Raw genomic sequence first — 60,948 nt, forward strand, 5'->3', positions numbered from 1 at the left:
ACGATTTCATAACTTTCTCATTCTTTATCCGATTGCATCAAATTTTCACCGTTGTGCTTCTATGATTTTATTTCTTTCTCATTTCCCTGTAACCACTGCCTGCTTGCTATAGGGTAAAATACTATACTCTGCTCTATACGCACTGTTATAAAAAAGACACGCTGACTTTGTCATGTTTGTTGTGTTGTCTCAAGTACTGTAACCACTGACAATCCAACCGAATCCTCGCAGTTCAATACAGGCATGATTACAACGATAATGAGACAGCAATCGTGCGATATTGTCGACTATAAATCACGAAAGTTTCTTGGGTTTGTCTTGAGCCTTGAACTTTGCCTCTTCTCCCTGGAATCTAAACACAACAAAGGGTGCCAAAATGGCCCACCTGTTGGTATGAGCTGACACGAGATAACGTCCCTCTCTTTCTTATTTCTTTCTTCTGTTTTTCCCCCGTTTGTTAAACGAGTATATTATGTACAATGTTATCATGCGCATTATGTACTTTGTATATAGGAGGAGCTGATCTCAACATTTACGTGAGCAGGGCATTAGTGTACAGATATAATGATCTTGTTATGACTCATTTCTATTTTCCAAACGAAATATATACGACAATCTTTAACAAACACACAAGAAAGCATCAAGCTTTGCACAGTTACATTTCGGATGACTTTATTGGGAGCTGAAGTTTGATTCAAGTCTACAGAAAGAGAGAGGAAGGATTGATGATGATGTTTTTTATACTCGTTGTCAAGTTGGATTCATAATCCGAACAGAATCTGATTATACAGTGCACAAAACATCCATGAATGCACGGATTGAACATTCATGCAATTTCGGTACGATTTTTCATGAACGCACGTCATATAAAGTACAGAAAAGGCCATGCAGAACAAAGAAGACACTGCACTGCATGCTGGAACCAGAGCCTTGTTGCAAACAAATCACAGTTTTGATTCTTTGTTTTGCTATGTTTTGATTTTGTTTTGTTTTGTTATGTCTAAGAATGACGGATGAAGGGAAAAAATTTAAAAAAAAACTTCATTCTACGAATGATTTGAAACGGGATATGATTTTTGATTGACTTTGATGAACAATGTTCTATTTTACATGGACGTTGAAAAAAAAAAGCAATGGATGCTTGTAAGCAAGCAACCAAGGGCCAAGCATTGGATTAGAAGTCCTTGAAGATATAAGGACTAAAAGCAAAGTGCCTTGTCTATGAGGGCCTCATAGGCTGCCGTTACCAGCGACTCGAAACATGGACCTACAACAATCGAAAGTCCGAGATCTTATCCACCTAGCCACAATATCTCCTCCAAATTTACTAATTATCATAGAAAATATATAATTTCTGGGTCCTGATCGCAAGGAAACGGTATAAAATCCGTGGTATAGATGATAAAACGTTTTAGCGATTTAGATTATATATCCTCCAGGCAAAGTTATCTCTCACGTCTCTGACATCAACACATCGAATCGAAGAAGTACTAGGTACATACAAAATACGATGACATTAATTCCCATCGTCTGGACTTGGTAGCTTTTACTTCTTGACCTTGGGGCAGAGAGATCCAAAATGGGTACCTGCATGCCGAAGCATGGGCAAACATGCTGGGAGACCCATAGAAATGACAATGAATACTAATAAAAATAAAAATTAATGGAAGTGATAATAACAAGGAAAACAACTTAATACCTTGGATTATGAATACCAGTTTACACTGTTGTATTTCCGTCTATTAGAAAATATGTTGTATTTATTATCAGTGCACAAACGGGCAAAATCACTGTGTATCAACAACGAACATCGTGACAGACAAACGGACTTCTCTTATTCGTGTCATGTGCCGGTATGCGAACCCAAACCGCAAGATGGCAGTATTCACTTTTGTTGGAAACGTCACGAGAGATTCGCAGGGCCATCTTGTTCTTTTTCATGTTACAGCTCTTGATGTCGTTATCCTTGATGTTGTTGTATCTATTTTCCCGTTGCTTTCCTCATTTTTTTTTTATAATATTGTTCGTTTACCTCAGTCAGGTCTTTCTATGATTATGAAAAGCTCCTGGAACCATGGAGATTGTATCTAGTCCGAAGATCAAGTTTGGGAGTTGGGGATTTTAGGGTAAAATGGAAGTTTGGGGCGGGGCAGAGTAGAGATGTGCAACTCAAAAACAAAATTAATAGGGAGCAACAGGTCTCTGTCAAAAGCTGCCCCCCCCCCCTCTCCCTATGTCCCATCGCAAATGCATGTCATAAAGTTGTATGATAACATCTACTTTGAATAGAAAGCCAAAGTTTACACATTCAATGTTGCTCAGACCTTTATATATCGTACATATTTACGTCAGTTTGGATCAGTTTAATGCAGTTCAGTTTAATTTCTGCATTCCATTTTCAACACAATATAGCAACGTAGTTGATTTATATGTCTTTTTCTCTCGCAAAATTAAATGATAGATAGAAACATTTTGGTAAATTGTGCCGCATGAATTTTTCGTATTATCATTATTATCAAAACTCAACAAAGACAGTGTCGGTATAACTGTAAGGATTATTTTTATACCTTAATACGCATTACGTAGTACAATCGTAGGGAAAACGTAAAGAGAGAAAGAAAAAATTAAGCATTGCCAAATAAGCCAGTTCACAGTTCCAATCTGAGCATGTGCAGATAAAGGTCATTGCAGACCTTCTCTTGAAATGGATTTGCAACTGAGGTATTCAAAACCTACTAGGGCTTCATGACAACTGTGTTGTAAATGAACCAGGTGCTGATGGGTATTTACAGGTGAATGTGCATTCTTTTCAGCAACATTGACAAAAGCCATTCATGCAGCACTGACATGCGGTGGCGTATCTAGGGGAAACGGCGCCCGGGGCAAGCGCGAAAATTGCGCCCCTAATTTCTGAAAAAGTGTTCAACCCCAACCCCATCCCGGTAGGGACCTTAAACAAAGTCTACATGATATGCTTTTTTTTAAGCACTTAAAAGGGGTCTTTTGAGGGTGATTTAAATGTAGCGAATTTTGATAAATTTTGGCGAGCGAGCCGAAAATTTTTGTATTTCAGCTTACAAAACATGGAATTCTTGCCATTTTTTGCTTATCAAATCTTACAATTCTAATCAAGATATAGTGACGGCCTTATAGATAACGACTTATACCAAAAAACTGAGGACTTTAAAAAAACACTCTAAATTAGTGCGCGCCAGTGAGCCGAAATTTGTATATTTCTGCGTCATCATCACGTTTTGTTCTTATCTCTCTTTTGATAAATTTTGGCGAGCGAGCGCAGCGAGCGAGCCGAAAATTTTTGTATTTCAGCTTACAAAACATGGAATTCTTGTCATTTTTTGCTTATTAAACCTTACAATTCTAATCAAGATATAGTGACGGCCTTATAGATAACGATTTATACCAACAAACTGAGGACTTTAAAAAAACACTCTAAATTAGTGCGCGCCAGTGAGCCGAAATTTGTATATTTCTGCGTCATCATCACGTTTTGTTCTTATCTCTCTTTTGATAAATTTTGGCGAGCGAGCGCAGCGAGCGAGCCGAAAATTTTTGTATTTCAGCTTACAAAACATGGAATTCTTGTCATTTTTTGCTTATTAAACCTTACAATTCTAATCAAGATATAGTGACGGCCTTATAGATAACGATTTATACCAACAAACTGAGGACTTTAAAAAAATACTCTAAATTAGTGCGCGCGAGTGAGCCGAAATTTGTATATTTCTGCGTCATCATCACGTTTTGTTCTTATCTCTCTTTATATATATATATATATATATATAAATTTCGGCGAGCGAGCGCAGCGAGCGAGCCGAAAATTTTTGTATTTCAGCTTACAAAACTTGGAATTCTTGTCATTTTTTGCTTATTAATCAATTCTAATCAAGATATAGTGACGACCTTATAGATAACGATTTATACCAACAAACTGAAGCCGAAATTTGTATATTTCCGCGTCATCATTACGTTTTGTTCTTATCTTTTTTGATTTGTTTTTTTTTTGCGCCCCCCCCCCCCCCGTATGTTCGAAACCGTTGGCGCCTTTTGATCCAATTGGCGATCGCTTCAGAACGAAAGAAATTGCAGCCGCTGCTCAGTGAAACATTTTGCCTGCTAAATATTAAATAACATGTGTGAACACAATAGACATTGACATTTTGTCCGCGTCGTCATCAAGTTTTGTTCTTACCTTCTTTTTTATATATATTTGGCGAGCGAGCGCAGCGAGCGCGCCGAAAATTTTTGTATTTCAGCTTACGGAACATGGAATTCTTGTGTGAACACAATAAACATTGTCATTTTGTCCGCGTCATCATCATGTTTTGTTTTTATCTTGTTTGATTTGGTTTTCTGCCCCTCACCCACCATTCTCCCTCCCCCCCCCCTTTTCCGGGCGAGTTTTTTTCTTCTTCTTCTTCTTCTTCGTTTTTTTTTTTCTTTTTTTTTTCTTCTTTTCTTCGCTTTTTTTTTTTCGTTTTTTGCGCCCCCAAGGAGTGGCGCCCGGGGCACGTGCCCCCCTTGCCCCCCCCCCCTAGATACGCCACTGCTGACATGTAAATTACCACTTCCCGCATGGTTGTTTTCAACTGCTCTTCTTGAAGACTATTCCATGATTTGCAAAGTCCGTGGTTGGAGAGGTCATTGCAGACAAGTGCTAACTGTGAACTGGCATATTGAATCTACACTAGCTAGAACAGAGGGAACCTGCACTTTGAATAATAAAAAAAAGAAAAGAAGAATTACTTCTATGATTATAGAATCTAAAGAGTGAATAACTTTTTGCAATGCTAACCCAACTCCCCTCCCCTCATCCCCCCCCCCCCTCCCCCCACACCACCACCACCGCCACTAGACTACCATGCCCCCTCTGGTCGTACCCTAGGAGCTGGACACATCTACAGTACGCCGCTTGACAGGTGATGCCCGATCGTATTTAGTTCGGTGGTGTGCGTACATGTAAACTGCAGGGTGGTGTGTGTGTACTGCATGCAGAAAATACACAACACAACATCCCACTTCCAAGATTGTGATCTGCAAATATGGCAGCAGAAGGCACATCGCTAAGCGACGTGAGAGCAGACTGCGACGGCATTATGACCGGAATCAAAGTAGATCAGAGGTAAGCAGCAGTATTTTCAAGTGATGTTGGTTTTCAATGCTTATACATACCGTCGGAATAGCAGGAAAAACCTGAAATGTGGTCGCGTAGTTTCGCAGATGTTGATGCTCGAGATCAGCTGATTACTCATAGTCCCAGATATAGTATTGTGTGTTTGTTTTGATTTGCCGTGTTTGCCATCATCGACATCGTATCGCAAATCTAGCTAGATCCAGACCCTATTGAGTTTCGATTTGGCCTATAACATTGTCAAGTATGACGTGATCGTGGCATCGTCGTGATCGTTGCTATCTTTACTCCTGCTGTGAAGAAGAGAAGCTGTGCCTTTGATGGAATGATCTCCCCTAACCCAACCGCAGCAGCGACCCCAAATACGTGTACCACACAGCTCCCCGCGCCGGGGTTATCTCCCCCAGCATACTGTGTGGTAGTGTGTGGACACCAAACACAGCATAAAAGGACAAGTTCACTTAAGAACCTAACGGTTAGAATGTCTAATATAAATCTACTGTTACATGTGGATTGAGTGAATGCAGCAATATCAGAAGAACACATCAGAGAAAGTTTGAGGAAAGTCAGACAATTTATAACAATAAGTTATGAATTAAAATTTCTCTGTACATAGTCACTGCTTGATGAGAAGACTACTACCAGTTCAGTTTATAATGTCACATGCGTAGACAATAGATCTAGGCTGTCTATAAGGAAAATATAAGAGGAGAATTCCCCCAAATTTCGTATTTTGAAGAAAGTACATATTCCCTCAATTTACAGTGTACATGTACAGTATGTTCAGAGCAATATTACAATGTATTCCCCCTGCCTTCTCAAAGAGTCAAGTCAAGTGCTCTTTCATTATGCAAGAAAAGTGAAAATATGTTGAATTTTCTTCATCACAGGCATAGTTTTATATATATATAGAATACATCGTCGAAGGCATGTGACATCACAAACAGAAGTAGTCTTCTCATCCAGTGGTGGCGGCACCAAAATTTCAAAAATTCATAACTTCTGAACAGATTGTCCGATTTTCCACTTCTGTTTTCTTTGGTGATAACTGATCACTGGTGAATTTGTTTCAGTGGTCGAGCATCTCCCTACGGTATCAGCTACAAAATGTATGAGAGCCTTCAGTCTGTAGGCCTCTACAGTAGGAGGGGATTCCCTGAAACCAGACCTCTCCATTGAACATATCCCCAATGATAAATACAGGCTGATCTTTTGATCTAACACAGATGTAAATTACAATCTATCCTTCATGGCTATACCTAAAATGTCACTCTACTGTGACTCAGGATTGCTTACTATTTACAATGTACATGATTTAGAGTTACAGACTCGCTCTATATCTAGAGTTGTCTTGTAATTAAACAGCACAGCTCCAGAAAGTAACTGCTAATAATTATGCTGTCATATCCATGTCGATGTCTCACATTCTGGAAGTCCAAACTCCACCAAAATCACAGGATGAAATGCAGTTAACCAAAGAATGCAACAGTGAATAGGGTTTATTGTTAACTGTTTTCAAAGCAAACTGATTCTCATGGTTGTTGCCATAATTTGAATGCTCTATAATATAACATTATACTTTTATACCAAGAAAAAATAAGATACTAATTTTGAATTCATGTCAAACTCAAAGTACATAGTCTAGCCTAGGTTCTTTTGCGGCACTGTATCAATTGCGTCAAAATTGCACAGATATTTTCAAACATGTAACCTACGGTACTCACTCCTGTAACTTTGACCTACATATAATTGGCTTCAATAATTGGCATTTGTCGTTTAGAACAATAACACGCAGAAGGTTGCATATGATGGCACTTCATGATGTCAACACTTCCCTCATGTCATTTTTTTTGATGCAGTGAAAAGGCGGAGACTGAGTCACTGGAAGACGAGGAGCGGAAGGGTGAGAAGCGGAAAATTTTAGACGTTCAATGCGATCAGGACGGGCAGACGTCCACCCAGGGCGAGGAACGGCGACTAGGAGGTGGAACTGCAGCGGAAGAAATGATGGAAGGAGGGGAGGAGGAGGAGGAGGAGGAGGAAGAAGGAGAGACTGAGCAGCCAAACACAGACAGCGATGAAGTGATAAAGGAGAGGGTGCAAAAGACAAAACTGTTCGTCCCCGTGGAGCCCCATCAGTGGCCCATTGTCTACTCTCCGGACTATAACATTAGCTTTCTCGGATTCGAGAAGCTGCACCCATTTGACTCAGGAAAGTGGGGTAAAGTGTACAACACTCTGAAAGGTGAGTTCAGTTTGAAAGGGCCATGAAACCCCTGTACATGTGGATTGAGTGACCAGAGACTCCAACTCTCCCGCTTTCCATGGGAGATATCTTGCCAAAAGCTCATTTTCACAAAATCTCCCATTGTCCCGCTTGAGATTGAATTTCTCCTGCCCTGGCTCTGTGTCTCCCACTTGTATGGTTTTGTAGATGCCAGTCAATTTCATATGCATGCATGAATAGCATCTGCATGTATGATATATGAAATGAAGTTTTATTAAGCCGAAATATATGATTTGAATCATTGAATTATTACCTACTTAGTGCCATTGTATGTTGAAAAATAAGCCTGTGATAGCACGAGAGAGCAGCTAGAACCCTATTGACCCAAGGGACTTCGCGCACACGAAGTTGGAATCTCCCGTTTGCTAGGGGTTCAGGTGGGAGAATCTCCAGATCAGAAGGTGCTTGGGGTTGGAGTCTCTGAGTGATTGAAGCGATATTACTAGTTATGATTTGTGAAAGTTTGAGGAAAATTGCACAATCTGTTCAAAAGTTTTGAATATTTGAAGTTGTGGTGCAGCCGGCACTAGATGACAAGATTTCTACAGTTTGTGATACCACATATGAAGAATGATGTCAGCATAAAGAAAATACATAGAAAATTCAACATATTTCACTTTTCTAGCATAATGAAAGAAAACTTGACTTAACTCTTTAAGAAAGCAGGTGGAATAAGGTTACCCTTAACATAGTATATCAGTATTACAAGTCTAGGGGATGTGCAGTTTTCATTAAAAAGGTGGATTTCACTGAATTTTCTTTATATTTTTGTATGATTCTTCTTCATGACGTCACAAACTGTAGTGGTTTTCCCATCCAGTGATGGCTACACCAAAATTTGAAGATTCATAACTTCTGAACCAATGGTTCGATTTTCGTCAAACTTTCACTGATGTGTTTTACTAGTTCTAATATTGCTGCATTCACTCAATGCATTTGTATATTTGGGTTTCATTCCCCTTTAAGATCACCGTCTTTTCCCACATGCATCTACAATATGTCTTTCTATTCCTTCTCCTATCTTGAGATTTCTCAAGGTGCAGGCAGAACAAATATGCTGAAACACACATAATACATGTAAATGTATCAAATGTCCTTACATACAATTTGTTAAGTTGTATAGCATATATTTGATTTATGTTTGTCACTTCCCAATTTTACATACAAATACACTGTACATGTACTGATACATTTGCAAATATGTATGTATAAAAAACAACAACAAATGGAAAAAAGGGAGAAAAGCTAGGTAAAAGAAGCTTCAGTTTTGTTGTTCTTGTTTTTAGGATTTTTTTTTTTTACCCCATGGAGCTCCTGACTCAAAAGCTACCGTAAAGTAAGTCTCCATTATTTGCTGCATATGAGCTTCCTTCTACATTCTATTTAATAGGCAAAGAGGAAATTGGATGTAGCGACTGTGGCATTTGGCTTTGTTGCCTGTGGGAATGAACAAGTATATATGGGCCAGTTTGGTGAATTTAAGTGGATTAGCTAGCTCATCCGTGGAGTAGCGTGCCAGTGAAGTGTAAAATAGGATAAAGCTGAGGACTAGGCTGTACCAGCTGCAGCCCACACAATGTTGAAGATGACAGTCTATATCACAATGGGAACGATGGCATTCTTTATCTGAACGATGCCCTGCTATAAAGTTTAAGTTGTTGTAAGCAAATCGTTGCTGGGGTGACAAGACCTTGTATCTGCAATTTTGGTGAAAATGAATTTTTTGCATTAATGGTCGGATAATCACTTAAGTGATGTCCTGTCCAAATCTTAGATGTCTTACCCCAAAATGAAGCCACCACGGCATGTCAAAGGAATGTCTATCCCATTGGATACAGTGCTTTGGCTGCCATGTTTTTTTGCTCTCCTGAACATTTGACATTTTGTAGATACGAGGTCTTGTCGCCCCAGCGACGAAATGGAGGTTCATGTAGTTGATGTTTCATTGATTTCAGACTCAAAATACTGTTTTATAGACCTGTACACGTATGTGTAAGGAGTTCTGTGTTTTAAGAAAATAATGTTATAAGTTGCAGTTGCATATATGAAATATTGAATGAGGTGATAATGTCCCTACATTATTTAGGGAGTTGGGCACATTCTATAATTCTACAATGCAAATGCCTTCATAGGTAATTTTTATGTTGCTTATAAACTTCTCCATAGGCCTGTAATTGCTGCTTGAGTGGTTTTATGCCCACTTGTTATATTGACATGCAGTACTTGTATTTCCTATATAAAGCCTACTGGATAAAACTTAAATATAAGGGAAAAGGTAGTAAATTTCAGTGTTACTTTTATTTCTTTTAGTTTCTTTAAATGGGAAGATGTACAGTATCAGTGGAGGAGGTCTGAGTGCTGTAACAGATGAAGAATAACTCAGTAAAATTTGTAGCAATATTGTTCTTGAAAAAGATTTTAACATTTCACACTAAACTTGAAAACAGTTTCCTTCTGAAATTTTGTATCTAGGATCAGCAGTATGCTCAATAGGACATTTCTCCCAAGAAAAACTTCTATCAACAAGCAGTGAAATGTATTCGATTTTCCACAAGACAAATTCATTTAATAGTTAGGATGAATGAAAGGGCTTGAGTTTGTAATGCTTGACTTGAACTTCAAGGTAGATGATATCTGTGCAGGGGCATGTGTTTGGATTCTAGTTGAGCTGAATGTTAGGGAATTGGTAAAACCTCCACGACATATATATGTACTGTATACTGTTGAAGATGAGCATTACAGCATAGGTTCAGAAGCTCAATGAGATATGAGTCCAAATCAGGCAGTGATGTATTAAAAAAAAAGGAATTTGTTAATTCTGTGTATAGTCATAGAAGAAAGGGCTCTTTGATTAATCTGGAATGACTTTTTAATGTAACTTTTTCGTTTGTGACTTCATATGAATAAACTTTTGTCACTTGATATCTAGAAATAATCCTTATGATGTGATTGATGCACAACATGTTATTATTTTGTTTCCAAGTTTTGCTTTCAGAAATACTTCATGACCCTGCTTATATGTAGAATGTGTTCCATCCACTGTATCCTCCATTATGTCACAGTAGGCATATATATACCTATCTTCAAATAAATCTTGATCAAATCATATGTCAAAATATTAAATATCAATACATTATAATATGAAAGACAGGATGATAATTCTTCACATTTTCATTTTTATTTCACCTCCTGTGATTTTTCCAAATCATTGCACAATATTTTCTTTTTTCAGCTCTCAAATTAGAAAGCAAAAACAAAAGTTGAATGGCAATTATTGTACAGCTTGACAAGTGCATATGTACCTTAGTGAGTGGTAAGCTTGAGATACTGATTTTGTGTCTTCTAGTCAACAACACAGAGCAATTGATGTGTTCATTAGACCATTTTAGGATTGTCGGCTGTTTGAAGTTCCAATATGAGTTGACTGTCACAATGTAATTTGAAGCAATTACTGTCAGCAGTCAACATGAAATGCTGTAAAATGCTAAAAGGATAAAGACAGTTTACCATTTGTCTTTTAAGGAGGAACTTAGTGTAAAGAAACTAAAAGAGAGATGTACAAATAATTACATTGTGCAATTACTATTTGAACACCTGTGTGTGTGTTGTATGCCCAATATTTCTTAAGCACAGAAAAATCAGAGGAAAGCATTTGGTTGATTTTGATCAATCAAATAACCTCGCCGAAGTTGAGTTGTCAGCAATTTGTCAGAAAATATTCACAGCATGAAATTTTTGCGTAATGGATCCGAGGGCCTTTCTCACGGCCTGAAATTTTCATGAATTGCCACTGGCATTCAGTGCAATAGTGTAGACAAGAACTTTCATGTACATTTTAATTTTGTGAATATTGGCTCCTCACGAAATGTGCGAAAATTTCATGCACACAAAATTCTCTGGTTTTACTGGGATAGTCACACAGACAGGTTTTCAGGAAATTTATGTCATGATTTCACATCTTGCAGAATTATCGTAGCATTACTGGGAGTTGGGAATTCACCAACTTATAATCTTATATGGGATGCACAACCGTAATTCATGTGAGTTACAGTGCAAAATTTATCATTTTCATTTTGATTGAAAATGGACGTAAACTTCTCTTTGAGCCCTCTTAAATCACTGCACATAAGGAGAACAGTATTCACGGCTGAAGAGCACAGGTTTATTTTTAGATGTCACATGTCTTCGCTCGGTGCTTGATCGCTCGGCATCCGTAGATTGATTTTTGTGTCAGTTACAGGTTATCCTCACCCTGTGGCAACGAGGTTTGCGATCCTATCTGTTTATAGTATGAAGCCACGTCTGTATGATGGAACGGATTTCATTATCTTTCTATTCCTTGTCATAACAGCTCACCGTCTGTGAATGATCTGCCAGATATGCAGACGTATTTTGATTTACGTTTGTGAAAACTGTTGATTTGAACATGTTCACCATTCAATTTTGCGTGAAGATGAATCCAAACACTTTCTAGAGTTGTTTTATGAATCAATCAATTTGTTTTGATTTGTCTGACACAGGAAAACAATTTCACTGGTATTGGGAAATTAATTTGTCTGATACAGAGAAACAATTTCAGTCTAATGATTTTAGTCCAGAGTCTACTGTACAATGGAAGAACCATGTTTGAAAACAAATGTGGACACATGGGAAACAGATTATAAATGAAAGTTGGAGTAAACCCAAATAGTGCCTAAGTTATCACTGTTAAATATGTCAGGAAATAATCTCACGTGCAGTCTTTGGGGGACTTTAAATAGAGCTGCTTTTGTAATTGGTCACATGGCTAAAGCTCCTCTTGCCAAATGTGCCTCACTTTTTTTCTTTTTTTTTTGAAGCAATCATTTCATATGGGCATGTACATGTACATAGTACAACATTGTATGTTTGTGTGCACAATGTGTGTCCATGTGTGTCCGTGCATAGCTCTACATTGTATGCTTTTGAAACAAAAAAAAAGGAAAGAAAATGGGAATTCCATCTGCAAATTGTGATTAGACAAGTATCTTTAATTACCGGTACCATTCTAGAATTGACTTGTTGCCATGAGCATACAATGTAGCATAATGATATAACATCATATTGCAATGATACTTCTACTCCGGAATATTCCGCGGAAACATGATAATTGAGCAGAGCAAATATATACAGCGGTAAGAACTACATGTAGTGTAAATATTTCCTGTTGAACTGCACATAGGTCAGTCAAGCATTTTGATTTGCTCTTGAAGTCAAATCCTTTCCTGTTATGATATTGATATTGGATGAGTCATGTAAATATTTAGTCAACCAGATTAACCTAGAAACAGTTTCCTATCATGAGGCCCATGGTTTGATGTCCCTGGTAGCAGCGGTTGTGCCCATAAGCAGGGCACTTCATCTTCATCGCTTACTCGGAGGGGACTTAAACTTAAAGCTATCAGTACCATGGTTTCTTACTAACAACCATACATTGAGCCCTTCCTGAAAGGCCACATAAAGATATTTAATTCGATGATTCAACTCAATTCAGTGATTCAGTTAATAAGATACATACCAATAAATTAAGATTTTTTTTCTCTCTTTCAAATCAATTATTCTACCATCACATGCTTTTAGAGTATACATTTTGTAATTTTTAAAAGTCAGAAAATGGATATATACTTGCTTACACGCGCCTATATTGTACTACCCCAAATTAGATATCTATACATATGCTTGAAAAATAATTTACTTAATTGAGTAGTATATTGATAACACGTTATGTACACAGCTCACATAGCAGATGCCAAGTGTTTCATCTGTGTATGAATATACTTCTGTATTATGAATATCATTTGTATTGATCTGTTCTTTTCTGATCCCCATATTGATACTGAGAACTCATATTTCCTTGGGAACCTTCAATTCCTACAACCTGTAGCTTTTCATAGGTTTTCTTATAGAATGTGTCTGTGACCTCAGATCTTTACATGACATGTACTACTGTACCTGTACATCTGCATATTTACAACATTTATTGCATACTGTATACGCCGAATATTTCGTGAGGTTTTTATTTTCACGAAATTTCGCGAGTCAGTTGCTATTCACAAAATTAAAGACACACGAGAATATTGACTCTGATCCCGATGTGAATGTGACATACGCGTGTACTCTTCTCCGTTCAGTACAGGACTCCATGATCGCGAATTTAACCACTCGTGAAATCGTTGGGAATTCCCGATTCGCGAAAATTTAGACTCGCGAAATATATGGCGCATACAGTATTTCCTTTTTGTGAGATCAGTAATTTTGTCTTTATGTGTATGAAAAAAAATGAGAAAAGCAAGTGTTTTGCATTAACACAATGTATTGTGTATTTTGGGGAAATATGAATTGAAATGAAACTGAATTGAAAAATTAACTCTGAAATTGAATATGAATGGAATCATCTGTGCTTGCGTTGACAGGGGAGGGCATGATTCGGGACGAGACGACAGTCAGACCGCAGGAGGCCAGCGACGATGACCTTCTCGTGGCGCACACCAAGAAATACATCAACAGTCTCAAGGTCAGTCAGTGCCCATCATTGATCATCAAAATCCTTTTCTGACCTTGTAAGACGTCGATGGACATTGCAGAAAATGTAACAGTGTGTCGAGGACGAATAAGTTTATAATGTATTTAATGATGATTGTATGTGGTTCTTTGCTATTGCGCTTTGATTCCACTCACCCAAGCAATATTCAGAATGACGATACACAATATGTTTGTGATCTATGTATTTAACAAAGCCTAACACGACGGCAATGCTTGCAGTTTGTGTGCAGTGTAGTTCATCATCGTTAGAGTCATTGAAAAATAGGAATTTTGTGACAAATATTGTGTGATCCCACAGCTTTCAGTGTCTCGTGCAACGTAATTGCTATAGAGTGAAGTCCTTATCTTCCTCACTACCATAGAAGCAATGATCACTCATAAGCCATTCTTCTCTTTTTCTCAGTCTCTCTTATATATATATATATATATATATATATATATATATATATATATATGTATATATATATATATTACATATATATATATATATATATATATATATATATATAGATAGATATAGATATGGATATATATATATATATATATATATATATAGAAGTATTGGAACAAGTTCACGCGGTTGACTAGGTTCATCCGTATTTATTGCAACTCTGATTTTCATGCAACCTCCATGAGGTGCAATCATCAGGCAATTATTACTTCCCAGAAATAATACCATTGAACAATGCATCGCATTGAATTGACGCGCTTTAAAACGCGTGATACCATAACAAGCTATACGCGCTAGGACCATAGTAACCAGTGCGCACTGAATCATATTCATTCTTACGTATTGAATACCCGTATCAGGCAATTATGCTCCCAGAAATAATACCATTGAACAATGCGCAATGCATTGAATTATATATGATAACAATGATCACTCATAAGCCATTCTTCTCTTTTTATGTAACACTTTAGCTTGTTATGGTATCACGCGCTTTAAAGTGCGTCAATCCAATCCAATGCATTATTCAATGGTATTATTTTTGGGAAGTTATAATTGCCTGATATTCAATACGTAATAATAATGAATGTGATTCAGTACGCGCTGGTCACTATGGTCCTAGCACGTAAAGCTTGTTATGGTGTCATGCACTTTAAAATCGTCGGGTGCCTGTGCATTGGCCGCTAATGCAATACAAATTGTATTGCGTTAGCGGCCAATGCACGGGCACCCAACGAAATGCATCTACCCAATTCAATGCATTGTGCTGGTATCACGTCAATTCAATCCGATGCATTGTTCAATGGTATTATTTCTGGGAAGTAATAATTGCCTGATGATTACACCTCATGGAGGTTGCATGAAACTCAGAGTTGTAATAAACACGGATGAACCTGCAGTCAACCGCGTGAATTTGTTCCAATACTTCCGTCTAAAGCTCTTCCTTTGAGGATATCGAGCACTCTTCATAGAAGGATAGAATCACCAAGTGTATATATATATATATATATATATATATATATATATAAGTCTATTGGAGACAAGACCTTATATTCTAGATTGTGGCCAATGTACAGTGTATGTTATCTTGAAATATTTTTGGGCGATTAGATTAAACCCTCGGGGGGAAAAGCATCCATGAGTTCTCTTCTCTGCTCTTTTTTTTTCTTCTTCTTCGCCTCACCCTGCCATTTTGTTATAGAGTAAAGACAGATGAGATGTTATGAGAGAATGAGATTTATTTCTCTAGACCCCCGTGTCAAGTTGTCAAATGCTGAGAATCAAAATGCGCAAACTTGTTTACTGTGCTTTATCTCCAAGTTGGTATCCACTTGCATACTGGGTATTCTGAAATGTCCCCTTTGAGCTCAGAGGGGTGTGTATTACATGAATGTGGTGTAAACAGACAAATGTAAGGGGATTACAGACAAAGAAAGATATGTGGTATTTTCACAATAGAACAGGATCTTTGTTGTGAAAGCTGTCCAATTTAATGTGACGGGCACAGTCAATAGACTTGACGTGATTATCGTCGGCAGTCCCATGCATGTCAGTATTTATGATCGTGTCAGTAGTACTCCAGCTCAATACTCTTGAAAGTCTTCTTCATACACACCAAACAGTGGTCATGATTAATTACTGTATCTTATCTTTTCGTAAAAGTTTTTCAGGTGAACTTGAACTGATGGGATTTATTGTGTGGATGATTTATCTGTGTGTAACAGTATCCAACATCAGTTTGTTTGAGTCAATGATATGTCTTACAGTGTATTGGTAGCATGACATCCTCTTGTTAGGTTGTATTGTTGTTTTGTTAGGCAGAGGTATAGCCTACAGCACAGGTTTGCTTGTTAACCTTTCACAGTCAATCACCCTTTCATAACCTGTCTTCTTCCCCAGTGTGTCTATTCAAGCGATGATGTCTTCAAGGCCATGATGTGACTGTAAAAAGATTTGAAATTAGTATTTGGCAAGGAATGACAGATTTCTGTAGCTATCCATGGCCAATTTTTTTTTTGTCAAGGATGATTGATATTTTTTGATGTAGCAAGCAATTAATTCAAGACATTTATTGTGTGTTAACTTTAAAGGAGCTATGCAGTACAAATTCAGGACTTGTGTTAGTTCATGATGCCCTCAACATCACATATTTGTGGCCAATTGAATATTCAATGCAATTCAAACTTTATTTCACTTTTTTTTTCAACAGATTATACAATCTGTGGGTATGTGGCATATGTTTTGTAATGATTTTCTCCTGTTTTTCTTCAGATTACTTGGATACAACTACAAAAAAAAAAAATCCAACCCAAGATTCTGTCATTGCATCATCTGTCAATCATAGCTAAAAGTACTGCTATGATTAACAAAAGACATTGGAATCCTGCTTTCCCTAGACTGAGCATACCTGGCATGTTTCCATATTACTAATATGATTAACAAAAGACATTACAGGGGAGCATGTAAGTTCTGCTCAGTCTAGAGGAAGGTGTATTCCAAGGTCTTTTGTTCATCATGATAGTACTTCAGCAGTGATTGACAGATGAGGTCAATGATAGAATCTTGGGTTGGAAAGTTGTGGGGTTTTTTTGTGTGTGGGTGTACCCAATTAATCTGAAGAAAAATATTAATAGAACAATTTTTATAAAATATTTCATACGTATTTGGCTATTATTCCTTTGGCCACATAAGTGATGATAAGTGATGATCTGAATCAATACAAGTCAATATGCATTTGCATTGCAACCATTAGAAGAGGATGTTTATGTCATCCTATCCCTTGAAATATTAAATGCTATTTTCTCTTCAAAGAGGACATAAAATGAATATAATTTGACATAAAAAGTATCTAACCCACATCATTGTGATATCACTGCTACATGGTTATAGACAAATATGCATGGAAATTAGTAGTCTCAACAGGAGACCGCCTGACTAGCTAAATCTGCCATGATTGTACATTGTCGTAATTAGTGGACCATACCGTCCAAAGATATTTCAGAGATTTTCTGTGCACTGGTACATGCTTAAGTATATGGGCAATGGATTTCAATGAAAAGGTGATAGACAATTCTACAGATGTCCATCAGAATAGATATTAAAAATAAAATTTGTAAACTTTATGGATTGCATGGTACTCCCCTTGTTCCATATCAGTGTGTTATTAGATGTGACAATTCAGTTACCAAGGTATACATGCTTAAACTGTATGGACAATGGATTTTAATTAAAAGGTGATAGACAGTTCTAAAGATGTCCAGCAGAATAAATATTTAAAATAAAATTTGTAAGCTTTTTAGATTGCTTAGTACTCCCCTTGTTCCAAACCAGTGTGTTACTAGACATGACAACTATAGTCGCCAAATTAGGTTGTACCTCAATCACTTTTCATACCACTCACAGGCTGTGTGTGTGTGTGTGTGTGTGTGTGTGTGTGTGTGTTCTCCCCTTATGTCAGTGAAATGAAGCAATTGACCTTTGAAGTTAGGATATGCTGCCATGCAACTGTATGATTTCCATGTACACTACATTCCACACACTAAGACAACGGAAATGCTGAGAAGCACAAGGGCACTAAACACGCCTTCACGCGCAATCAGGTCAAACTACAATGTATACACATACTGAGGTTGCATGCAGATCACGGAAATCCACATTGCAGCACCAACACCTCCCTCGTGGCTCTCGGGGGAACAATTTGTCAATTCCGAGCCTGCGACAGCCATCAGAATAAGGCCAGTTATTGATATTAGCGGACCGGGACTGCATCCCCTCATCAAAATTTCATTACTCCCATGTAGCACAATGGGGAAGTGGTAATTTAGAGATCAATATAAACACAGAGATTGGTGTGAGATATTTAATCCATACGCTGTGTGAATGGTCCCAGGTATGGGTGTTAGAGGGTGCTACTATGGAGAATGCAGCGGTATCAGGTAATAATGTCATTTAAATCCTATATCATCCTGCATATCATCATCGTGTCACTGAAGAGCAACGATGACTAAAACTACTACTGCTGCCATTACACATCTATCATTATCACAACTGCCACTACTATTCTTACTACGTTGTACTACTGCCTTTAATGTTAATGATAGTGGATAAGGCAATCATATCAGTTTTTATGATCTAGTAGTTTAAGTAATAATATAAAAACAATGATTATGAAAATTCTGATGATTGTGGTGGAATCAATATTGGAAAAAAGGAATGGTTGATCAAAGCTACAAGTGTAGGACACTACATGTATCAACATTTTTGATTTCTCATACATTTTCTTTCAGATTTTGGGCAGATTTCACGAATATAACCAATTCCCTGTAAGCCTTCTCTAATATGGTAAAGGTATTCAGTGAAATTCATAGGGTACCAAGCTGGTGATCGCAAGCTACAATAGATAGATAGTTGTTCTGTTGTTAATAAGATTAATTTAGGAAGAAAAGAAGTACAGCCTAAAATATGATCAATAAAAACATTCTTTTTAAAGTTTCCATCATACACACTGACATACTGGTACATGTAAAGCCACATATTCTCAATGTTTCAGCATTTCAGGAAAAATTCGTATTTGATGAATTCTTGAAAAGGGAAGAGTACAAATTCATCCTTTAATTTTTGCAATTTTACAGTCGTTATTTATACTGTATTTTATATATGTTGATATTCATTCCACTTTACTCCAGTGAGAACTACCTTTATCTACCTGAAACATTAAAATGTAGTAAATCTACTCCTAAGATAGCTATAATAGCACAATAAGAAATGAGAAAAACTGTATCATTGCGTTGTATATATTTACTTTGAGTTAGGACAGCATGTTTTAAATTTGTTTCAATTAGGAGAATTTTTCAAGTAAGATTTTGTTCTTTCTTTCTGTTTTTTTTTTTTAGGTCAATGGATAACTTTGAAAGTTTTATCAGTGCAGTAACATGAGTAACAAAAAAGATGTATGTTCATGCAATCATTTATGTTCGAACAGCATAGCATTTGGGTTGGGGGGGGGGGGGGGGGAGAAAAGTAAACCGGCATCATTCATGGGTGAAAAAAGCGTCAAATGAAGCAACAGATACTAAAAATGTGCCAACCCTATTCCAGGTTGAGCCAGATGCGTAAAGGTTTTTCTTGAATAATACATTGCACTGTACTCTGAAGAGGTCATTACTGCAACAGAAGTCCCTGAACAGCGTGGGGAAGGAGGGAGCATGATCCTGTTGCTTGGGCGAACATAAATTTGGCCGCCCGATCCTTCCCTTTGCAAATTCAGGCCGGAGGGCTTTTAACACTGGGATCACGCCGAATTCCAAATCTACCGAGCATTGATCTTGAACTATGTTGCGGCGCACGGGGGATTGAGCAAAATTTCATTTCCAGAAGCCGACGTGAGACCCTGCGTAGCTGTGAGGGGGAGCAGAAAGGGGATGGAAGGGGAAAAAAATACTCTTTGAATCTCTCCCTCTCTCTGCAAAACAACTACAAGGACCAAATTAAACCGTTGAGGACGAGCCCCGAGTATACTCGGGCAGGGGTCTATGGGAAATGTGTGTTGTAGCAAAATCAGTCCATCCTCAATGGGTTAAAGGGAAACTCGATCGAGATATTACATTGCTATGTATGAAAAAAAAAAATCAGAGAAGTAGATCAGAGAAACTGTAGGGGAAAAAATTTGACACTTAGAAATATGAATTGTAAAATTTTTAGAGTAAAGTCACACCTGCAACTCTGTGTGATCTAGGTATTGAGCAGCTCTTCATTTGGTTTGTACATAAGAATTCTCTAATTTCTGGGGGTTTTTTTCTCGGAGAAATATTTTCTTCAGATGGGTTCATAGTATAGAATAAGAGTCATACATTTTTTGCATGTCCTCCTAAACGGATGAATTCTGTCTGTGCCTAAATAATTGAGGAAAATGAAAATTACTGAAATTTTTTGTGCAAAATAATGGAGAGTTGCTTAATACCTAGATCTTGCAGAGTTGTTAATTTGTATCACTCTTTAAACATTTACTATTCATAACTTTGTTGTGTCCATTTTTTCCCCCAAAAAGTAAGTTTTGGAAAGCTGGTGATGTTCAGATGTCAGAGCAGCGTGGGAGACAACAGTAAGAAGCAGTCTTCATTTGCAAACTTTGCACAGGGAGGCCCTCGGTATACAGCGACAAAATGAGAGTTACCAGTGTAAAGTGGAAGGGGAGCGCCACCCGCCTCCACACTGACACAGACAAAAACGACAAATTAAGCTTCGATGCGATTCACACACATCACCAGTTTATTCAATGCAGCCACTTATATGGAGTGCATCTGCGGAAGTGCCTCCCCCTCCCCCCTCCTGACTGTATATTTTGGTAATTATGTTTGTCACCCTGTCAAAGAGGATGAGCTAAGGGCAGTGGAGATTCCTCCTCCTCCTCCTCCTCCTCCCACCTTGTCTGTGTGGCAAAGTGTCATCCAAGGGGCAAATTTCTCTCTGTCATGATTTGTCCAAAGAAAGGCTAGAAAATGTAGATTGTCACCCATGAGTAGCAATGACCAACAATGAGCAACATTTAATGGCTTCATTAGAAAATATAATTATGTGAATAAGATCAATCTATTCCCCCGTATTCAACAGAATATTTTTTTATATAATCTTATTATAATTTACACATTAGTTACATTCACATAACAACCCTTAACCTTGAGGTTAAGGATCACCATCTAAATGTAACTAAAACAACTATGATAACGTTTAAGTTTTTAGATGCTTGTAAGGTATCATTGCCATGCAAAAAATTAGATGGGGCTGTAATAAGACATATGTAGGTGTTTGCTGCTGTGCAAGAAGTATGTGTCAGAAACAACTATGCCATCATTTAGCCTTTAAGCCACATTTTCAGGCAAATTTGAAATTGATTTCTCATGAGCCATTACATCCATTAAGAGTCAATAAAGCTCAGCCTGCATGGAAAACAGAATTATTGATTGCAAATACTCACAAACAAGTTTTTGTGTCTGAGCGCTACAGTCCCAAAACATGTGAGGCCTGGTTGTGCTTACTCCATGACCAGCTGACCGAGTAATTGGTCATACTTTCAAGTTTTGCAAAATAAAGTTGTTCCTACGCACTTTGTAACTAAGCCTTCTGCAGATTTGCTGAATCCAGAAAATTGAGTGCATCAGTGGGCGCGGTAGACACATTATCCACAGAGGAGTAGAAACGCGCCCCAGCTAGGATCCCATGAGGGGTATGTCGAGACTGATTTCGCATTGGCAGGGCATCGATTGTCTTATGATTACAGGGCAATGGACACAAATTTACCCAAGCGTGTGTTCCCGCCGGGACAGGAACTAATGGTGTCCAGGCGATATAAAGGTTGCTGCTTTCAGAGCAGAAAGGGTTAGCATGCATGATGCATCCATTGGATTGGCAGTTGAAACCGTTCTGATGTTGTCATCTGAAAGGCAGAAGGGCATATACTTCATGGACTGTCTAAAGTAGTAATTCCCTCTTGCCTTCTCAACCAACAACTCAACGATTGACAACACTGCATGTACCAGTTTTCTTGCTTGTTTTCATGTTAGATGGATGTCATTTCAATTATACCCCCCCCCCCCCACACACACACACACGCACACACACACAAATGTATCTTATGTTGATCCCCAACTGACGCTTCATTAGGTGCTTTCTTTCATTAAAATAGTTAAGATTTTGCATTCAGAGAGAGAGAAAGAGATAGGGGGAGATGATTTTGGAGGGCAAGTGTAATGGAATCTAGAGCTGATGTGAAATTGTTTCATTGCATACCCCTAATGCTAACATTTCAGTTACACTTGTCAGTTTTCCATAATTGATCACATTGATCACTCAGAATATGCCAAGGAGTTGAGGAAGTGAAAGGAAAAGCATGTTGGGTAATTTGTTTCATTGTTTTACTGAGTGCAATGGGATGTTCTGTTATCAACTTTAGAGAGACCTATGCTTGTGAAATCTGTCAATTATTTTTCTATTTCCTGGCAAATATTTTCAGATAATGTCAGCCTTCTGAAATTTAACATTCATTCAGCGTTTTATTTACATTGTTGCATAGATGTCACTGGTATTCTAGCGAATGTTGGGACATTTTTTTTTTCAATCAAAGGCTACATATCGGTGACTAAAGTCATTTAGGAACGCAAACTATTTCAGTCCAGTCTTCATATATATGTTTGATTTGAGTACAGGAAAAAGCCAAGATGAAAACAAAAACAAGTGAGTACTTAGGAGATCTGAAGGAAAAAAAAGGATCATTTTATGTAATTGAAATACATGCTTTATGTGTACTTCATTTGTATATAAATTCATAATCTGTGGGAAGTGCCATCATTTTCTTTTTGTTACATTTCTATTCAACACAGATTACCTTCTTGCATCAGACATGGATTTTTGTTAAAACTCTAGTGTATATTAAAAGGATATCACATCTCTCCCTCTCTCTTTGTGCACAGTTCAGTCACAGAGGCACACCCAAAGTGGTCAGTGACCAGGGCATTGAAGAGGGAGACAAAAATGGGGGATACTGATAGAGAAGAGAGAAAAGAATATACATGGGAAAGTGGAGAGAGATATAGTAGAAAGATATTGTACATGATGTGATATGATTGTGAGAGAAGAGAGAGAGAGATGTGGGGAAGGGGTAGAGATATAGGAATGAAGTGAGAAAAGGAAAAGAGGAAGAATGAAAGGGGAGAGAGATATGGGAATGTGTGGAGTGAGAGGGAGGAAAGATTTGTGAAAGAGAGAAAGAGTAAAAATGTGAGAGAGATATACAATACAGGAGTATAAAGAGAGATAGATAGGTGTGGAGGTAAAGTGAGAGGATAGAAAGATGTGCTAAGGGGAGAAAAAGTGAGAGATGTAGGGAGAGAGATGGAGAAATAGAGGTATAGAGAGAGAAGGGGGGTATGGAGATATATAGAGTGAGAGAAAAAAAGATGTATAAAGGAGAGAAAAGGTGAAAATGTGAGAGAGATATAGATAGAGGAGTATTAAAGAGAGAGAGAGGGAGCGAGATGTGGGGATAAAGTAAAAGGAAGGGAAGATATATTAAGGGAAAGAAGAGTGAGAGGTGTTGGGAGGGAGAGAGGGAGGAATTATAAGAGAAAACATACAACCTCCATTATTGTGGGCGCCCACCTTTTCTGTAGGATGTGATTTCCCAAGAGAGACAATTGACAGATCTTCTGCTTTGTATTTGCGCGGACAAAGCAACCTCCTGCCTGCCCCGGTGTATAACTTTGCTCGCTGCTTTTTCAGTGAAGGTTGTCTGCCCACACACCGGGCAAATTCAGAGAAATTCTAGAACTCCACATACCCGTTAAGAAATGCAGAATCAGGTACAGTTAACGCACGTGCTCTCTCACACACACATACACACATACAAGCATAATATTCATACGCACACAAAGATATCCGTACATACATTCATACTTGTACATGAACATATAAACATGCGGTGTAAAGACGTGCCATGCACCTAAAAGTACTCGAGCAATGATGTTGGTATTGAGTAGGGCATTCTTTATGTCCACCACCTACAAGAATTGCCATCCATCATTCCAAAAAGATAATCTGTGAAAGAGGAAAGGTAGATTACATTGTATGTTATCAGTTTGGCGGTGGAAGGGTGTTCACTCCATGGAATATATACTTTATGAATGCTCTTGTGTGCATCTAAAGAAACACACACACACACATACACACCTGTAAGATGCATTAGATGTATGTGTTATGATATCAAAAATTTAAATGTTTCAGGATACGCTACTGCACCATCTTTTTTTTTTGGGGGGGGGGGGATGGGGGTGCCCACATATATTCTAATAGTTTGCATGGAGTGCACACTATTTTTTTCCTGATAGTCCTTTAAAAGGAAAGAAAATACCAAATTTACATTTCAGGACGGCATCTGGATAAATTTGAAAGGCAGAATGGGATGGAGGAATTTGTTCAAGTGAAACCAGCCACTTTGTGAGCATTGACATCTATCATGATCATCTTCATCGTGGGTCATAGATTGTGTGCAGCCCGCTGCTGCTGTTATCGAGCACTTGGAATATCATACATATGTGCATTTGGGGAGGAGAATGGGAAAATTGATTTCACTTTAAGAGAATGGGTCCTGATCATATTTACTCTTACGATTTGCTTGCTTTTTATATCAAAAATCCTGTTCCTCAACCAATCACATGTGTGTCATTATGTACACTGTAAGCAATCATACAGACATTCCAATAAATTATGCTCCTCCTAAGGATTGTTCTATCTAATACTCTATGTGATATGAGTCATGTTGGTTTAATGTATGCACCAGACACACGCACACACACATATACACACACATACACTCACACACACACACACGCACACACACACACGTATATATATATATATATATATATATACAAGAACACATGCATGCACACATACAAACACACAGACACACATGCAAATTCAAACACGTATGTCAAAGAAAGATGAGTTGTCGGCCCACATTGCCTAGTACTGGTTTGATCAAGCCTCAGTGCAGAGGTTTCTGCGCCAAACATGTTCATATCTTGGGAAGATATTCAGCAGTAGGAAATTTCATATTGCCAGTTCAAATGAAACAGCCTATATGATTATGATTTATGTCTTTGCACTCTTTTCCATAATGACAATATGAATGTATCTTTCCTTTCTATTTCTCCATCTATCTATCCATCTATCTATCTGTCTGTCTGTCTGTCTGTCTATTTATCTATCTATCCAGCTATCTATCGATTTATCTATCTATCTATCTATCTATCTATCTATCTAAGGATGCTAAGTGTGGCAAACACATAGATATTAGCGCATAATGTTTACCCCTTTGGGTACTGTAAAACACTATATATTTGCAGCATGAAAGTTTCACAAATTGGAGCCGACGGCCTTTTTCACAGCATGAAATTTTCGCAAATTGCCACTGGCATTCAATGCATATAGTGTATGCAAGAACTTCCCCATGTATTTTAATTTCACAAATCTTGGCTCTCACAAAATTCATGAAATCAAAATGCACGCGAACATTCCTCATTTTACAGTCCTGTACAAATGGATGTATGTGTGCATGAATAAATATCTAAATGTATATACTGGTATATACTGGTATATACTGACTTATATGAGAGGGAGGGAGAGAAATAAAGAGATAGATAATAATCATGATAGATTACTATCACATAAAAACTCTACATGGCACGATGCCATTAGTCTGGAGTACATGCTGTATGGCGGAGATAAGTAGCCACTTTTACAGTTCAGCCTGTAGGAGATTATCAGATCGCAATAAATAATAATTATCACAGAGCAAGCAGTGAAAAAAAAAATTGCCATGTTAGTGCTAATCATGAACATCTTCGAGCACTTGAGGATTCTGGGCAGATGTGTTTGCAAGAGGTCTCCTTCTTTCCCATCACATTAGCGTCTACTGGCACTGATCCAAGCAATGGATGCACCAGGCTTTGAAGTCAGGCATAGCTACATTGTAGCAGAAGACCCCTTTCACATTCACAACTTAAAAACAAATGATGTCTTAATGCAAGCATGCTACTGGGCAAAATACCAATTCTGTGATGAACCAATGCTTCACACATCTCAATACTTTTTGTTGCTTTTGTTTGTGAATTTGTGTGTTCTGGCTGTCTATTTATATTGCCTATAATATCTATAGCACTCTATATAACGTTGAATATCGGAGACTGAGTGGGGTTAGGCACCTTTCAGATCCAGTTTTGAATGCTTAAACACCCTGTACTACACAGATATTTTGTAACTGTATCAGAGTGCTCCACTAACCAGAAATTCTAATCTTTCTTGAACTCCGTGTCAATGTGGTTGGACTTTTTTTTTGTGCCCAGAAAAGGGTACGAAATGAAACAAGCTGGTGAATAGTGTATTGAGAGCCTGACTACTTTGCTCTCAGCCAGAGGCAAAGAAAAGGACGAGGCTAACCTAACTGAATAAAATTCTGTTAGCACAATTGACATATTGGGTCGAAGCAGCCAAGTACCTCTGTGTATCAACCATACAGAGGTAAAGAAATATAGCAGTTGCCATAGGTTACGCCTTTTCGCTGATATGAAAGACGACTGCGCTTCTTTGATCATGCACTAGTTTTCTTCGTTTTCTTTTCTTTATTCAATCCATTGAAAAGCAATACATGGAGAAAATCCATTTAGAGAATATACAATATGCCATGACCACATGTTGTGATCTAAGTAGACTGTGAGAGCTTTGTAATGAATGTAAAGAAATGAAAATGTAAACATTTTATATTCATAGGGTTACTGTCGGCAAATGGAATACAGCAGAAAGACTTGTGAATTTTTTATTTCCTTTGGGTTATTTTTGCTGTGATCGATGTGAGAAAAGAAATGAGATGATTCCCTTGTTTAAGCATCTCAGACATACTGCAGTACAATTTTGAGTTGTACTCCTTCAAAACATACAATTTACTTAGATGTACAGATTTTAATTGCATACATAGTATACAATTACAAATAATGAATGTTTATGAGTGCAACGGACAGGATATTTAATGACGTGAAAGATGAAATGATCCTTTCAACTCGGTTACACCTCATTGAACGGATCAATAATTTAATCTTTCACCGAATGAATTATTCTGTCCATTGCACAACTGAAAAACAGTCATTATTTGTTTTATATAACACCTGAAAATAGATCCTTGTCATTTGATGTTTTATGAATTTAGAAATAAGAGAGAATTTATGAGATGTGAATTTGAGAAAATGCTGAGCACTAGAGGTAAGTAGGCAGTCCATCAATATGCTTGATTGCATGCACACTGCAAATGCAAGCGTTTTTTTCCTACGTGCATATGGTGTGCCTGACTCTCGGCGTGCGTGCAATGGAGCAAATCGCATGGATCCAACATTGCACAAAAATGGAGCCACAATTGCATGAATGATGACACAATTATAGAATGGGACAGATGATCAATATCCAACAACCAATCAAATGACAAGGATCTATCTAGGTGTTATGTAATATATTATATTTTTTTCTCCTTCTTTTCCTGCTTCACAATGTGCCTTGGAATAGTAATAGTTGTACTAGATAGATGGTGCAATATAAATGCATTGTATTATTATTATTGTTATTATTATTATTACTACTACTACTACTACAACTACTACTACTGCTGCTGCTGCTGCTGCTGCTGCTGCTACTACTACTACTACTACTACTTGTACTACTACTGCTACTACTACTACTACTACTAATACTACTAATACTAATACTAATACTACTACATAAAGCAGTGTTTATTTGCCACCATAATGTAAGCGCACAGATTTACTGGCAGTTCCATTTGATTTTTATATGTCTAGAAACTTTGGCGTAACAGTTTTTCATGTTTATATTTCCTTCTGAAATTGTATCATACCTCGTGCATTAACTTCTTTAAAATGTACTGTGTGAGAGCAGTGAGTGCTGTCAACCATTGACTATGAGTGTGAATGCACAATGATTATAGGCAAGTGTTCATGTTTAGGTTCATCTTTCATGAGTGTCCGTGCCCTAATAGCAAGCTAACCATGTTTTTACTTCCCTTGCAAGCAGGTGCTGCTGTTTGTACTGTAGCAAATGATATGCAACCGAATGATTAAATTCAGGGCCTATTCACATACACCTAGAGAGAGAGAAAAAAAAAGTTTTTTTTTTCCCCAAAATTCATTTTTGCACGGCGATGCAAGAATCGATAATTCTTGTGTGTGGACACAAAAACAAATTAGTTTACAATCTCAAATTACTTTCTTCCCCCCCCCCCCCCATGCAAAAATATGGTCTTTTGCTTTTTCTATTTCTCATGATAATTGCCTTGTGCAGTGTGTATGAACAACATATGAAAACAGATCCAACTTTTTCTGTTTACTCCATGGTCCAATTCGCCACACTAGGAGCTGTATAAGGGTGTCTTAGGTCATGTTCCAGTCATTGCTTAGGCATACGCAGTTTATAAATTCAAATCGCTTTGCTCGCATCCAAGTGTTTCATTTTTGTTTTTCTTTCTTTGCCGATGTGTGGGAATGGCAGTTAGTAAAATCCGTTTTTTGCATCGCAGTACAAACATTGACCATTCCTGTGTGTGAATGGGCCTTAAGTTATGTGTTATCTGATGTTCTTTTGAGGACAATATGAAAGTAGCTAACTTTGGCTTTAACACCTACAATGTACTTCACTTGACTGTTTGTGACTGGTGTTTCACTTCTTCAGTATTGAAAATATTATGCATGCACACTGCACCGTGCGAAGTTAAATTGATTAGCAAGTCATGGCCTGATTACAATAAACTTTGCAATCAGCTGGCTACCACAACCGATCAATTGTCTAGCCCAATTAACCAGTCACAATCAAATATTGAAGACAGGGAGTGAATTGCTGTGTTCATTTCAAAGAGTCAATTTATTTCTATGATATATCATGGGTTGTGACTCTTTATGATAGTCAATAATTGTCAATAAAGTATGGTTTTAACTTTTGTCATGCAACGTTATTTATATTTTGTGCAGTGCGTGCCAGTGGTATTTAAAGGAAACCAAAACCCAAAGAGAAATGTGGATGGAGTGAAAGCAGCAACATTAGTAAAACACATCAGTGAAAGTTTGAGGAAAATCAATGTAAAAGTTATGAATATAAGAGAATTCCACAAAAATTAATTTTTCACGGAAAGTACAAATTCCATCAACTTGATACTCACATATGTTAAGGGTAATAATTATTCCCCTTGATTTCTGAAAGTGGTTAGTCGAGTGCTCTTTCATTACGCTAGAAAGTGAAAGCATGTTGAATTTTCTTTATATATGACGTCATAAGCTCAAGTAGTCTCCTTGTCCAGTGGTTCCAACACCAAAACTTTAAAAATTCATAACTTCTGCATCTATTGTCCGATTTTCCTCAAGCTTTCACTGATGTATTCTACTAATGTTGCTGCTTTCACTCAATCTACATTTCTCTCTGGGTTTTGGTTACCTTTAATCTCACAGTGTTTCACAAGTGCAGTGTCAACCTTCTTGATTAAAGTTAAAATGCTTCTATTTTATCAAACATTCATGTGGAATGTAGACAAGATGATTTTATGCTGAGAATGGTGATAAATGTTGAATGACAAGATGTGTTGGTTGCCATGGCAATGGACAGTGCATGCCTTTTTTTGAATCCCACGTTAAGCTGCAGAGAGAGACATCCTCAGTGTTCTCTGGCCTCGTGGTGCACAACATTCGGTGTAAAACAAAAGCAAAAATAAAAAGAAAGTGCAGTTTGCCTCACCCAATAATGCACTGCGCCTCAGGCACTTGATATCATCAAACATTGCATAACGATTTAACACAACAACAAAAAGGAGGAAAAAAAGACAGTCTGGTCTAGCATAGCATATCTTTATTTACAAATCATATGTTGCCTCTTTTCATTCCCTCTGGACATGATTTTATTTTATTTTTTTCTTTCCGTGGCTTCGCGTGGGTTCAACATAACTTTCATCACATCCAGGATAATATTGCAGAGGGCCTGCCCGAGGTATATCACAAAACACACAAGAGTCAAGTGTTTTCTATTCCTTATCTTCTTTTTCTCATATTGGTCTCCATCTATACATCTTTTTCATTTATTTTTCTCCTGTTAGTCGTACTAGATGTACTCATTTGTTACCAATGAAATCTACCCATTTATTTATTTATATATTATTTTTTTCTGTTGTAGATTACCACTTCATTTTTCAGTTCATTTGAGGCAGAACCCACAAAGCCATTGCTCTTGTAGATTAGTCACAAGTTAGTATGATTTAGTGTGCAATTGATTTCCTTCCATTAATTTTTTTTTTCAAAATCTTTACCCTTTGAAAAATTGGTCATATCAGCCATGACGGTGTAAGCAGATACTTACATATATACCACATAAGCAAAAGAGGAATTCCTGACTATATATCGGTAGATCATAATCGGCAGTTGATTGCCGTTTGGAGGGGAGGTTAGTAGAGGTGGAAGACCAAGTAATCTGCAGGAACATTGTTTAATATCTTTTCTGTTAGAAGCAATATAGATGTGCGGAAGAATCAAACGCTGAAATTTGCCGGTTCCTAATTTCAAATGATGGCTTTTGAAGTCTCAGTCTTGCATATGTGGAGTTAATCATTGTTGTGCATCTTTTAGTGTCTTTTTCAAAGTTGAAGCTGGTAGCATCAAGTCAAAAGAGCTTCTCAGAGTTGATATAGAGGACATATTACATAGTGATACATGATATCCTTGTATAGATTTGGAGTCTGTGATGTACACAGTAATAATTTTCACCTAAATCTAATTTTGGATGTCACCTCTTATAACTGATTGTAACGGGAACACTAACAAATTAGGAGATGATCTATTTATTAACCAAGTACATTTCAGAAAGAGTCATAACATTCAAAACCCTCTGATTACACCTTCTTGCCATTCCATTCACATCTGAATGTTGCGATCTGTGAGGGTGTCTGGGAATCACAATACACATCTGATGGGGGCACTGAAATAATAATTTTATAGTGCAGTGTGTTGCAGCTTTGGGGGAGTGCTGTTATATCTGAGATCTACCCATGTACTTACCGTTTGTTTATAAATTGGTAGAGTTAATCAACCCACACTTTATACGGTTTAGTGCAGTATTGGGGCTTTTTTTTTTCATCACAAATTTATCTTTTATTGTCAGTGTTTTGCAAGGTATTTATTTATCTTCTTTTTATTATTTTAGCCCTTTGATGTTCCTGTATATATTTATTTACTCTGGTTGTAGAATTTTCAAGAGCCTTTCAATCCCTAAATTTATAATTAGTCCCTCAATTGGCAACTTATCTTTAATAGTGAAGATTATGGTCATTCTTTCTGTCTCATAATATTTGCCCATTTTCTTTTCCTTACTTTGTGCAAATTTAATGCATCCAACCATTTCCATCTCATCTTTCTTCACTGCATTAAACGTAGTAAAATTTCAATTTGCTAATACAATAAATGAGAACAATTTGATAATTTCTGTTCTGAAATTGCCCTATTGCTTGATGGGTTAAACTGTTGTAAAGGATTACATGCAAGTGCAGTGGATGCATGTTTTTCATATAGCTACTTTCCTGAGTCTTTTGATGGGCTCTCAGAATGCTTTTGGGAGATTTTCAAAATATTGAAGTGTAAGGAGAAAAGTCTCTTAGAAATCAATATGTTCCCTCCTTCCTTCCCCTTTTCTACTACCCCCCCCCCCTCGCTCTTATCCCCTCAGTCCCCCTCCCCTTAGCCCCCTCTCACTTCCCCATACCATTACATAGCCTTGCTTTGCATCAATTAGTATTCTTTGCAGAAACATGTGCAAATTCCAGGGACACTTTCTTAATTGAATTAAAGCTGCTTATAACAGAAAAAAAAAAGCTTCTTTTTAATCCACACACAACATCTCAAGTAGGCATCTTAATTTGAATTCTTGTTCATATCCTGTCACTTAAAATGCATTTTAGCAAGACTTAACCACTCTTTTCATTGTCAGTCCAATTATCTATTCACTTACATTCCTATTAATGATTTAAAAGGCCTTCTGTTTCTCAAATTGGCTATGTATTCTTTGGCATGAGATTTGTCATGAAAAGTTTAATTCTCTTTTTCAAGAATGATTGTAAAAAGAAAATTAATACATTGATAATATATCTGAAAATGCTCCCCCGACAGATTTTCTACACCAGCATCCAAGGATGCAACTTTTTTGGTTTTGTCGATTCAGAGGAGACCTTTATGTAGACAATAAGTATATTGAAATCAAGATTTGATATGTCTGAGTATTGTTTTCATCTACTGGGATTTATTTTTCAAGGCTATTGACACTGAATTCATCCTTTTCTCATACAGTGCAGTCCAGGCTTCAACATTTAAATTGATTTCAGATATATATGCTTGTCATTTCCTTGACAAACTACATTCAAACTTGAACATGGTGAATTCTTCAATCAGATACCTGTTCAACTGTTTTAATGACTCTGTGTGGGCTTTTGTGGTTTGTTGATCAATTCCCAAGGAAGGTAGTAAGGTGTACTGGTACAACTTGTATTACAAATACAGAGAAACCTCGTTATAGTGAGCTTGCTTAGAATGAAGTACCACTCTGAACAAGATGATTTTGGCAATCCCAATTTTCAATTACTGTAAAACCAGAAATCTTCATGCGCACCTCAATTTAGCATATTTCACAAGAGCCAAAATTTGCAAAATTAAAATGCATGCAAAAGTCTTTTTCTACACTCTACACATTGAATGCCAGGGGGCAATTCATGGAGATTTCATGCTGCAAGAAAGGCCTATGGCTCCAATTCACAAAAATTTTATGCCATGAAAATTTCTTGCTTTACAATACTTTAGTTAGCTGGTCTCTCTTTAGTACATTTACAATGAGGTGCTGGTTATTACGAGTTCAATTCAATAGCCCTGGCGATCTCGTAATGATATCTTCCTGTACAATACAAAACATATACAACATGGCAAGTGTTCCGTCATACTGGCATTGTGTGGTATATTGTGTGAACTTCTACAGGCCCTCCGCAAATCTTGAGTTCTCCTTTGGGTTCAGCTTTCAGCTTTTCAGTTTTGCCACGCTCTGGGTTTTTGCATGTCGCCACACTAGTGTTCCTTTTCTGCATGTTTTTAGTCATTAGAAATTACTCCATGCATGCTGAAAAACAATTTTTTTTGTTCATGCAAGGAATTTAGTAGTGTCATTTCTAGAGCATTTGATTTTGATTATATATGTGTGTAGGTTTGTGTGTGTGAGTGTGTGTGGGGTATATAGGTTTGTGTGTCTACTCCCATTTTGAATATTAATATTAGGGAAATTTGAGAAATACTCCTGATTATATCACGTTCTCTGTGCAGCATGTCATGCACACTTTTGCTCCTTTTTTTTTTTTCGTTGGCAATAATCAAGTTTTTATGTCCTAATCATACCCTAAAGAAAACATAATATCATGGGAGTGGAAATATGCTGGCTGTATAATACATGCCTCACATTTCCTCAACATGTAAGAAATGACTGTCAGTATTTATTATTAACACACTTTGTCTGGTAGTTGGGTTGCCTGTTTCTTAAAGCCACTTTTTACCATTTGCAGGTAAAAAAAATAGCTCTAGTGCCTCAGAATAAATCTAAAATGTGAGTTAGGGATAGAAACAACCAATGTAAAAAATGTTAATCAGTATAATCAATGTTCACTATTGTTAAATATACAAAATGTGAACTATAGTTTTATCAAAATCGTTTACTGTAAACGTCAATATTTTCGCGCGATTAATTTTTCGCGCTGAGCGGCTCGAAAACGTATTCGCGGGTTCTTAAATTCGCGCTCCGCAGCAGGTTACTTTACTGTAGTACACATTCACTGCTTTCATCCAAAGCCTCTGCTACATAGCTTGCTATGCCAGCGTACGACAAGCGACGTAGCGAGCGGCTCGACTGCGAGTACAAGCACTCAAATACGTAGTACAGCTGTGACTCTAGTACCGTAGTCACGGGGGACTGTAGCATCGATGCGTGCGGTGCACACATGCATGCTACAGTACACAGCAATCTAGGGTATCGTCTCTTCGCACAGTACTAGTAGCGTAAACATGCCTGTACATTGTACTACGTAGCAGTATCATCGATGAAGCGCACACAATTCATCCCGTTCAAAATGTGCGTAGAAAATTGTGAAGATATATTCGCACGTTTTTGAATTCGCGCTAGCCGAGCGTAGCGCGAAATCCGCGAAAATTAATGTACCGCGAAAATTTCCACGTTTACAGTATAGAATAAACCATCAACAGTTATGTTTTTATTGAGAAAAATTCGTGATATATCCTTTTGTGGCTTTATGCAAATGTTTTATATGGTAAGATGTTTTGTGATAGAACTGAACTATACATGTACATTGAATGTGATAGCTCGAATTTTTTTTTTCATCACTGCTCCCAGTGGTAAACAGTGGCTTAAAGTGAGGAAATAGCATGGTCATTGTGGAGGCAAGCATCTAAAAATGATCACCACTCTCATTTTTTTTTTTAATGTTTGTTGCACTTGCTGCTTTATAGTGGAGTATATCAGTAGCTGGAATCACTGAGGTGCCCCCAGTGGCTTTCCTACCAAACTTCATCGTCCAGAGAAAGGTCCTCAGACCCCTGAGGCTACAGACAGGTGGAACCATCTTGGTAAGAAATCCTCGCTCTTTCCCTCACCACCATCTCTCTCTCTCTCTCTCCTTGCATATCTTTCTCTCTCTCTCTCTCTCTCTCTCTCTCCCCCTAACATATATTTCTCTCCTCTCACTTCAACTCCACATTTATCTATCTATCTATCTATCTATATACTCCTCTATTATATTCATCTCACATTTTTACTTTCTCTCTTTTATACATCTCTCCTTTCTCTCACTCTATATATCCCCATCTCTCTCCCCTACATCTCTCACTTTTTCTCCCCTTAGCATATCTTTCTATCCTCTCACTATACCTCCACATCTATCTCTCTCTATACTCCTCCATTATATTTCTCTCACAATTTCACTTTTTCTCTCCTTTACACATCTTTCCTTCCTCTTATTCTATATATCCCCATATCTCCCTCTCTCGCTCCCTCTCTTCCTCTCTCCCTCTCTCTCTCTCTCTGTCTATTTGTCTTTCTCTCTCTCTCTGTCTTACTTTTTCACTCCTTTTTACTCTCTTTATTATAAAATCAGTTTTTTTGTTGTTTTTTTTTGCGAACTGGAGCTGATGGCATTTCATTGGCTGAGAACCAGAAGGGCTTTTAACCCGTTGAGGACGGTTTTGATTTTGCTACAACACGCATTTCCCCTAGACGCTTGCCCGAGTATACGCAGGACTGGTCCTCAGCGGGTTAATATTGCAATTTTGGGGGTATTGAGTTATTGGTATCACGTTGTAGAGCTTCATCTCCTCTTTATACATTATTGTGTCAATTTTAGATCATTTTCATTTTCAGTAAAATGTTAGAAATTAACACCACAAGGATACTGTCTTATCCTATATTTGGAACAATGCATATAAATTTACCCACTTTTGACTATATAAACTTATTATGTCATGAAAATTGATTGTTTTATTTTTATTTATGCTCATATTTTGGAAAGTGATAGCGTCTTTCTAGTTCTCAGCTGATGATTTGAGAAAATGTGTTGTTTTACAGTATCTGTCAGTAATCTTTGGATTTAGAGGGGAAGTTTGTATGGATTGAGTAAATGCAGAAAAACTTGTGAAATGCACTGATCAGTGAAAATTGAAGGATGATCAGACAGTCCCGTGAAGTTATGAATTTTTCAAGTTTCAGTTATTTCTGTGTACTGCCCTCTGGAGATAGGAATTGACAGGAAATTTATGATGTCACTGCAGGAGGACAGTATAAACAAAATATGGCATAATTTCACATGAAGTTAAATATTCTATGGTATCAGAAGAGCCTCTATGGAAGACCCCTGGCGAAGTTTGGCAAAGATAAATAACAGTCCATGACCTGCTAACTACGGAAGTGCTTTTGCTCCCACGCAATATCAATGGAAATCATAGGTAAAGGGCTTCATAAGCATTCCTCTTAATAATCTGCAACATATAGGGAGCCAAGCTGGCCATGGAGCGGGGCTGGGCCATCAACATTGGGGGCGGGTTCCACCACTGCTCCAGCAAGCGGGGCGGGGGCTTCTGTGCCTACGCCGACATCACCCTGGCCCTGCGCTTCCTCTTCACCCTGGGCCTCGTCCGCAAGGCCATGATCCTCGACCTCGATGCCCACCAGGGCAACGGCCATGAACGCGACTTCATGCAGCAGCGGGACTCTGTCTACATCCTGGATGTGTACAACAGGCACATATACCCCCGGGATGGCTACGCAAAACGTGAGTTTTCGTGCAAGATGGCATCTTCAAAGGTGAAACATACATGTAGTTCTCAGAGGGGCTCCAAATTCATCTTCCACCATTTTGGAAGTTTGCTTGCATTATATCAAAAGGGTCTACCAAGAAACTTGTCTGGCGGACGCAAATTGTCAGGATGATAAGTGTTTTGGCATATTTTACAATCAAAAGTGTAAAATGATTTTGATTGGAGTACATGAATGTTATTCCTGAAGCGCCATCTCTGTTTAGTGGTGGATAGGTAGAGCGTTACATGATGATCGATCATGCGCGAGCAGCAGTTTTTCCCAGCAAGCTGCCTGAGACTCACTCTTGCGTGGAATATTGATGGATGCTGCTATGGCCAGATTTGTAAATGATTATAAAACATTACACAGCAACCATAATCTGTGCCATATGTTACTTTGGAGGAAGGCACTGTGATGTCAAAGACACAAGTATTTTCCTGATTATCACACTGATTTTAGTTGTCATGACATTGCGATCACGGTGAGAAATCATTGATATTTGGCACAGAGAAGATATAAATGTGCGTCCTCCTGATTTAGATGCAGCCCTTACTGTTGCAGTAATTAAAAAAAAAAAAAAATGCTTTCCCACCAAAGTGGCTTCCTTGTACAGGAGGCAAGCAATTTTTTCACATCCTAGATCTTGGATATGACTTCTGATGAGCCGTGTGAGTAGAATATATGGCAATGGGCTCTCTCTATTAAAGTGCAGTCTAGATACAGAATTTACAATGCAATGTGTCCTTGTGTAATAGTCATAAAACACACAGTGCCATATGCCATGCTTTATTCATGTACATTCGAGTGACAGTTACATAGAAATGAGAGATTGTCAATATGATGTGCTCTCTGTCAATTAATGAAATCATCTGGAAGGAATCTCGATATTTCTATGTTACGCATGTGTTGCTCAGTATATACTCTGCGCGATTGGCCAGTTGCCTCTCTTGGCCTGCTCTCTTTCTTAATACCAATAGTACAGACATTCTAGCACCAACTACCCATGATGAGTCAATGTGTGCAAGGCTTACACATTTTATCCAAACCATCATAGTGATGTTTATTCTGAAGCAAATCTTAAAGGGATGGTATAGTCTTGGTTGAGATGGGGATTCAGATTTTAACTTTTTGCAAAATAATCAGATTTTTTGCGAGATGATTACAAAACACACAAATATGAGAGAGCATACAATTTGAAGAGGAATTCAAAGTTTATTTGATGAAAATCAGTTTTGAAATGCCTGAGATATCCACAAACAAAGTAAAATGGTAGTGGTCCTAATAAAAGGTGGGTCCCACCTTTTATTAGGACCTCTTTGTTTCTGGATATCTCAGCCTCTCAAGCATTGTATGTTCTTTCATATTTCATAAAGTTTTTATGACCCCCCCCCCCCCAAAAAAAAAAAAGATGGTTTGAAACCTGAAGCCCCATCTCAAATAAAAACTATACCATCCCTTTAAAGTTGAAATGCATTATAAGCTTTTGTTCATTGTGAGAGATGATATCCTTTGGTCTTGTTGTAGGCTTTTGTTATCCTTTTTTTTTCCTGAACATTCCCTTTCTGATACTCATCGGAGTGGAGTGAAGCATGGTCTTTACATTACAGGCTATGTCAGAACTTGTCTGGTGTTACTATTATAAATTGCTTGATTCTACTTGTGGGATTTTCAGTAGCAATATAAAATACCGGTATGTATTTATTCTGTGCACAGGTGGCATCAGCAGAAAGGTAGAAGTGAATTATTTCATCGCAGACGAAGAGTACATGACTTTAGTAGCAAGGTGAGTGGACTTCCCATCATTCAAAATACAGATGTTAAATGGGCATTTGCCCCAAATATATGTCCAAAAAAAAATTACAACGGAACTCTCCGCAATGATAACTTCAAGAATAGTGAATCAATCCAAATACAACTTCAGGGTGAGAAACTATAACTTATTTCTGACATCTTACAGAAAACCCCATCCGATTTGCTTCAGTGGTCAAAGAGAAATGAGTTTTGTAGAGCATGTCAGGAATCCCTTCCCTCCAAGTTCTGTCCATTGTGTTCACACATTATTCAGTTCCAAGAGCATCCAAGTGCTAAACTTGGAAGAATCAGACCCATGACATAGTTTACAACGATCCACATTTCTCTGTGACAACTTAACCAAATGGAATGGGGTTTTCTGCAAAATATAGCTAAGATGTTATAGTTCATGACCTCGAAGTAGCATTTAGACAGTTTAATCATATTGGTAGTTATCAGTGCGAAAATCCGATTGTAATTTTTTGGGGGACATACTGTATATGTGGATTCATTAAATACAAAAATATAAGTAGAACACATACTGGTATTAAGTGAAATGTGAGGAAAATTGAATGATGTGTTCAAACCTCAAACCTTAAAGATTTCCAGTTTTGATGAAATGCAATATAGCAGTATTGCAAAATGAAAAAAAAAAATTATATGTCAAAATTTGAGCAGTCAAAAAGAATGTAAAACAGCTGGTCCGTGGTAGAATCAAACAAAATAGATCGCAAAAAGGCAAACAGGTAAATAACATAGAGCATCAATTATGAAAAGTCTTGCTGGAAAATGGAAGCAGCTACATAAGTCAAGAATTTAGCTTTAAGATGCAAAATAATTGATTGGTTTTGAAGAATGGCAGGATGTTAGCAAAGCACAATGATTTGATCAATCAAATTTGCAATAGATTTATAGAGATTGTGAAGACTATGTGTAGGTGACATATCAAACCAATGTAACATCTATAAAATGACGAATTCTTATCCCGCTTATCAAACTGTACTCCCAACATTTTAACACTTCCAGAATCCTACCATTTATGTAAAAGTATCAAAAAATGTATAAGAATACATCAGAAAACAGCAGTATAGATTTTTGAGTAACCGTGGGAATGGGATTCAAGCCGAGGCATACATTGACTTCATTAACAGCCGAAGCACTCCCATATGACAGAGCACTAATAGATGCAGGGTACGCACTTCACAAGTGCCAAGTGCGAAGGATAGTGGAATATTTCAGGGGTTAATCACCGGAACGTGGTGGGAATCGAAGATGAGCCATTTGGGGACTCGTACTTGTACATGCACTCAATGGCAAAAATACCTCGACAGTTGACATTCACTTGTCAAACACAACAACTTGAGGATCGACAAATAAGAATACACACACACACACACACACACACACACACACACACACACACACACACAGACACACTCTCATGCTCAGATACAAATGCTCACACACATACACACACAAACACACGCACACACACTTACTCATGCATGTGACACACAGATCTGTCTGTGCTGTTCATATAATGTGCTGAGCTCATGGGTCTACACACATGTACACACACACACATACAGACACCAGCATTTATATGAATCATGTCTATATGAATATCTCCCGCAGATCTGTAAACACACATGCCGACATACATAAAGAGGTTTGGATGGTACCAGCACAGGAATTTACAAGCTTTATTGGAGCTAACCCGCTCATCAAGCAAAACGTCTATCATTAAAGGGAAGGATTGGATGCAGAGAGGGGAAAGATTACTTTGGTCTATATGAAAATGGATGAATACTCAATAGTAATGGAGCAATAGATCCCCACTCATGACCGTGCATCTGCAAATGGCCAGTGTGAAAAAAAAAAAGCTGTTGGCATTTATTATTTTCATCAGGTATGCTCATAGTAAGCCGTCCGTGCAGCATAAGACCTATGAGAATTGTCACGGGATTTGGGTTACCTCACACCATTTTTTTTTCTTCTCTCCTGTGTGAAGTGAGAGTGAGTAAATACTGTCAGAGCATCTCGGCAAGATTCATTGATGCAAATCCTCATGGGGTCCGTTGGCTGGCAAGCTGCTCCATCTGTCTCTTTATCTTCCTGTTAGTCAGTCTGTCTGTCTGTCTCTCTCTCTATCTGTCTACCCATCTATCTTTCTTTTTATCTGTCTGCCTATCTATCTATCCATCTGTCTATCCATTCATCTCTCTATCAATCTATACATCCAACTGTCTATCTATCTATCTATCTATCTATCTATCCATCTATGTATCTATCAATCTATCTATCTATCAATCCATCTATCTATCTATCGATCTATCTATCTATTGATCTATCTATCTTTCCATCTATATATCTATCAATCTATCTATCTATCCATCTATCTGTCTATCTATCCATCTATTTTTCTATCTATCCATCTATCTACAATATCTATCTCTTTCTTTCTATATTTATATTTATATTTATATTTATATTCATCAGCTATATATCTATCTACCATTCTGGATTAGGTTCTGCCCATCTCTGTCAGTCCACCTTCTTTGTTTTTCACTCATCTCTCTCACACACCCTCTTTCTCTCTCTATGTTTATTATTTTTCTCTTTCGGCGTTACTGTCACTGACTTTTGTCTCCTTTCTGTGTTTTTGTAACTTGTCTTCTCTCTCTCTCAATCTGTCTTATGGTATAGCTATACCAAAACGGTATAGCTATACGATGAATTTATACGTCTGAACGCTGACTAACGAAACGACGTATAACAAAACGACATATAGCAAATCGACGGTCAGAGCATGGTTTCGAACTAGAACTAGATAACGAATCAGCATTCCGTGTGCGTCTGAATGTATGGCGACCATAGAACAATATAACTGGGCGGGGCTTAATGGGAGCGCGCATGAAAGGTGACCCCACAGCTGTCACTCACGACTATAACAGCATGCGCAGTGGGAAACTGCACATCTATACGACGTTTCCCAGAACGGTCGAAATTACTGTCTGAACGGTTTGTCAGCTATACGATGATTCTTTATACGTCGTTTCGTTATCGAGTTTTGGTATAGAATGGCATGCGTCTGAACAGGGGGAAAGTGTGTATCCTGATTCTTCCCCTGTTTTTTCTGCTTTCTCTCTGCATCTTTCTGCTTCTCCCTGTTTCTCTCTGTTTATTCGCATGTCTGTCTGTCTGTCTGTCTGTCTATTCATCTGTTTCCCCTGTGTATCACTTTGTTTGCTCAAGATGTACTGCTCTCTCTTCATCTCCCCTCTCTTTCTCTTTCTCCTCTTATCTCCTTTGGTCATCTGCCATTGAATATCTCTCATCTCTTTTTTTTTTCCTGCTTCTTCTCTGCATATGTCTGTCTCACTGTCCACACCAAAGATAGTAGAGATAACAAGACACGAAGATGCACGATAAAAATGGACACAAAATGGCTACCCTACATGACGATACAAAAGAGAGCTAAGTACAAACTCAGTACACCTAGGAACATCAGTCATTTCCAAAGGTAGTGATATTTTTATTATCTCAAAAAGATTTAAAAGTTATAGTCGTAGCTTTTTTTTCGATTAAGGGGATTATTTTGAAGAACGAGATTTGAAAGTGATAAGGATTATTTCGTGGAGGTAAAAATTTGGCAACAACATGATCTCACTATCAAATAAGAGGCTTGATAAACAACAACATCTTCAAAGACAGCGCGTCTCAGGCAAAGACGTACATCACCCGAGACGCGCTGTCTTTGAAGTTGACTGAGTGGTCTCAGGTGATGCGCATAATATGCATGAGGACCGCGCACTGTCCATTTGTTTTGTACAGGATTAGCGCGCACTTTCGTGTCTTATCAGTTAAGCGTCTTTGGTCCACACCCTCCTTCACCATTCTGTCCATCTCTCGTCCTTTGGCATCACTGGCTTTCTCTCTCTCTCTCTCTGTATCTATCCATCTATCTGTCTATCTATCTATCCATCTTTCTATCCGTCTATCTGTCTATCCATCTCTCTATCTATCTATCCATCTATCTAGCTATCCATCCATCAATCTATTTACATGTATTTATCTGTCTTTCTAGCTATCTATCTATCTCATTCATAAGTCGTGGCTGTCCGCAGTTTGCTGCAATAGCCTCGAACAACAGTATCATATGCTGGGCAGGGAAATTTCATGTATCACAGTGGGACAGCAAATCATGGCTACACAGATGACATAACACCCCATTATGTTGATAGAAAGAAAGTCTCACACTACATTCTTATGCACATTCTCCTATTCAGCATGTGTTCAATGTGTTTCATGTATAATGTTAGATGCATTGAATTCATACACCATATTTTAATCTTTTTGCAAGTGTGTATTTCAGTCATTAATTGAAGCAAATTAAATTATATGGCTTTGATTAGCCTTGGAAGTGTGCCAGGAAGAATATATTTTGCTGGTAATTTGCAATGAACACAGAACACTTTGAAAATATTTTAATGTAGCTTTTTGATAAGTATTCAGTGTATTGAACATGGTACGAAACAAATTGAATTTTGATACTCACCTTCATATTGCCAAATTGTCATTGTAAAGGAAGATGTAAAGAGTTGTATATCACATTGATGAGGTCGCTTCCTTAAACATCTGTATACCTATGATGAGCTTTATCATTATGATTGAGGCAAGTTTGTTATCTACATTTGTTGTGCATTGTATAATATGATGTGAACATTGTAAGCCTTAAAGCTGTACGTTGCATTTCTGTAAGCTATCAAATTAGTTGAATCGATTATGGAATACTGCTAAGATTTATTTATTGCAACACAAAGCAACTTTTGGCAGACTGCTGGAAAATATTTATTACTACTACTACTACTATGGCATGATTTAATTGATCAAACTGGAAATTTGTTGTATTTTCTTCCCTCATGCAGTAACCTAGAAGCTGCACTGAATGAATTTGTACCAGACATCCTGATATACAATGCTGGCACAGACTCCCTAGAAGGTGACCCATTGGGGGCGCTCTCCATTTCAGCACAGGTAGGTTCAAAAGACAAGAACGGGGAAAAAAAGCAAACAGGCATACAATAAGCACTTTCAGAAGCCATTAAGGGTCAAATTCCTTTCTTGTTTTTCAGAGAAGTAATTCGAACAAGAATCAAAACAGTAAACAAGCACTACAATTAATATCTTCGTTGAATAAACACCCTGCCATTTGATAGTACCAATTCTTTGCCAATTTGATGATTTATTGATGTATCATTTAATGTGTAACTCTAACTTTTCAATCAACTATTGTATATTGTCAATATTTGTATTTGTTTAAAGATTTTTTTTAAAATGGTCAGATCTTTATTCAGGTGCTTCTGCCTATAAAAAAAAAGAAGATATGGAATAAAAACAAAATGAAGCATAAGCATCAATTCTTCATCAAGAGAGTAAAAAAGAAAATAAACACAGAAATTCCGTAGTCCCATACTATCTAGATTTCCTGCAAGCACCTTCATGAAATTCACACTACTACCTGTGGTATCAACTGTGGTTTTCCTAGCATTTGTGCATGTGTATCTGAGTGTGTTCAACATGGGGTGTGGGAGTGTGATGTGGGAGTGTGAAAATGAGCGTGTGTTTTTGCCAGGCTTATGTAATCTCTGTATCACCCTGCTCTGTAAGTCAATCTCCATGAGTACATGTTCAATTTGTCTGATGAACCCAGGCAAGGTGGTGTGAAATTTGCTTCAGCCTGTTTCCTTCAGTGAGTAGAGATTGGCATTGCCAGAAACCTCCAGGTTCTATGGGGTGTAGAATGACCAGTTTCTCTCTCTATGTTTTTTTTTTTTTTTTTTTGGGGGGGGGGGGGTGGATGGGGGTGGGGCAGGGAGGGGTGAAATAGGATTAAAGGGAAAAGGACAACTTTATAAGCAAAGGCTCAGGTGAGTTATGGCAATCATTCATCGTCCGACGTACATTGTGTGTCGTCTATCATGCGTCATGCACAAACTTTTTACATTTTCAGCTTCTTGAAAACCCCATGATAGATTTTCACCAAATTGGGCAGGTACAGGTAGCATTCCTAGGATAATAGGATCTCACTGTCTTCACATGGGCACTGTGGCCCCTCAAATTAGGAATCTTTAAAAATCTTCTTCTCGAGATCAGAAGTGGTAGAGCTAAGTTAGTGCTATGAGTAAGTACATTGGTTAATGACATTTGATCCAGGGATGCCCCCATTGGAGTGGATTGGGGGGGGGGGGGACCAAAGTAGAGGCCAAATTTCACATTTTCATCTTCTTCTGGAAAGCACATAGTCAAATTTGTTACCTAACCTGGCAGGTATTATAACCCTGTCCCCCTCGGAGGCACCCCAAAGCCCCCAAAGTTTGCTCTGTTCTTATGGATAATAATCTGCAAGAATACGTGGAAAATGAGCCTGCGATGCTCCCAGGTGACCGCTAGACCCAATGGGCCTCTGATTTTACTTGATTCTGATTTTTGCAGGGTATCATGAAGAGAGACATGATGGTGTTCGAGTTTGCTCGGGACCGGAAGAAGCCGATCCCGATCCTGATGGTGACATCCGGCGGCTACCAGCGGAACAACGCCGAGATCATCGCCGCCTCCATCCGGAACCTGTGGAGGAGAAAGCTGGTCACGTGTCCGGAAGCGGAAGAATTCCAAGGTGAGTTAGAGCAGCAGTTTGCGTGATCCAGTCAATAGCAAAACTTCCAGGATTTTGGGCTTTCATTTAAAGGGGAAATCTAGTCCAAATATTAGTTGGTCTGATAAGAGAGTAAATTATTCCGAGTTCAACAGTAAAGTTTGGATCAAAATCGGGTGAAAATCAAGGAAGTTATGACATTTTGAAGATTTGCTAATTTTTCAGGAAACAGTTCTTGGGCAGTCAATATGAATATGCAAATGACAAAGTGAGCATGTCATCCCCTCACAACCTGCCTTATAGTTTGTACATAAAACGCAATTGTGCCCGAGGCTCAAATCCTGGTATATCCCAGTGATCACTATTCTGAAGTTATTCAATCAGGAATAACATCATGTTTCAGACTTCAATGACAGAAACATTGAATATTTGTCATTTTTCTTGTACAGAATCAATGGAAAATTGTGAGGTTATGACGTGATTAGCTCACTCATTTACGCATATTCATATCCACTGTACGAGAACTGTTTTGCAGAAATTAGCAAAACTTCAAAATGTCATAACTTTCTTATTTTTCATCCGATTTTAGTCAAATTTTTGCCGTTGAACTCTTTTATATCAGACAAACGTATATTTGGACTGGATTTCCCCTTTAAAGGGGAGTTCCGGACCACATAAAACTGAGTCAGAACAGAAGAGTAAAATTTTACAAGTACAACTGTACAGTGAAAATTTGATCAAATTATATTTTAAGTAAAGAAATTACAAAATTTTAAAGATTCATTAATGTTTGCAAAGTAGATCTTGAACAGTTGATATGAATGTTCAAATGAGTGAGCTGATGATGTCATCACGTTGCAATTTGACATAAATTATGTACGACAAAAAGAATGACAAAAATTCCAATCTTCTGCTAAAGAAGTATAAAACATACTGTTATTCCTGGCAGAATAATTTCAAAATAATGATCAGTTATATGTTGACACCACATTTGCTCCTGCGACAATTACTCCATCTTATTTTCTCCAAAGACTTAGGGTTAAGGTTGTGATAGGATTTCAGGTTTATTTTGATGTGAGGATTAGGATTAGGGTTAGGGTTATGTTTGTGGGTAGAATTCATGTTTAGTTTAGCTAGTATTCAGATATTACATAGGAGCAATTCTCGCAGGGGCAAATGTCATGGAACCCAGTTTAGATATGATAGGATTTGAGACTGGGGCATAATTGCACTTGAAAAAAAAAGAAGAAGAAAATAACACCAAACCACTGGAATGCAATTTCTAGGACTTTAAGGCCTGAAGGTGCTCATAGCATGTGGCAAAGAAATGTACAAGCATGTCAATGGCTATAACGAAAATAACTACATTTGTCGTTATCATTGCAGCCAAAATGGCACCTGTATCCACGACACCTCCCAGCCAGCAACCCTCGACAAGTCAAGCAGGAGCAACGACGCCCTCAACGACGGAAGAGACCAATGCAAACGAGACCGGCCAGGGGAGGGGTTTCTTCAGCTCGTTACGAGCTTTATGCAAATGATATCACCTTTTCGTCGTGCAGTAGTTACACATGATATATCAGTACTGTGGAGATTGCGTAATCGCTTTATATTCATGTTATTTCGTTCACAGAAGAAAAAAAAAGAAGTACTTAGAATGGTCAGCAGATTGTAGGTATGTAGCAGCTTTTTACTTGTATGTATGATATACACAGATATATGTATGTGAGGTAGATATTCTGTAATGAATCACATTTTATAATACTTAATTGTGTGAAGCAACACCAGGCGACCAAATTTCGTGGGACTCATGGACATGAAAAGCTTGTGTGACCAATGTGAGTGTTAGCAGCAGGGTCCCACGGCATGAAATTGACAGTTTAGGTACCGGTAGGTAACCAAGAGAAAGCAATCCAATGGTCAGCACCTTTCAGGCAAAAGTAATTACATCGTGAGTGATTTCCTCACTTGATCTGCTTAATTTCTGAATTTCATGCTACAGGGACCCTGGTTGTCCTGAGTATGTTTGGCTGTCAGACAGGTTGGCCATCGAGTTGTTGTGTTGGGTACCTTGCCTAGCTTGCCGTGTGTGCTTTGATAAATGTGGATGGATAAGAAATGTTGGGGCAGTGAATCGTGTGTAATAATGCTCGGATGAAGGGCATCCTCTTTTATGCAAGGTTTATTCACATGCAATGTGTGTTGTTTGCTGTGTGAAGAATTTGCTTTGTGCAGAGGTACCATTCATTCATGCTGCTATTATTGTTGAAAAAAAAATAATGTTCTATATGTGTACTTTTTTAAGCAGAACTTCAAAAAACAGAACACATACGCAAAACATCCTCTATTTGTAGAACTTTTTGACGATTATACTTATTGAATGATTTTACAACAGTCCTCTTGTCGATGCAGTTTGGCTTAAGGCAGTTTGGTTTTGTTCTTCTCGCTGACTGAAAGTACAGACGGGACTAAGGGATCCAAATGGCCTCTGATGTTGGCCCAAATCACATTTGTTATAGTTTGTGTGCAAGACTCTCTTGCAACAAGTGACTTTACCTCCATTGTCCCAGTTGTGATGTAACTTCAGTCAAAGATGCACTTTGAGTGATCTTCCAGTCATTGAGTACCAAAGTATGATGTCATAGCCATTCATCGCCATAGAAACTGGTTCCAAACAACCTCACCTGGCCCAAGTGTTTATGCTAGCACCTGGTTCCAACCCAAGCTATGACAAGAGATTGTGACATCATCACTTCGGTACTCTATAGTGCAGTCGTGTGCTGAGGGCAAAGGTTACTTCAGGTCATGCATTTCAGTTGACCTCCAGGCTCTCTTTGGACTAATAACTTTGTAATCATTGCTTCAATCTTTACAAAACTTTGGTCAGCGATAAACTTAGGGATCTTCATGTTATGGTGCTGGTCAAAGTCACATGCAAAGGACAAAGGTTGTTATGAGGTCATAATAGTAGAATTGCCTCGTACGACCATCTCATCTTTATCCTCTTCGCAACTCTTCATTGCAGTGACCCATTACAGTCAAATTGGGACAATATGTGTAATGTGTAAACCAAATTGTTACAGAACAAGTTCACCTCTGTTTATGTTTCTGTCCATGTACCTAGCTTGATGTCTGTCAACGTTGGGGCATCCAATGTGCTGCCCTCTTTTTTGTTTTGCCTGTAACTCTTCTTTGTTATATTCATCAGTTACAACCAAGTCTGGGTCATGAGTGCATTGCATAAACTTGCACGTTACTGTAAAAATGGAAATGTTTGTGCGCGTATGTTTTCACACTTGGCCAGGTAGAATGAATTTCACCTGATTTCGTACAATGGAATGAAAATATACGATAGAATTACATAATATAATGAGCAAAAAATGTGTGTGTTTTTATTTTTACACTACATTCACATGGTGTGATATGTGGAAAAATGTCCACACCACAAAAACTTTCCACTTTTACTGTATGATACTGGTAAAGGACACATGTCAATGTCGAAGGTCATGTGAGGTCAGTGACATTTTTGCATTGGAAACTCATCCAGGTATGTTTCTTGTCTTCAGCGGTACAATTTACTACCGAGTCCTTTTCACACCTGTTACATACATTGCTGTAGATTTTGGTTTCATTCACCCATTTTACATTCAAGTGTGCATTCCACATTGTCCCAAGTGGGCAAGACACAATCTAGCAATTGTTTTGTTTTGTTTGGTCATGTAATTTTGAAGGAACGTAGAGTGACCTGGAATGTCAAAATAATCCCATGTTAAGAACAATGTACAGTCTGAAGTATTATAGTGTTTAAAAAAAGAAAAGAAAGAAAAACCTCACAAGAGATGCTGCCATGAGATTCTACCTGAACTTTTCACACGTTGTCGATGATGTGTATGTCATTCTTGTAATGTTTGTTTTTTTCGTGATCGGGGGATGAATTCTCTGTCCACATTGTAGGAGGGTACCTGTGGAAGTAAAACATGTGTCAATTGCATCAGTGCCAAGGTACAAATGTAGCCCCCAAACCGCACTGTATATTAAACATCAATGTAGTGAGATGGTACTGAGCCAGCGTATGTAACGAGAAAGCATGTATTTTTACCAAGTGCAATGCATTTTTTCATTCTTCTTTAGCCTTTAACTGTAAAAGAGTGCTGTTTCTCCTTGTGCAATGTCGGCTTCACCAAATCTTTATGTATTATATCACTTTTTTAACTCCTTTTGGAATGACATGTCTATAAGTATTCATTTACAGAGGTTATAAGTCCGTAAAGGGGGCACCACCTTGGTATAAATGCACTCAAGTCGCACCATTGCAAATTAATGTTACAAACTGGTCCTGTAAAAATACAACTCTTTGTCATAATCTGAAAATGTCAGAAACCAATTCAGCAATCGTTGGTAATGGTGATAATATTGAAGATTTTTCTTTTCTTTTCCTTTTTCTGCATTTTAATGAAGCATTCAATCATTTAATGCTGTAATATTATTAGCACTCTAGGAGTCAGATTTGTTGTGCTTAGGAGGATGATGATGGTGATAAAATGTTCATCTGGTCTGACGTCTTCTTGCAGTGTTGACATGGTAAAATGACTTGCGTGTTGATATACAGTTGAACCTCTATTATCCGGCCTCCCTTTATCCGGATCTCTCTATTATCCGGACGCAATCTCGCCGTGATTTTTTTATCTTTTTTTAATAATTACGGGAGGAAAGGGGGATTCCTAACTCCTTGAGAACTCCTACACAAACACACATGAATTACATATACTTGATACATTTCTTAATAATTATTTAGGTAAATCATCCCAAGAATTTATAAAAGAAAATGATTTCATTCTTGCAAACACGAACCTCTATTTTGGGGTCTGTTACTGAGTGTAACAATGAAAAGGTTGCAGTATACACATTACTATGTGGTACTACAATGGGCTACATCAGTACATGTGTATGTATATGTACATGTATAAAGCATTGAGTCTCCCGTATCCGGCCAAATCCCTTATCCGGATGAGCCCCGGTCCCGACTTGTCCGGATACGAGAGGTTCAACTGTATTGCATTTTCATTTTCTTTTTCATTTTCCATTTCTAGTACTACGACACATTCTTGAGTGTAAAGGAATACTCATGGAATTTCAGCAGTAGACGACCATCCACCATACAAATTTAGAGCAACTACTATTGAGTTAAACTGAATTTCTCAGTCAGTTTCTGTGTAGCCAATTATATTTCTGCCATGATATCATCATGGTGAAGCTTCATGTTTGCACAACCATCGTTATTGTGAATGCATGGGACTAGGTTAATGTGCAGAGTGTTTATAATAATAATGTAGATTGACAGCAACCGTGTGTATTTCTTTTTTTCAGAAGGAACCTTGTATGTAAGTGAGTATTTTCTGGGGCGTTTTTTTTTTTTTTTTTTTTGACAATCTACTAAATATCTTTGTTCACAAACTCACAGGGGACTGAATAATTCAGGTTTGGACCTCTTGAGAAGTAAAGAATTATTTTTTTGAAAGTTGGAATACGGCTTCCATATTATGTTATGATATTCATACAGAAAGCACTTCATCATTCTAATGAATTACATGGTTATAGAATGGCTGATTAGCACCAATAGATCAATTAAGTCATCATTTCCCCTCATGGATTGAGTCTCCGTCAGCCAATAACCATTCATTACTGAAGCACTTCTATGGCATTCAATCTCAACAATGTTGTTGAAAGACATCAGTGTTGTTTGACTCTATTTTGGATTTTTGTTTTTCCTTGTTCAACAATGATGGCAATAGTGCCGCTCAATGTGGACTAGCATGAAGTGCATTTTATGGTCAGATTATTGTGCAATTCATTTAAAAGAAAGAAGAAGAAATACTGCCTTATTTAAAAGAGAAAAAATGAATTCTCCAGTGGTCAGAGATGTCATTTCGTATGCCACCTAAAGAATTTTGTTTCAGTAGTATATTTCATCATTCATGACACCATATGTATTATGCTAGTGTATTATTTTGCTTTCTTGCTTTTCTTAAAACTCATTGAAGTACACTGTTGTAAGCTATGACTAGCCATGTGTTTATCTGCCAAAATCTGCTATGTGCATCTATTAGCCGTACAAATTAGTGACTTTTATTTAAAGAAAGATCTATTTATTTCTATTCTATTCCATTTCTGTTTTGATTGTGAACTACAGTTTCCACTCCAAACACAAAATTATATGTGCATGAAATGTGTTTAACAGGTATTGTAAATGCTGCCTGAAGGCACATAGGCAGAGTAAATGTGGATTGGTTTGTGTCTAATTATATCAACACTTGTATCTTTCAGGTTCTTTGAGAGGAGAGAGAAAAGATGCAATAAACTATGTAAATCAAGATTTGTTTTTTACACATGTGTATATTGGCTCTTATTTATGAATCTATTTTAGCACAATAGAATCAGTTTGGGGACATTTGGAGCATCAATATTCAACTTGAAGAAGAGAAGAAGGGTGTGTGGTAACACGGTATGTATGTAGTCCCGAGTGGACCGTTGGTTAAACTTCCAAGGACTGTGTACTTAAACATGGTGTTACCGCAAACCCCTCTTCCTCATTTACACTTTGTACATCACCATGTAAACTTTCAAGCAACACAATAGTCAACTTAACTTTTACTCTTTTAGTAACTGATTTGTTGAAAATGTGATTTATTGCAAATACTAGTAATTGGCCCATATTCATGAAGGTACAGTCAAACCTGTCTATAGCGGCCACCCAAGGGAGATGGAAAAAGTGGCCGTTATAGACAGGTGGCCACTATAGACAGGTAATCCAACTGTGTGTGCATTGCTTACATGCACAACTATGCGTGTACGTATGCACACACCATGTGTTTCATGCATTTAACCATGCCGGTGTATATGACATTGTTGCACATTTTAGACCTAGTATGTGTATTGTCGCGAAGAAAGCTTGCACTAGTGCATTATTATGACTGAATGAGGGATGAATGCAGCGGTTGCGATCACTGAACGTTGCCTGCACGGCTACAAAGCAGAAAAACATGCTGAATTATCGGCTCGGCTACGGCTCCATTGAGTTTTTGGCCGCTATAGACAGGATAAAATCTCCCGCGGGAAACAAAATTTGTGGCCGCTGGCCGCGTTAGAGAGGTGGCCGCTATACACAGGGTCTTAGATAGGGCTTTTCTCGGGGGGGGGGGGGGGGGGGGGGGGGGTTTCAGTGGCCGCTATAGACAGGTGGTTGCTATAGACAGGTGGCCACTAAGATAGGTTTGACTGTAGTTTAAATATAAACCATGGGTTATACAAATTTCTCCTGCGTAAATACAATTGACAGATTGCATACACCAACGCACGTCCAGGAGCAAATGCACGTTAACATGCGCATGTCAAAAGTACACCAATTTCACGCTTATTTTAGTCCATGGTCTAAATTCAAACCATCTTTGTGAATTTTGGCCTTTGTGTTTGACTGTCTCTCAGCTCTCAGGTGAGTAGTGATTGCAAATGCTTTTTCTAGAGAGCTGGATATTCTGCAGTATTGAATACAACTTGATCATATCACATCGCTATACTGTAAAAGTGGAAATTTTCGCGGTGTTCAAATTTTCGCGCATTTCGCGCAACCAGAAACTAGCGCGAAAATAAAAGCACGCGAATATTTTTGCTTGCCATATGTGCCTGTGCGTGATGTCTTGATTCCGCGGAATTAAAAACACGCGAAACTCTTCCGACCCGGCCAAGCGCGAAAAATTAGTCACACGAAAATATCCACTTTTACAGTATCCACTCCCAATGACACACAAATGTGCATGCACAACACCATCACCCAAGAGCACAAAACACTTTCACACTACTGACAGACATAAACACCCACAGACATACCATTTAGGATTAAATTTTGGGGTCTCTTGAAGTCAAAAATTAATCTTTAAATATTTGAGACCTGATGAACAAGGCAAAATTGTTTAACCACAGGCAGTAGCTTCTGTTGTGCCTAAAAACCCATGAACAGGTAGTTGGTCTAGCAATAAGGCCACGAGCTTTGTGCAAACACTCAGACACATACAGAGACACAAGTCATGCACATTTTATGTCGGTCATTACAAACTACAGACATTTGCCAACATGAGCTTAAAAGTTTGTACAAACACAGCAAAGATATGACACTGCACATACTGTACTGAAACGTGCTCCAGTTTTCTCATTTTTATTTCATAAATGTTTCATACAATTACGCTTCTGTATAATATTTACACGATATGCACATGCTATATCCTGATCCACCAATTACGCTCTGAGTTAAATCATGAGTGCATTAATTTGGTTGACGAGACACTTTCTGACACAAGTGTCAAACATTATTCAACCATGCCCTTTTGCTTTTTGTTCCCTAAGAAATGCTTTTTCCACACAAGAAAAGTCTCTTTTCTTGGAAGAAAACTCTTCTTTAAAACAGCAGATAAGAGGTAAATGCTGCAACATTCTTAAAGTTAAATTTTGTTCCTGCTTAAGCAAAATTCATCAAGTGACTACAGAGATACGGACTCGTATTCACGTCAAATTTCACCCTCGCAGCAAGCTGAGTACATCAACAATACAAACTAAATGCTTCATCTGCACAAAAATAGGCCTTGAAAACTCTAAATTTGCTTGCCTTTTATTCTCCCTGAATTTTACGTGAAATATAAGATGATGATGATGATGAAGCCCAAAAAATCTACATTCTCAGGTGTAAACAATTAATTTAAGTTGAATACAAATAAATACATGACATCACAGTCTGTTTCACTCTTTACAACAAGGAACAGGTTTGCATCAGTCGCCTCACTTGGCTTGTCCTCCATTGCAGAAGACGAGTTGGTAATGACCCGACTGAAAAGTTTCATCCTGTGCGACAAGTCTGCATGCTTTTTCCATCCACCTTGCTTGTACTCAAACGCACAAGTTGCACCACGCTCAAGCAGAAATAATCACGCAAGCTTTGGACACGGCGTGTTCATTAACATCTCAGGATGTATCACAGAGCAACACTGAATTCTGGGTGTAGCGTTCACTGGCCATTCAATGGTGATCCATGACACAGTATATTACTATATAGGCAACTCAATACATTTAGGCGGGGCGTGAGTTTGTGCAACTTCTATCGACTTGTCTTGTTGAACTGTTGGAAGTAGGCCGCCGTCGGGGGGTTGGTGTAGACTTCTTTGTCGAGGAATTCATTGCTGTGAAATCAAGGGAAGACAAATGGAAAAAATTGAAGATTTATGTAATCGTATGCTTCACACATAAACAGAGAATGAGTGTCATCAAAACAAACCAACAATATCTAGGGAATGTTGATTGTTTTTATTCACATGGATCACTATCTATTACAAATGTGAGCGTTTATTGGTTCCGTTGTTTTTATTCAGATGGACCACTATCTATTACTAATGTGAGAGTTTACTAGTTCCCCCAGGAAAGAGTAGATTAAAGCTTTGGACACTGACATCTTTGGTCCATCTTAAGAAAATTTTGGCAGTTTTGCCTTCTCAATGAGCGCAGTTCCAATCTGATTAAAGCAGAAGGCAAGAAAAATGCATGCATGCATTAAGTTTTATCACAACATTAAAATCTCTGTGAGGTATGCACATATTCCAAAAAATATCACAACCTAGATTCAACGGTGAAATGATGACCAACTGGAAGTAGCGCCATCTGGCTTTTGAGTTGTCGTCACACTGTAGTGTAGCTTTAGTATCATGCTAATGATGTCAAGATGATGTGCTAAGAAAATACTTGAGTACTAGTGTCCCCAACTTACTGTGCCTTCTGCTCCTCTGAAAGCCTGGAGTTGGCCGCCGCCTGCTGCCGCTCCAACTGCTTGCGCAGCCTCTCTTGCTCCCGGTCCATCAGGATGCCGGCCCGTGCGTCTGCCAGCCTCTGGTCGTTCCACTCCTGCTCGCGCTGCGCCTCATCCTCCTTGATGCGATGCTTCTCCTGCCGCTGCAGCTCCTGGGTGCGTCGGATGTCGGCCACCTGCTCGGGGGACATGCCCTTCCAGCGGTCAGTGATGACGCGGTGGGGGCCGAAGGCGCTGCTGGCCACGTCCGGGTTCTCCGTCAGCATGTCGCTGTTGATCTGGTTGGCGAGCTCAGTGAAGTTGTCGTCGAGATCTTGTTCGCTTCTCAGGCGGTTCTTTTCTGCTTGCTCATCAGCCTGATGAATTTGAGAGCGCACACACAAAAAGGTTCTAATTTAGAGATAAGTAACCTGATAAGTCAATCACTTACATGACAGTCGTCTTACCAACCCTGAGTATACCAGGTCACCATCCTTCATCCCGCTGCTTCAATGGCTATACATACAAATATGTCAATAGAAGTCACAGTTCACATATACTTCAAAATTACAAATATTTAGGGTATTGCTTGATTTGCATACAACTAAGAAATTTATTCAACAACAGGGCAAACACAAAAATTTCCTTTGGCCACCATGCTGTTTCAATACTGGTTAAATCAGAATGCTCTATCAAACATCTGCACATGAGAACATAGGATCTATCCTGCATGTACTTAATAGACCATCACAAGCCTTGAGCTATTACTGAACTGCATTCACTCACCAGTGATTTGTTGTAGTCCCTCGTAGCCTCATTGATGGCCCTCCTGCAGGCCTCCTCTGCTGCCTGCAGCTCGCAGGCCCTCTGGTCCATCTCCCGCCGGTGGAGGTCGTAGAGGCTGTCTGCCTCCTCCTGCCTCTTCTTGTTCAGCGCCTTCTCCTTGGCCTGCTTCATCGTCCACTCCCGCATCTGCTCCTCCATCAGCTTCTTCCGCTCCTTGCCACCGAGGTCCTCCCCGTCAAACTTTTGGATGCTGGACGGGCCGCATCGCGGGTCGTCGTCCGACACCCGGGCGGGCTTGTCCTTCTTCTTGGCCTCGGGGTCGTAGAGGTCCCACTCCCGGCGGCCCTCGGGCTGCTGGTGCAGGTCCCGGAACTCGTTCAGGGCTGTGTTGAGGTTGCGCATGTCCTGCTCTTGCCTCCTCTGGAGCAGCTCGGCAATCTTGTCATTGCGGATCATATCAGCGGCTGCACAAGTATTGGCAAAGATGGTAAACAAGGTTGGTATGGCTCTTGCTTTTTAGTAAAATTTGGATACCTGCGTCATTTGATAATACTGTAAAGTTAGGTGTTTTATATTTAAATGTGATAACTCAATTGATTATTCTTTCCACAAAAAAGTTACAAACATTGTATGAGACACACAACCTTATTTTACATATCGTAGCTAGGGCAACAAGACCTCATATCTACAAAATGTCAAATGTTCAGGAGAGCCAAAAAACATGGCGGCCAAAGCACTATACCGAATGGGACAGCTGTTCCTCTGATGTGTCATGGTGGCTTCATTTTTGGGGTAAGACAGCTAGGGTTTGGACAGGACATCACTTAACCAATTATTTGACCATAAATGCAAAAAAGTCATTTTCACCAAACTTGCAGATACAAGGTCCTGTCACCCCAGCGACGATATACATTTTGATAAACTGCGAAATTAATCAAACACAAATTATTTCTTTCGTGCACAATTGATCTTTCTTTTTTCAAGGTTACTGTACATGCATGTTCCATTACTTTCTACAGTCTCATCAGGACATATGATAACTCTAATACATTTACTCAATATTCAAATCCAAATTTGAAGAGTACCAGCAAAGAGAAACAATTACAAGTCAGGGAAGCTGTAAGTACTGTAATATAACCACTGAAACATGGAAATCGGCAAAGGACTCAAATGTGATCTCTTGTGTACATCTTTAGCTCCAATATTCAGTACACTTCTAGTTTACAGTTGGGTAATTCCCTCACCAAATGACTCATGTCTCTCCTTCTCTCTCTGCTCCTGTAGATCCCTGTCATGAACTTGTTCTTTGAGTGACTGGACATCAACCTGTGATGGGAAATTTTTAAAATAAGACAAATTGAGGTTAGCATGGTGGAAATATCTGCATACATGTACATGTAAGCACCTGCCAGATGTTTGACAAATTGTGAGTCCAAAAAATCTACAGTGTACATTTTGTGCAAGTGCATCACACATACCAGACATTTTTTGCATTTTGTTTTCACATGATTTAGAACTTGAAAATGCTAGTACAAGTGAATTAATATCATTGTACCTACACTGTACTATCTTTCTAATAAATATTGTGATATTGTAACATTTTAACAGTGTATAAAAATCAGACTTTTCTTCTGGTTTTTATCTAGATCTACAAAACTTGTGTGCAGGGTTTACCTCCAGTCTAAAACTTGGCTGAATAATTAATTGAGCATCATCAAGCTTTCTTCAGCTAAATCAGTGAATCAATTAATATTTCATTTCACCACTGGTTGACATCATTTTCTCAACAGACTAAACTGGTATCCAATTGCAGAAAATAAACACACAATTTGGCAAATGTGAGCAACAAATGAATTGCTGAATGAAAATCTATTTTAGCATATTGTGTACTCTTAAAATAAATTGGCAAATTTAGACCCGAATGTAGACATTTTCCATCCAAGATTCCCAAAGTTTATTCCATATGCCATGATCTGTAACTAAAACTAAAGGAACATTGACTAACCAGAAATTCAAGTTCATACAGTAAAAATAGATCTACTCATTCATTCATTCATTATGATCACAAAGAAATTAAAATGAAAGGGAGAACATGAAAGAGCTGACACCCTTAGTACATTTACATGCACTTTTAAGACTCCCAGTCCTCCAACATTTAAGTTACAAATATGGATACATGAATTCACAACACAACTTACACATTTATGATGATTATCTATTTAAAATGTTACTGTTAGATAGACCGCATCTATGGTACGTAGGTGTCCAACACATCGACACTGTACATTGAAACCGACACCCCTCTATATACATGTAGAATCTCTAGCATTGCGCGTGCAAAACAAACATTCCCGCATAAGACTACTTGCAGTCGCATAGATTCTATTTGATTAATGTGCGCTTGTAAATTCAAGAGGCCACCATTTCTTTACATGTGCTCAGTAAAATTTCAAGGAAATTGTGAGACAATTTATTAAATTAAAAGTTTCTATTTTGAAAGAAAAACGGGGTGTCAAATCTGACAAAATTTGGGGGGGGGGGGGTGTCGATGTACTGGACACCCAACCATCCATCCATGGACTTATGGTCATAATAGTAAATTTAGCTCTATTGTACACGACACTGACTGTGTTTAATATAATGATAAGATAGAACGTCTAGTAATTCTAATCAGTTATATTCTCATTTTGTTCGCCATACATAACTGGCAGTCGACAGTCCCACCATTTGATGGTCCTTATCACGTCTAATAACAAGTTCCAAAAAACAGAGCAGTGTCTGGCAAAGAATTAGACCCTCTAGTTTGACTACTCTCTAGTTAAATTTAACATCGACATCATTCATAGAACGGTTACTAGAACCCCATGCAACTTACGCCAATCGTGCGGACTTTTGCGTTGAAAATCCTGCTCTGCCTTTCCAACTCCAGATTCCGTCGGCGCTCGATGGCAGCCTGTTCCTTCAAATCGATGGGAAGATCAAGTTTATACATTTTGTGATTTTATTCTGTTCCAAGTCACGTTTCTTTTAGGTTGATATATCAATGTTGCGCGACGACTTGCTGTACGAAAATTGTTCTTGCTGGGAAACCGGCGAGTATTTACCTCGCCTTTCGTTCGCTCGGTGATCTCCGTATCTATTATTGTGTGTTATCCGTACCGCGGGGCACCGTACTTAGATCTACGAGTCGTCATGTGTGTGTCGTGTGAGCCCATTGTGCAAAGCTGTTGTCAAGGTACAAGGCACGTAAACAAATGCGTTCAGCTTGCTCCGGATGATGGTATGAAAAACGGTGCGGCATTGGATATCGCTAGTTGCTCTGACTTCTGTCGACCAATGAACAAGAGTCTTTCATTCCGCGGATACGTGACGTAGGGTAATGAGATTTTAACCTTCCATTTCAGCATCGTAGATGGCGTCGCAGTGTAAATCATTCTCAATCAAAGAGAATTAAGTCATTTTATGGAGGTTTTTCTTTTTGTCATTTATGTAGGCCTATGCTCTCATTAACGATTTTTTTTTTCATTCAGGCAAGTCAAGTATCTTTCAATATGCTAAGAAGAAGAACATTTGGAGTTTTCTTTTTCCGTCGTATGCTTGAATAATTCATTGAAAACTTCTCAGCCCGAGAGCGGAGAAAGCGCCAAAAGTTAGCAAATTAATTCATAACTTATGAACGCATCATAATAATGATTTTCCTAAACTTCACTTATTACTATGATTCTAGCGTTCACCGAATTCACACTATGCAATTGATATAAATTAATCTTTACAGATAGCTTTAAAAAAATGGAGGGGAGAAGAGAGGGTCGTAGGAAGAAGAGGGGGAGAAGAGGAGAATTAAAGGTAAAAGCCATAACTTGAACAAAAATATGATGAAGAAGAGTAGATAAAGTTGATTTTGTTTTTTATTCTCTTCCCTGATCAGTTCGCCGTAATTGCAGAATTATCTATTTTAAAAAAATCATCACGGGAATGAGAATAGTTTAAAGAAAATGACAATAGAAACAACAACTGAGAAACAATAATCACAAGCAAAAACAAATGAGCTTTAAAAGTATGATGCACCTTGCCCATCATTAAGATGTTGATGTCTTATGTTAAAGAAATTGAACAACCATGCAGTACACGTTCTGTCCACCTGAATTAAAATATTCAGAGGCATTTGTTTTCGTTTTCAATTCAATTCAGTTCATTTTAAAGTTTATTTCATTTTTACTCCTGAAATACCTGAGAGAATTCACAAAGTCAATTCCGCGACCCAACGCAGCAAGTGAAACACAATACCTGTCATAAGTGTAGGAAGGAAAGCTTGGCGCAAAATTGAAATCAATGCACGTCGCGTTTTTATACCACTCTTGGAGTTGGGAAGTAGGCCTATTATCAGGCCCCTGGGAGCAACTTTTTTCACAGGGGTGCTGAACCCCTGACCCACCCGTTCGGTTGCCGAACCATATTAACAGCGTTTCAAGGGGGGAGTAAATAGGCCATACAAGCACTGTCGACATTTTTTTTGGGGGGGGGGGGGTAGGGGCAGTGGGAAGGTGAAGGGAGGGGATGGGGACATCGAAACTAAGGGTGAGAAAGCCCTTTACCACACAAGGAAACTTTTGCTTCTTTTTTTTTTGAAATTCAACACACTTTATGTGGTAATTTTGAAATTCTTCAATCGAATATATTCATGGATAAATTGTTGTTGAACAAGGTATCTGTTATCTCTTGATCCGTATGTGGGTCTTCACTTTGTATAAGTCCATGGAAGGGGTCCTACAGGGGGAGGGTATGGGAGGGGGTATCCCCCTCCCAGACAAAGGAGATTTTGGATTTTCAGACCTGCAATTCAGCGATCTGGTGCACACAGTGGCGTACCGTGAGTCAAGACATTGGGGGGGGGGGGGGGGGGCGGACACCTCGTGGAAAAATAATTTCGAGGGTGTGTATGCTTGTCCGTGATTGCGTAAGTAATGTGTGTGTGCGCTGTCAGTCTGCAAACTTAATGGGGACTGCAATACATAACGGAATGTGATACATTCCACAGCGCAGTCATTGAGCAACATAGTAAGTTTTCCTTTCATGAATTATGGAACGATGGTGTGAAACGACAAATCACGGGCAGCAAAATCAGGAGGATTGCATAACCATTAAATGCGCGCGAGCGAAGCGAGCGAACTTGAAAATTTTGACATTGTCAGTTCCAAAACTGCCGTTTGTATCTATATTTTTTCGCTTTGGGAATTATGGGGTGGGGGCGCAACGGGCTCAACTTCTGGCAATTACTAGCAGCAACATCAGGCGAATGGCATAACGATTAAATGCGAGCGAGCGAGCTTAAAAATTTTGACGTTTTGCAGTCCAAAAACTGCCGTTTGTATAGCTATATTTTTTCGCTTTGGAAATTCAGGAGTGGGGGAGAGGGTGCAACGGGTCCAACTTCTGGCAATTACTAGCAGTAACATCAGGCGAATGGCATAAC

General features: G+C 38.3%; 2 protein-coding genes across 2 annotated transcripts; one reads left to right on the forward strand and one right to left on the reverse strand.

Moving 5' to 3' along the window:
• Nucleotides 1–7,156: 7,156 nt before the first annotated feature.
• Nucleotides 7,157–46,417, forward strand: LOC139728516 (histone deacetylase 11-like). The gene is made up of 9 exons (XM_071639456.1): nt 7,157–7,394; nt 13,868–13,968; nt 30,001–30,027; nt 34,581–34,697; nt 36,115–36,394; nt 38,134–38,203; nt 43,140–43,248; nt 44,707–44,887; nt 46,253–46,417. The coding sequence occupies exons 1-9, from the start codon at nt 7,157–7,159 to the stop codon at nt 46,405–46,407; spliced, it is 1,278 nt and encodes a 425-aa protein (XP_071495557.1). The 3' UTR covers nt 46,408–46,417.
• Nucleotides 46,418–54,008: 7,591 nt separating this feature from the next.
• LOC139728330 (RIB43A-like with coiled-coils protein 2) lies at nt 54,009–58,584 on the reverse strand. The gene is made up of 5 exons (XM_071639278.1): nt 58,351–58,584; nt 56,720–56,801; nt 55,476–55,939; nt 54,672–55,066; nt 54,009–54,090 (listed from the first exon to the last, which is right to left on the reverse strand). The coding sequence occupies exons 1-5, from the start codon at nt 58,465–58,467 to the stop codon at nt 54,009–54,011; spliced, it is 1,140 nt and encodes a 379-aa protein (XP_071495379.1). The 5' UTR covers nt 58,468–58,584.
• Between the last annotated feature and the right edge of the window lie 2,364 nt (nt 58,585–60,948).

This window comes from Diadema antillarum, unplaced genomic scaffold (genome assembly GCF_040938485.1).
Source record: "Diadema antillarum isolate AM-2024a unplaced genomic scaffold, OU_Dant_1.0 scf00000019, whole genome shotgun sequence".
Classification (NCBI taxonomy): domain Eukaryota; kingdom Metazoa; phylum Echinodermata; class Echinoidea; order Diadematoida; family Diadematidae; genus Diadema; species Diadema antillarum.

Excerpts from the sequence above, each read along its gene's own strand:
- LOC139728516 (XM_071639456.1), top strand. The coding sequence starts at position 7,157 with ATGGAAGGAGGGGAGGAGGAGGAGGAGGAGGAGGAAGAAGGAGAGACT. Across the intron at positions 34,698-36,114 it reads AGACAGGTGGAACCATCTTG|GGAGCCAAGCTGGCCATGGA; the intron begins GTAAGAAATCCT and ends TGCAACATATAG. Across the intron at positions 36,395-38,133 it reads CCGGGATGGCTACGCAAAAC|GTGGCATCAGCAGAAAGGTA; the intron begins GTGAGTTTTCGT and ends TTCTGTGCACAG.
- LOC139728330 (XM_071639278.1), bottom strand. The coding sequence starts at position 58,467 with ATGTATAAACTTGATCTTCCCATCGATTTGAAGGAACAGGCTGCCATC. Across the intron at positions 56,802-58,350 it reads CAAAAGTCCGCACGATTGGC|GTTGATGTCCAGTCACTCAA; the intron begins GTAAGTTGCATG and ends TTCCCATCACAG. Across the intron at positions 55,067-55,475 it reads GGGACTACAACAAATCACTG|GCTGATGAGCAAGCAGAAAA; the intron begins GTGAGTGAATGC and ends CAAATTCATCAG.